The sequence below is a fragment of the Chenopodium quinoa genome, unplaced genomic scaffold (genome assembly GCF_001683475.1).
Source record: "Chenopodium quinoa cultivar QQ74 unplaced genomic scaffold, ASM168347v1, whole genome shotgun sequence".
In the NCBI taxonomy this organism is placed as follows: Eukaryota; Viridiplantae; Streptophyta; class Magnoliopsida; order Caryophyllales; family Amaranthaceae; genus Chenopodium; species Chenopodium quinoa.
Window position 1 is genome coordinate 325,136 of NW_018743669.1, and position 57,277 is coordinate 382,412.

The 57,277-nt window shown below is 33.8% G+C and overlaps 7 protein-coding genes and 1 pseudogene across 8 annotated transcripts; 5 read left to right on the forward strand and 3 right to left on the reverse strand.

Moving 5' to 3' along the window:
• The first annotated feature begins 470 nt into the window (after positions 1-470).
• On the forward strand, positions 471-4,835 carry LOC110683371 (annotated as a pseudogene).
• A 2,156-nt stretch (positions 4,836-6,991) lies between these two features.
• LOC110683302 (subtilisin-like protease SBT4.3) lies at positions 6,992-12,039 on the forward strand. The gene is made up of 10 exons (XM_021859650.1): positions 6,992-7,090; positions 7,182-7,273; positions 7,586-7,677; positions 7,784-8,036; positions 9,730-10,213; positions 10,295-10,386; positions 10,474-10,692; positions 10,874-10,985; positions 11,076-11,298; positions 11,405-12,039. The coding sequence occupies exons 1-10, from the start codon at positions 6,992-6,994 to the stop codon at positions 11,962-11,964; spliced, it is 2,226 nt and encodes a 741-aa protein (XP_021715342.1). The 3' UTR covers positions 11,965-12,039.
• Positions 12,040-13,418: 1,379 nt separating this feature from the next.
• On the forward strand, positions 13,419-17,415 carry LOC110683303 (subtilisin-like protease SBT4.12). The gene is given in 6 exon segments (XM_021859651.1): positions 13,419-13,520; positions 13,621-13,712; positions 15,070-15,161; positions 16,502-16,754; positions 16,912-17,191; positions 17,194-17,415. Coding segments are annotated over 6 exon segments (1,041 nt in total).
• A 2,104-nt stretch (positions 17,416-19,519) lies between these two features.
• Positions 19,520-22,676, forward strand: LOC110683374. The gene is made up of 3 exons (XM_021859728.1): positions 19,520-19,895; positions 20,033-20,075; positions 22,138-22,676. The coding sequence occupies exons 1-3, from the start codon at positions 19,611-19,613 to the stop codon at positions 22,251-22,253; spliced, it is 444 nt and encodes a 147-aa protein (XP_021715420.1). The 5' UTR covers positions 19,520-19,610; the 3' UTR covers positions 22,254-22,676.
• A 260-nt stretch (positions 22,677-22,936) lies between these two features.
• Positions 22,937-26,034, reverse strand: LOC110683375 (DNA-directed RNA polymerases I and III subunit RPAC2-like). Of its 2 annotated transcripts, none has more exons than XM_021859729.1 (4): positions 25,942-26,034; positions 25,704-25,823; positions 25,020-25,096; positions 22,937-23,309 (listed from the first exon to the last, which is right to left on the reverse strand). In XM_021859729.1, the coding sequence occupies exons 2-4, from the start codon at positions 25,802-25,804 to the stop codon at positions 23,170-23,172; spliced, it is 318 nt and encodes a 105-aa protein (XP_021715421.1). In that variant the 5' UTR covers positions 25,805-25,823; positions 25,942-26,034; the 3' UTR covers positions 22,937-23,169. The 2 variants fall into 2 exon arrangements, with proteins under 2 accessions (XP_021715421.1, XP_021715422.1); XM_021859730.1 differs by having other exon boundaries at positions 25,704-25,811; positions 25,942-26,029.
• A 5,700-nt stretch (positions 26,035-31,734) lies between these two features.
• On the forward strand, positions 31,735-34,303 carry LOC110683377 (mitochondrial import inner membrane translocase subunit TIM10-like). The gene is made up of 6 exons (XM_021859733.1): positions 31,735-31,889; positions 32,101-32,149; positions 32,683-32,735; positions 32,986-33,024; positions 33,122-33,191; positions 33,909-34,303. The coding sequence occupies exons 2-6, from the start codon at positions 32,108-32,110 to the stop codon at positions 33,957-33,959; spliced, it is 255 nt and encodes an 84-aa protein (XP_021715425.1). The 5' UTR covers positions 31,735-31,889; positions 32,101-32,107; the 3' UTR covers positions 33,960-34,303.
• Positions 34,304-38,431: 4,128 nt separating this feature from the next.
• Positions 38,432-44,275, reverse strand: LOC110683376 (probable serine/threonine-protein kinase BSK3). The gene is made up of 10 exons (XM_021859732.1): positions 43,890-44,275; positions 43,528-43,748; positions 43,237-43,372; positions 42,503-42,636; positions 42,317-42,422; positions 42,001-42,086; positions 41,254-41,442; positions 40,806-40,970; positions 39,463-39,576; positions 38,432-38,857 (listed from the first exon to the last, which is right to left on the reverse strand). The coding sequence occupies exons 1-10, from the start codon at positions 43,969-43,971 to the stop codon at positions 38,615-38,617; spliced, it is 1,476 nt and encodes a 491-aa protein (XP_021715424.1). The 5' UTR covers positions 43,972-44,275; the 3' UTR covers positions 38,432-38,614.
• Positions 44,276-49,571: 5,296 nt separating this feature from the next.
• Positions 49,572-55,398, reverse strand: LOC110683378. The gene is made up of 3 exons (XM_021859734.1): positions 54,810-55,398; positions 50,552-53,210; positions 49,572-50,182 (listed from the first exon to the last, which is right to left on the reverse strand). The coding sequence occupies exons 2-3, from the start codon at positions 53,111-53,113 to the stop codon at positions 49,898-49,900; spliced, it is 2,847 nt and encodes a 948-aa protein (XP_021715426.1). The 5' UTR covers positions 53,114-53,210; positions 54,810-55,398; the 3' UTR covers positions 49,572-49,897.
• Positions 55,399-57,277: the final 1,879 nt, after the last annotated feature.

The following is a 57,277-nucleotide window of genomic DNA, read 5'->3' on the forward strand; positions in this document are numbered from 1 at the left end:
ATTTTTTAAAAGATGAAATAAATAGGTCCTTATGCATCAAATCACTAAATTTGGAAGTAAATCAAGTCAAATAAATATTTAGACCATACAGTCTACTCTATCCATTGACTATTAAAAGATTTGATTTATTTCCATAATACAACCTATAATGCATTGTATCCATAATGATCATATGAATGTTACTTGATTTTTACCTTTTCTGTATCTATAAAATGAGGATCAGTCATATCTTATCATATCATCAAAACTTAATAATTCACAAATTGAATAAAAAATGGTCAAATTCATGTATTGTCAAATTCAATTGTTCATCCTTTTACTTGGCCTTTTTGCTGCGGGAACTTTGTCTCTTAAGGCTAATGATGATCGAAAGGCAAGTTACGACATTGTTGTCTTTGTTGTTGTTGTTGTTTTTGTTGTTGTTGTTGTTGTGTTGATGATGATTATGATTTCATCGGTTTAATTTTATTGTGCAGGTATATATTGTATACATGGGTTCGATTTTTGAGTAACACGTTGTTACGTCCGAGTATCACATTGATATTCTCCAGCAAGTTTTAGAGGGCAGGTCAGTAGCTATAATTATGTAACGTACGTACTCCATTTTTTTTTAAAGAGCAAATCAAATTGACTTTATGTTTTTGGTTATCTAGTTGATATTTTCTCACGCTATCTAAAATATTGATTAAGTTCTTATAAAAATTTGGATGATTCATTCTATAGTAATCATCTTTATTTTTTTTTTATTTTTTATTTTTTTTTACGAGAAGAAAAAGAATTTCATTAATGAAAGATAACCAAACGGCACTTACAAACAATTCCTAGGAAATCTAAAATTCCAATACAAGTACAAATCACCTTAGAATTAGTTACATCGCAGATTCGATCAACAATCGACTTAATAAAAGCTTCATCCAAAGCAATACAATCTGTGAGTTAGCACTAATTTGGCTTGAGATCCACGGATGAGTAATTATTTGGGTGAAAAAAAAAACTTATATGACCTTCTAGATACTTTCAGAGACGATAAAACCCTAAATCTTTAACCTTTAGCACACGAACAAACAAAAGGAATAAGCCTAATTAATTGAATAAACATCATCATAAAGATGATGAGATTCATTTATTGAAAACAATTAAAAAGTTTTTTTGGCTTATTAGTTTCCACCGGTAACAACACCAATTCAAGCCCCTACAAAAATTTACAATGGAGATCAGAAGAATAAAGATGAAAGAGAAAGAAAAAAGGAGAAGAGTTAAGGAAAACCTTCAAAAAAATCAAAAAAAGTCTCACAATGGAGGCTAAAAAAACCCTTCCACGAAGAAACCTTAGAAGGAATCGAAAAACCATCTGAAGGAGAAAACCTAAAGGGAACAACTAAGTTTATTATCTTTTTACAGTAATCATCTTTAAAATGACTATGATTATACTAATTTTTATTTAATTTGTTGATTTATTAATTTTGAGATAATTTATATATATATATTTTTTTTTATAATTTTCTAATTAATTTACATTTTTTTGTTTTTTGAAAAACACAAAATTTGGTTTTTATTATTACTGAAATAAAAAATAATTCATAATTAATCATGAAAAAAAAGAAGAAACATTTATAATAATTTGACATAAAAAATACTTCATAAATAAAACTCATCAAATAAAAAAAAATACAATGGTAATCGTTTTAAGGATGAATAATGACTAGATATAATTTTCATAACATTTTTTGCTTACATGTATAGTGACATGCCTTGTCTTTCTACTTTGAACTATCTATATTTTCCAAAGCACGGCAGAAGAGTCGTTGGTAAGAAGTTACAAGAGGAGTTTCAATGGTTTCGCAGCAAGGCTAACCGAGAAAGAGAGTAAAAATCTCAATAGTAAGAAATAGTATCATCAAAATTACAAATTCTTTTTTAAATTTATATTTGATCCATATATATTGATCGATTGTTATAAATTGATTGATTAATTTGCTTTGTTAGGTATGAAGGTAGTAGTATCTGTGTTTCCTAGTAAAACACTCCAACTTCAAACAACGAGGTCATGGGATTTCATGGGTTTAGTTGAAAGTGATGAGGTTCCAAGAAACTTGACTACTGAGAGCAATGTGATACTCGGTGCCCTTGACACCGGAGTCTGGCCTGAATTACCGAGTTTTAGCGATGATGGTTTGGGACCTCCCCCTAAGAAATGGAAAGGCGCTTGTAAGGGCGGAAAAAATTTCACTTGCAACAAGTATACAAAAGTTTGATTTGTGTACTCTGTAAAAAAAAAAAAAAAAAAAAAACATTGAATTCTTTTCAGTTTATTTTCAGTTCAGTACAGTTAATTCAGTTCCAATCAGTCAACTCTCAGTAAATCAGAACAAACCCTTAATAAACAATTTTCAATTCCATTTTGCAGCAAAGTAATTGGAGCTAGTATTTTTGCCTTCGAATCTGCAAGAGATGTAGACGGTCATGGAAGCCACACAACGTCAACAGCTGCTGGGAGACATGTAGATCATGCTAGTTTTTATGGTTTGGCAGAAGGAGTTGCGAGAGGAGCAGTACCCTCTGCTAGGATCGCCGTATACAAAGTCTGTGAAGGCCAAAGCGGTTGTGAGGACTCAAATATTCTTGCAGCTTTTGATGAATCGATTGCTGATGGAGTAGACATAATTACAATTTCCATAGGATTACAAAGTGCAATTTCATTTTCTGAAGATAGTATCGCGATAGGTGCTTACCACGCGGCACAGAAAGGGATACTGACCGTGAACGCTGCTGGTAATAGCGGAAACGCGAGTGTTTCTATATCAAGTGTTGCACCCTGGTTATTCAGTGTTGCAGCAGGATCCAGTGATCGTCGGATACGTGATAAAGTTGTCCTTGGAAATGGAAAAACTCTAGTTGTAAGTATTCTCATCATAAAAGTAATTTTTTTAAAAATTAAAAAAATAAGAGAGAATTTTCTAAATTTCTCTCTATCTATAAGAACAAATATAGTTATGTAGGATCTAGTTTTATTCTTTTTGGTGAGTAGATTGTTAATAATTAATCTAACTTTTATAATTTTTGCTAGTGTGAGATTAAAGATATTTGCATTCAAAGATAGATAAAAACTTATATCGATTTACATAAACAGGAACATCATTTTGAAACGAAGGGAGTATCATCTATATCAAGATATGAACGTGTGATACTTACATGTGTTTGTTTTAAAATGCAGGGTTATTCTATCAATCCTTTCAAGTTAAAGAAAGGCTTGTTTCCTTTAGTTTTTGGTGTAGGTTCAAGTCAGTGTTCCAAGGATGATATAAAGTAATCTTCGAATCATTAAATTTGTTATCCACATTTAAACATTATTGTAATTTATTAAGGATCATATAATGTTTCTCAATGCAGACTTTGTGCGGCAGACTGTCTAGATGATAATGTAAAAGGAAAGATTGTAGTGTGTGATGCCTCTGAAGATATTGCAATTAGGGAAGGTTTCAGAGCCGGTGCACTAGGGATATTGGCAAAAGCTTCTATTGAATATGCTCAATTGTTCCCTTTGCCTGCAATTAAGTTGGAATCCGATGAATTCGAAGAACTATTATCCTACCTGAATTCAACAAAGTATGATACTCACTCAGCTCCATTCATGTAATGCATATATATATATTCATTTGATGTAATGCATATATATTGAGTCGTATATAGTTTTACATTTGTATTTTAAGTTACTCAAGTATACCAAATTCATGTCAAATTATTATATCTATGTAGAAATCCTAAGGCAAATATCCTCAAGAGTTTCTCCTTTAATGACACTTCCGCTCCTTATGTCATCAAATTTTCTTCTCGAGGACCTAATAGAATTACACCGGATATCCTTAAGGTAAACTTGAAGCACAACTTAGCATTCCCTTTTTCCCCTTCTAATTCTTCCAAGAGTTTTGCGCCGACTATATTGTTGCAGCCTGATATCACAGCGCCAGGAGTCGAAATTATAGCTGCATATTCACCTTTGGCTTCTCCAACTGGAATTGATGGAGACGATAGATCTGCAAATTATACGATTATATCTGGTACATCCATGTCTTGTCCTCATGTCGCGGGTGCATCTGTTTATATAAAATCGCTTCATCCAGATTGGTCTCCTTCGGCGATTAAATCTGCTCTGATGACTACAGGTAATTAAATTTTCAAGTAACGACGTACAATTTTCTTCTTAGTCATTTTCAGTTTTAAGAAATTGAAATAAATTAGTTACACTAATATATGTTCTTCTCATGTTTGCAGCACGACCTATGAGCCCGTCTAAGAACCCAGACGCCGAATTTGCCTATGGATCAGGGCATCTTGATCCTGTAAAGGCTGCAAATCCCGGACTTATTTATGAAACACTTGAAGATGAATATTTAACATTATTCTGTAAGTTGGGTCTCAGCAAAGAGCAAATTTCTCTGATTACGGGTAACAAGAGTTTCTCATGCCCAAAAATTAGTACTCGTAACAAAAGTTCGTTACCAATAGATGTTAACTATCCTTCCCTCTCTGCCATGGTTGATATTGGTAAACCGTTCAATGTCAAGTTTAGTAGAACAGTCACCAATGTTGGAGATGCTAATTCCACCTACACCGTAGAAGTCGAATCGCCCAAGGAATTTACGGTCACAGTGAATCCTACTTCTCTTTCATTTACATCATTGAATGAAAAGAAGTCGTTCGATGTGACTGTTGCAGGCAAAGGATTTTCTGATGAAGGTTCAAGCTCCGTTGTTTCAGCATCAGGATCATTGGTTTGGTCTAATGGACAACATAATGTTAGAAGTCCTATTGTTGTATACTCTATAGGAGATTAGGACTATGGTAGTATGGTTGCTCTAATTTTGTCGTTGTTTTGTGTTTATTCAAAACACAAAGGATAATACAAATCGAATTAAAATAGATCACTTCAATTCTTTGCCTATAATTAATTTTTGCATTTTTTGCAGTGCATTGATGCTGCTAAATTAAACTTATAACTTCATAAATTTATATAAATCGAGGCCTCAACCATCGAATGAAACTATTGGTTGAGTTAGTCTTCTAAAATAGTATAAGAGCTAATATGACACAAAGGTCACGGGTTTGAATCTCGTCCACCCTCTTTTCAAAATGAAATATATTAACTCATGAGTGGGTTATTAGACAGGGTAGTCCAATGATAATAGGGCCAGGGCCAAGCTTATAGGGCTTTTAATGGACAGGGCTATTAATGGACAGGGCTCTTATTGGGTAGGGTCAATATAGGGCCAACATGCTTTTCCAATTTAGTTGATAAAGAAAATACATAATGTAAAAATAATTGTATAGATTAATTTGTATTCATATGTATTTAATAATGGTTTTGTCCAATATTTATTTTAATTGATATTTTTGTAGGCCCGCTCATTATCGACCCGTGACCCGCATTGGCCCGACCCTATATTGACCCTATAAAATGTGACCCTCTTTGACCCTGACCCGCAACCGACCCGCACCGACCCTGACCCGACCCACCCAATAACCAGGTCTACTCATGAGTATGATATGAGGCTCATGTTGCATCCTTATCTTTGTTATTAGAAAAAAAAATTATTAACAGCTTCAATTGTGGACTAATGGTACGCTTTGATATTTTTCAAACCGAACCGCATCATATTACTATTTGGTCAAACCAAACCACATCATTTTTAATTCGGTTTTTTTAAAAAAATAAATCAAACCAAGACACAATTATTGAGCCTAGTATATCGGGCTTTGATTTGTAACTTTTTTGGGCCTAATTTTTCAAAACCTTGTAAGATTGAAGGACAACAGATTGGGTTTATTTTTTCGGCCTATATGTAGGGCTGAAATCAGAATTATAATTAGATATGGGCCAAATTTTCAGTTTGGATTTTGGTTTTTCGAAATCCAAAACGAAACCAAATCGCAAACCATTTTTTTTTTTTTGCAAAATAACTACATTTTAATATTATATCTTTTTCCTTTCATGGTCCTCATCTAAACCCATTAGTATTTTTTATTATTTATGTCATCTTACATTCATTACTCTTCAGTAATAAACAATTAACCCAATTATCTTTCTTTTAAAATTTTTTAATACTTCAAGCACGACTTAGGGCCTGTTCACAATTACTAAATTGAGCTGAACTGAACTAAACTGAACTGAGTTGAAATGAATATTTTATGAGGGAAAGAAATTAAGATCTGAACTGAACTAAACTGATTGGAGTTGAACTGAACTGAACTGAAATTAAGCTGAAGTGAACAGACCCTTAATTACCTCTTATTTCCCGTTCAAAAAAAAAAATACCTCTTATTTTATTGAAGTCAATTAGAATGCCTAAAACTATGTGCTGATCAAAGTCTAACACTAACTTATTAAAAGTACGGAGGGAGTATTAATTTGATAATACATGACAAAACATGTATTTACCAGTATAATTAATATGATGTATATACGTAACGTAACTTAAGATTTTCAAATACTCTATAACCTAGTTAAGCTTGATTTAGTGGAAAGGAGAGTATCTTCAAACCATGAAGTTGGAGGTTGATCAATCTCCACTAGTGACAACTTGGGGATGAGATCTCTTACCTTCTCATTCCCCGCCTTCCCTTCACTTTCCCAAATTATCTAGCCCGTTAAAATTTAGATAATTTCAAGTCTAATACAATGAATATAGCACATCAATGCACCCTAAGTCACCCAATAATAAACAAATTTGTTACATTATACAACAAATCACTAAATTTAGAAGTAAATCAAGTCAAATAATTATTTAGACCATATAGTCTACTCTATCCATTGACTATTAAAATAATTTATTTATTTCCAAATGCTACCTATAATTGCATTATATCCATTAGTATTATATTAAAAAAAAAAAGTTAATTGATTTTTGCCTTTTCGGCTTTTCTGAATCTATAAAAATGAGGATCAGTCATCTCATATCATCAAAAATTTATAATAATAATTCACAAATAAAAAATGGTCAAATTCATGTATTCTCAAATTCAATTGTTCATCCTTTTACTTGGCCTTTTTGCTGCGGGAATTTTGTCTCTTAAGGCTAATGATGATCGAAAGGCAAGTTACGACATTGTTGTCTTTGTTGTTGTTGTTGTTTTTGTTGTGTTGATGATGATTATGATTTCATCGGTTTAATTTTATTGTGCAGGTATATATTGTATACATGGGTTCGATTTCTGAAGAACACGTTGTTACGTCCGAGTATCACATTGATATTCTCCAGCAAGTTTTAGAGGGCAGGTCAGTATCTATAATTATGTAACGTACTCCATTTTTATAGAACTAATTATAGACATCATTATTTTTTGGATTCGTGCCTACATCAATATACTAACTTTTAATTAATTTTGAATTATTTTATACTAAATTTCAATGATTTTATAAATGACTACCATTATACTAACTTTTTATTTATTTATTTTATTTATTTATTAATGTCACAATTAATTATAAATCATATTTAATTTTTAAAATTTATATATGAAGTATTAATTTACTAGTTTACATAATGATATGCCTTTTCCTTTTTATTTCGAACTCTACATTTGAAAGTACGGCAGAAGAGTCGTTGGTAAGAAGTTACAAGAGGAGTTTCAATGGTTTCGCAGCAAGGCTAACAGAGAAAGAGAGTAAAAATCTAAATAGTAAGAAATAGTGCCATCAACATTACAAAGTCTTTTGTAAAGTTATGATCCATATATATATATATATATATTTATTGCATTATATTGATTGATTTTTTTTTATTAGGTAAGAAGGAAGTAGTGTCTGTGTTTCCTAGTAAAACACTCCAACTTCAAACAACGAGGTCATGGGATTTCTTGGGTTTAGTTGAAAGTGATGTGATTCCAAGAAACTTGACCACTGAGAGCAACGTCATACTCGGTGCCTTTGACACCGGAGTCTGGCCTGAATCACCGAGTTTTAGCGATGATGGTTTCGGACCTCCCCCTAAGAAATGGAAAGGTGCTTGTAAGGGCGGAAATGATTTCAAGTGCAACAAGTAAGTATCCTTGTTTATACAAATCGCACAAATCGTCTAGCAATATTGTAACTAACATATACAAATCGTGCAAATCGTCTAGCTATAGCTATCAATCATCAATCATATAACTAATATATAAAGCTAAACTTTTAGCCAGGTTATGAGACAACGACACTTGGCGTTCCAACTTTTTGCCAAGTGTCGCGCCACGTTGGATAGATTTAAATAGAACTCATAAGATAAAAAAAGTTAATTTAGACTTCTATTTGGATATAATTTTAGGATAAAATTAGTTTTATTTTCGATAAAATACCAATATTCCAAATGTACAGATTCAATTATAATTTTATTAAAATAATTATTAGATTATCATTCTTAAAAATTAATAAATTATTTTTTGTATCATAATATTTTTTAGGCAAAGGAAATAGTTCAAAGCGTAAAACATACATTTATAATATATACTAATCGGTTAGAATAATATACTTCACAATCTAGCAAATCGTATAAAGATTAAAAATTTATTTTATAATTCAATAAACAACCCGAGCATCGCACGGGGCACAAAACTAGTTTTCAATATTTATATACTAAAAGACACACCAGCGATGACATGTGTCATCTCTTGGTGTGTCCTTAGTTAATTTTTTTTCTTTTTTATTTAAAAAAATATTTTAATTAAGGAAATAAATCATTTACATATATATATATATATATATATATATATATATATATATGTGTATGTATATATTTTGTACATATTCCATATTGACACGTAATAGTTATTATATTTAAAATAAAAGATTTATTCACAAATTTTTCTAAGAAAAATTGGGCAATATATATCAAAAATCAATATTTTTAAATAATTAGTGACCTATTTTACAATAAAAAAAAAATATATTGCTCAGATTTTTTGCCTTCTTTGTTTTAGTTGTGTATTGAAAGCTACAATCTACAATTAAAATTGCAAATATCAAATTAACATATCATATACTCTCTCCGTCCCTAAATTACATTACTACTTCCCTTTATTATGTGAGGAATAAATGCTAGAAGTAGGAATGTAATTTAGGGACCGGGGGGGTTACTTTTAGTATTTCATGACTAATTATGATTATAATATTTCTCAATCAATAATATATAACTATATATAAAGATTACCGTGCATGGCACGGGATCTAACCTAGTAGAAATGTAAAGGAGATCCGGCAGACTTTCACGTGTTACTCATGTGAGTTAAACAAACAAACAAAAAAAAATCCCCCAAAATTTCCCTCGTATTCGAACTACCCCTTTCATTTCCCCCCTTTCTCTTCCTTTTGCTATCCCAAAATTTTGGTTTACTTTTTATTTTTAAACTCACGTAAAAGTCAACAATGGAGCTCCGGCGACCACCCGAAAAACTCACCCAAGTACCCCTACAAAAATAATACAACTTAAAAGGTCATTTTTCACTTAAAAGGTTATTTTACAAAAAGTCAATCGGGTCATTTTTCACAAATTTTTTTTTATTTTTTTATTTTTTATTTATTTATTAATGTAAGAATGTTATTAAGAAACTTAAAAAAATCATTTGAAAAAACTTGTACGAAAAAACTAATTCAATTATTGTACTCTGTAATTGATAGAATTTGTGTACTCATTCCTGTAAAAAAAAAAAAAAAAACCATTGACTTAATAAACAATTTTCAATTATTCCATCTTGCAGCAAAGTAATTGGAGCTAGTACTACCTTTGATTCTGCAAGGGATGATAACGGTCATGGAAGCCACACAGCCTCAACAGCAGCCGGGAGACATGTAGATCATGCCAATTTTTATGGTTTGGCAGAAGGAATTGCAAGAGGAGCAGTACCCTCTGCTAGGATCGCCGTATACAAAGTTTGTGGCGGCGAGAGCTGTTCGGATTCGGATATTCTTACGGCTTTTGATGAAGCGATTGCAGATGGGGTGGACTTGATTACAATTTCCATAGGATCAACAAATGCAATTTCATTGTATGAAGATAGTATCGCGATAGGAGCTTACCATGCGGCACAGAAAGGTATTCTAACCGTGAACTCTGCTGGTAACAGCGGAAACACGAGTAGTTCTGTAGCAAGTGTTGCACCCTGGTTATTCAGTGTTGCAGCTGCCTCTAGTGATCGTCGGATACGTGATAAAGTTGTCCTTGGAAATGGAAAAACACTGCTTGTAAGTATTCAATCTTTATCATAAATGTAATTTTTTTGTATTACCAAGAATCAACATGTATGTGATTGTTTTAAAATGTAGGGTTATTCTATCAACCCTCTCAAGTCGGAGAAAGGCTTGTTCCCTTTAGTTTTTGGTGTAGGTTCAAGTCAGTGTTCCAAGGAATCCATAAGGTAATCTTCAATTCATTGAATTTGTTATCTACTTTTGTACATTATTATTGTAATTTATTAAGGATTATATAATGTTTCTCAACGCAGAAATTGTTCGTCAGGCTGTCTAGATGAGGAATTTGTAAAAGGAAAGATTGTAGTTTGTGATAACTCATATGATTCTGTAATTGATGAAGCTTTAAGAGCCGGTGCACTTGGGGTATTGTCACGCGTTGCTATTGAATTTGCTCAGTTTTATCCATTGCCTGCCATTAGGTTGGAACCCAATGAATTTGAAGAACTATTATCCTACTTGAATTCGACAAAGTATGATACTCACTCAGCTCTATTCATTCATGTATAACTATGTATTTTACTTTGTATATAAGTGTCATTTAATGTTATGCATATATGTTGAGTCGTACATATAGTTTTACATTTGTATTTTAATTGAATAGAGGATACCATATTCATGTTAAAATGTCAAATAATTATTCTTTTTGTGTAGAAATCCTAAGGCAAACATCCTCAAGAGTTTCTCCTTTAATGACACTTCTGCTCCTTACGTCATCTACTTCTCTTCTCGAGGACCTAATATTATTGCATCGGATATCCTTAAGGTAAGCTTGAACCACAACTCTGCATTTATTCCCTGTTTTTTCTCCCCCTCTAATTCTTTTAAGATTTTTGCGTCCACTATATTGTTGCAGCCTGATATCACAGCTCCAGGAGTCGAAATTATAGCTGCATTTTCACCTTTGGCTTCATTGTCGTCCTTGGATGATACGGGCGGAAATGAGATGTCAGCAAATTTTTCGATTTTATCTGGTACATCCATGTCTTGTCCACATGTCGCAGGTGCATCAGTTTATTTAAAATCGCTTCATCCAGATTGGTCTCCTTCGGCGATTAAATCTGCTTTGATGACTACAGGTGATTACAATTTTCAGTAAAGTAAAATACAATTTTCTTCTCAGTCATTTTCACTTTTAAGAAAATAAATTAGTTTCACTAATACATGTTCTTCTTATGCTTGCAGCATGTCCTATGAGCCCATCAAAGAACCAAGACGCCGAATTTGCCTATGGATCAGGGCATCTTGATCCTGTAAAGGCAGCAAATCCTGGACTTGTTTATGAAACACTTGAAGATGAATATTTAACATTTTTCTGCAAGTTGGGTCTCAGCAAAGATCAAATTGCTCTGATCACGGGTAACAAGAGTTTCTCATGCCCAGAAAATAGTACTCGTAACCAGAGTTCGTTACCAAACGATGTAAACTATCCTTCCCTCTCTGCCATGGTTGATGTTGGTACACCATTCAATGTCAAATTTAGTAGAACAGTCACCAATGTCGGAGTTGCTAATTCTACCTACACCGTAAAAGTTGAATCGCCCAAGGAAGTTATGGTCACGGTGAAGCCAAGTACTCTTTCATTTACATCATTGAATGAGAAGAAGTCGTTCGATGTGACTGTTGTAGGCAAAGGATTATCAAAAGGCCCAAGCTCCATTATTTCAGCATCGTTGGTTTGGTCTGATGGACAACATAGTGTTAGAAGTCCTATTGTTATTTACTCTAATTCATTTGCACTGTAGTTGCTTGCTCTATAATTGTCGCTGTTTTGTGTTTATTCCAAACACAAATTAATTTAAGGTTCATACAAATCGAATTAAAATTGATAACTTCTGTGCTTGAAATTATTTTTTGCAATGCAGTGCAGTGATGCTACTAAATTCATTTATGACTTGATAGAGTATATAAACCAAACTTTGGTTTCAATATCATCCTAACCTTTTAGTTGAGTTGATCACCTAACATGGTATTAGATATATTAAGCTATGAGTATGGTGGAGCCTATGTTGCATCTGATATACCATGTACAACATGACATAATGTACGTATTTAAATTGACTAATTACATTTTTAATGGAGTAAAATAAAGGGTAGTTGGACTATTGCGTTTTCCTACAAACATTATCTTTCCTCCTACTCTGTATACTTTATACACATTATATGAAATTGAGTTCCACTCTTTATTAACTTATCAATTTATTAGATTTTGCTTAAATTATTTATACTACATATTACACACAAATAAGACAAAAAATTATTGTTAAAATCATGCATCACACGTGCCTAACGTAATTATTATTACTCTATCTATCTTTTAATTAAGAGTCCATATTCTATTTTAGGGATCCAAAATTAAGAGTCTATTTCTATTTTAAAGTTGTACTTTTAATAATATTTTTCTCTTTTTGAAGAGTTGGCATCCCTTTTTTATTTTTTATTTTATTTTATTTTATTTTTATATTATGACTTTTAACATTAATTTCCAACACTTTTCTCTCCCTCTCTTCAATAATTCCCAACCAGTCTGTATTTTTTTCCTCTCTATCTGACTATCTCTCTCTAACCCCAAATGCACTTATGTATTTCCACCAATTTTTCTATTTCCCATAAAAAAACCCAAATAGGCTCTTACTTAAGAGATGAAGGGAGTACTAACTACTTAGTTAAGCTTGGCCAGTTAGCTACTTTCGCATATAGACATGATCCTAATGAAGCCGCTCAAGTCAATTTGGTAACAAATAATCTAATTTAAACAAGTTAGGCAATAAATCATGTTTAAATTAATTAGCAACAAATAAAGTTATTTATATCTTTCAAAAAAAAAAAAAAGTTAATTATACGTCATCCATTTCTTTTTAGTTGATTCATTTTAATTTAGAATTATTTACACACTCGCTTTTGACCATGTATTGTGACTTAAAATTTGTCAATCAGTCACCAACTTAACAAAAAAATTGTAAAATTTGCAAAGAATTTAGAAGTAAAACAAAAAAATATATAGACCATTCAACACATTTTATTTATCCAATGACAACTAGGAACAGACTAATCAAAAATGATTTTTGTTTCCATGATATGTTAACATTTATTGCAAAATCATATTAAAAAATTTGATTTTTTTCCCCCTTTTTCTCTATCTATATAAAAAAAAGGATCAGTCATAGCATCAAAACTTAATAAATTTCACATATTAAAAATGGCCAAATTCATGTATTCACAACTTCAGTTGTTCACCCTTGTACTTGGCCTTTTTGCTGCGGTAACATTGTCTCTTATTAAGGCTAATGATGATAGAAAGGCAAGTTATTGCATAGTCGTCGTTGTTGTTATCGTTATTGTTATTGAGTTGAATGTTGATGATGAAAATGGATTTTATGCGATTTAATTTTATTGTGTAGGTTTGTATTGTATATATGGGTTCGATTTCTGAGGAGTATGGTGTTACATCTGAGTATCACATTGGTATTCTCCAGCAAGTTTTAGAGGGCAGGTGAGAAACTATAACTATGTAACATACATTTGATTTATAGTTAATCGTAAATAATTCGCGACTTATTCACAATTTGGGTTGAAGATTTAATTTTGATCAAAGTTCGGTATTTATGTTTATTTGTTTTAATACAAAAAGGGAGCACGGAGCATTAAATTAAAAAGTTTAAGTAATAGGGAACAATAATTTGAGTTCTCAAACTTTTTTAATAGGGAACAATAATTTGAGTTCTCAAACAGTAATAGGTATCATATATCGTAGACCTGGTAAATGGGTCACTTGGGACGGGTCACTTCGGGTTATTTATCAATCGGATTGGATACGGGTTGGGTCAATTTGGGTTTTGGGTATGGCTCGGGTTAGGTATTAGGCTGACTTTGGATTATTGGGTTAATTTCGAGTCGAGTATGTTGGGGTCATACCAATTTCGGATAGAGCATGTTCGGGTTGTTCCATTTGTGGATATTAAATCAATAATTATATATATTTTTTTTATTATTATAAATTTATAATAGGAATTATCAGTTTAATTTATAAGTTGGCTACGGTTGGAGATGCCAATTTTTTAGTCATATTACACAAAGACATTTTTAGTTCAATAATTAAGGTAATTTTAGTTGATGAGGATTTTTTGGGTATCAGATCTGTTCGGGTCAAACACTTCGAGTCAACTGTAGGTCTGGTCTATTTCAATCTTGTCATTTCGAGTATTAGGTCAACTTTGAGTTAGTTCATTTGGGGTTGTATTGAGTCAAGATTGGGTCAACTCCACTTTCAAGTCGGGTATGGGTGGGATCAGGTTGATTTCGGATTTTGGGTCGATTTTGGGTCACGGTTGGGTCATCGAGTCTGCGTAAGATTGCCAGGTCTACATATATACCTAATGTACTAAAGTAGTTTATTACTTACTCGTATACATGCACATGCGCTATACGTTCTAAGGAAACAATTGATTAAGCCCCGAACTAATGTGGATGGTCAAGTAAAGCCATGAGTGATCTCCACTTGACTTTTGTAAAATGGATTTTAACGATTTAAATTGAATTTATATTATTGAAATTCACTTTTATGGCTTCCTAATCAATTTTGTACTCCGTATGCTATATAAATCAAAGTATTGATTATACGCAGTAATTAATAAAACTATAATAAATCGGTTGATCAAAATTGATAAATACATTTTTTAAAAAAAATAAATCATTTTTGTGCAAGTTGAATAGAAAAAGGCCTTAGTTGTGATTAACTGATTGGATATACTTAAGTTTATCCACTATACTAGGCTGCTAGTTTATACAAGTATATACTAATGAAAAATAGTGTTGTTCTTTCTACTTGGAATTATACGTTCCAAAAAAAGTACGGCAGAAGAATCCTTGCTTAGAAGCTACAAGAGGAGTTTTAACGGTTTCGCAGCGAGGCTAACTGAGAATGAGAGTGAAAAACTCAAAGGTAAATGATTATGTCAGTTTTTCAGACCCAATAGATGGTCATTTTCAAGACCCATAGTGGTCAGTTTTGTTGTGGCCAAAAGGTCAGTTTTGTGATCCTTTGTGATCAGTTTTGGTGAGACCCATTGAGGCTCATTTCTTCAAAAAAAAATTCAGATCCTTTGTGATCACTTTCTTCTCCTTTTCAGCTTCCAAACACATTCTCTTCCAGATGCATTCTCCTCTTATTTTACATTTACATTGGAGCTATAGTTTATTGTTATATTGTTGGAGATTGGTTTGATTGTTGATGTTGGAGTTAAGGCGTACATTGGTGGTTTGGTTGTGTATGCATTGTCAAGCTTTGAATGGATTTCTTCCCTTCTAAGCTTGAGGGGGGGGGGAATATGGTATTGATGATCCCAAGGTTGATGGATTTGGTTTGGTAGTTGTAATATGAAAGTTGGGGGTGCTAGAAATGGAAGGAGGCACATTCTCCGTACTTGAAAATGGTATTCAAGTAGACAACAGTAAGTGTTCAAGACATTTCAGAAGAGTTATTGTGCAAGCTCAGTTGGTCCAGCTTACTTCTTTGAGCTCTTGGTTCTAATTGGAGTTTGGGTGTATGTAGTGTGATTGGTAGATGGTTATAATGGTGTTTTATTTTAGAGGATAGTTGGTGGTATATTGTCTAAGATGGGGCAGCAATGATTGATGGTGATATTTTGGCACAAGGATATGATGTGCATGGATTTCTCTGAAGGTTGGTTAAGTTTCTGCCAAGTTTGACAATGATTGGAGCATCTAAATTCTAAAGTGATGATACAACAATTTTAAGGCCTTCTCTGGTTGCTCTTCTTGAATAAGCTACAACATATACTACAATTACTTTTATAGGTGTGTTGTGTGCACATGGCTGCAATTTGTATAGAAATTGAAAAAAATACAGTATGATGCTGATCTAATGTTCAAACTGGAAATGTTACCCATTTCCAGTTTGAGGGGGAGTGTTGGAGTTTATGATGGTCAAACATATTTTGACTTAGTTTGTTAGTTGCTTCCTTCACTCAAATTAAGTCTGTTAATCATGTAATTAGTTTGGAGAGTATAAATAGGTTGTATATTGTATTAGTTCATGCTTAACACAACATAATAATAAAAACACATATTTTACTCTTTCTTCCTCATCTCTCTTTACTGACCAAAACGCAAGCTCTACTTTAATGGCTTCCCTCTCTCTCTTCGCTTTTCTTCCTCATTAGATTCACAAAATTAACACACATGTTCATCATATACATGTCTTTGTTGCGAGTAATAAGAACCGGAGATTGTATTATTTATGTTTTTTTTTTTTTTGGGTAGGTATGAAAGAAGTGGTGTCTGTGTTTCTTAGCAGAACACTCGAACTTAAAACAACGAGGTCCTGGAATTTCATGGGTTTAAGTGAGAATGTTGTGGTTCCGAGAAACTTGACTAGTGAGAGTGACTTGATACTCGGTTCCATTGATACCGGAATTTGGCCCGAATCACCTAGTTTTAGAGATGATGGTTTCGGACCTCCCCCTAACAAATGGAAAGGTGCTTGTAAGGGCGGAATTAATTTCACTTGCAACAAGTAAGTATTTTTGGCTCGAATCATCGTTGTATAGCATTGTTTATGAGGGTGCACTTCACTTGATTAGTCATGTAAAATATATCACCACATTTTTTTTTTTTTTTTTTTTTTACAATAATGTAAATCGAAACATTATGACCTCAATTCCATCTTGTAGTAAATTGATTGGAGCTAGTAGTGTTTCCTTCGACTCAGCGAGGGATGAAAATGGTCATGGAAGCCACACAGCGTCAACAGCAGCCGGGAGACACGTAGATCATGCCAGTTTTTATGGTTTGGCAGAAGGAATTGCTAGAGGAGCAGTACCCTCTGCTAGGATCGCTGCATACAGAGTGTGTGGAAACAATAGGTGTCAGGATTCAGATATTCTTGGTGGTTTCGACGAAGCAATTGCTGATGGGGTAGACTTGATTACAATTTCCATAGGATCACATCTGATGTAGTTGAGTTTCATTCAGATAGTATCGCGATAGGCTCTTTCTACGCGATGCAGAAAGGTATACTCACCGTCCAAGCTGCTGGAAATGATGGAAACCAGAGTAGTACTGTATCAAGTGTTGCACCCTGGTTATTCAGTGTTGCAGCTAGCTACACTGATCGTCGAATACGTGATAAAGTTGTCCTTGGAAATGGAAAAACACAAGTTGTAAGTACATCATAGTGGATAATCTTTTATGTTTTCATCATGATATATATTATGTTTGATACTTGATCACGTGTGTTTTTTACATGTTTGTCTGAAAATGCAGGGTTATTCTATCAACCTTTGGGGCAGAATGTAGGAAAACAGGGAGGAGCGCCCGCTCCTTGAAGGCTGCACGCCCGCTCCTATATGTGCAGGGGGGCAGAATGTGGCAGTTCAGGTAGGAGCGCCCGCTCCTTCTTAGGTGCACGCCCGCTCCTGCTTTCCTTTGCTTCCAAAGAGTATTTCTTCATGCTTATGCTATTTAGCCCATTTTTCATTGTACCTACAAGCACGAGCACACACATAAAAAGAAACGGGGAAGCCAAAAGATGCAAATTAGCACAAGAGGAGTTAGAAAAAGGGGTTAAAGTAGGGGAAATATTACAAAATTGTGTTTAGATAGCCATGATAAGTGGACAAATAAAACACTTATCACTAACCCGACTCGAAATCAACACGACTTGTTATTGACCTGACCTAAATTCAACCCAAATTGTTCCTGACCTGATTTCAAATCACCTAAAATGCAATTTAGATCACCTTATTATTATTGATCAAAGCATTTTGTCTAGGGAGACCAAGTCGGTCCAGGCCAACAAAAGAAAGGAGCATCATCCTCAAATTTAAGAGTTAAATATAGTATATATTTGTTGTGTGGTCAAAGGAGACAATTATCTTCCTAAATTATAGACTATATTTCCCTAGTATATTGCCATATATATTATAGTCAAAGATAAAAATTAGCTTGATAAAAATGATAATTATCTATTTATAGTTAGTTGAATTCGAATATAACCTGACTTGGAAATGACCCAACCTGATTGTAACCTGCAAATTATTGACTTGAACATAACCCTACTTGAATCCTAAAATGACGTGACTTGTAAATGACCCAACCTGATTATAACCCGCAAGTTATTTATTTGAATCGAACCCGACTTGAACCCGTGAATGACGCAGGATTTGTAAGCAAATTCGGTCACAAATTGGGTTTTGAATGGTTAGCTACTATATAAAAGAACGCTAGGGGAAACGGGATTCAACACCAACCAAAGCCAAGGAATCAATAACAAGGATAAATCATGAGCACACATAGAAGATAGAAAAGGAACTTAACATTGCCTTCTTTCAAAGTCACAACATAAGTACTCCCTAGATTAAGCATTAACACGATAAGGATTAAGTCTCAAGGATAGGAAGTGGGTTTCTAGCTCGAGTTTGTCTCTCGATCGCTCCGAACTAGCATGAAGCTCAAATAATTAGGATTTCTCACCTAATTACCATACTAAAGCAACCTAGTCAATGAAACCAAACATCCAAAATCATGAAAGTAGCATAATCTAATTACACAAGAAAAGACTCACTCCAAAACCCCATCTTTCGATGTGAGAAGAGGGATGAACACATGGGCATATTGTGGCCAACAAAATACACATGCAATTATCAATTCAAGCACAAACAACTATCAATCCAAGGTAGCACATGAATAATTCCAAGTCAATTAGCCATAGCTTGGTTGGGTCTTCACCCAACCCCTAACTAAGAGACTACTCACTAAACATGGTGTAAATTACTCTAACAATTAAATCTAGGGTTTTCATGAATTCAAATAAGCTAGGAAAGAGATGAAACAAGGATGGATTAAACATGCAAGAATAAATAAACAAGATTAAGGAAGAAATTATCAAATCAAAACAAGATTAAGGTTAATTTGCGGATTACATTCGGGTCGGGTCGGGGCATCTCCAGGGCTGTTGATGTTCGGGTTCGGATCTCACATACTCGGGTCAACTCGGGTGTAGGGTTGGTCAGGTCGAGTCAGGTCGGGTTTGGGTCACCATTTTTTCGAGTTCAGATGGTTCGGTTAATAATCGGGTTTGAGTCGATATTTCGCATCGAATCAACTTTTGACAACTCTACCCCTCATCGACTGAGTAATACCGACTATATTGTATGGCCAACCACATGAAAATTTGTGCTTAATTTTTGTTACTTAAACATAACTAATTGATGGTATGACCATTGAATATCTTTCTGAAGAATTTGTACAGCAAGAGTGATTCGAGATTAAATTTAATATTTAGAGTGAAAGAACCAACAAATCAACAATAAACCTTTTTACAAAGGCAGAGCAGCAAAAGTAAGTGAGTGAGTGCGCGAAGAGAGAGAAAATGGCACTAGCAAGCAGAGTAGCGAGGGAGAAGGTAGCAACAGCCCTTCAATGGCGGCTTCCTTCAAATCTTCTTCAAACCTTCAATTTCAGCACCGAATCATCTTCTGCAACTGCAACTGCTACTACCACTACAAGTGAAGCATCGAAGAACACCAAAAGAAGGAAGAATAAGAATCTCTTCGAAGTTGCGCAGTTCTTGCCCAACTGGGGTCTTGGCTATCACATGGCCAAAACCCATTGGACCAATGTTTCGTATGAAATCACCAAGATTAATCTTTACAAGGTTCAATTTCTTTTTCAAGTGTTGTTTTCATTGCGGCAATTCGTCGAATACCTTGCGATCAATTCTCATTTTTTGTTGCTTTTGTATTGATGTTTTGTTGATTCGATTATCGGGGTTTCTGGGTTTTGATTTTGCAGGATGGTAGGCACGGGAAGGCTTGGGGGCTTGCTTATAAAGATGGTTAGTCTCAAATATTTGCCCAAATTGATTGATTATAAGTTGATTACATTCATTGTATTTGAGTGCTTCAAATTTTAGGTTTTAGTTGCAATTGGTGTTACCTGCTATAGTCAAGTGGAGAACTTTGAGTGACCTATTGTTGCATTTAAAATTCTGAGATTGTATAATGTATCACGAATTTGATATTAAACCTGAGGTTGGAGGATTTGACTAGGTTTTAACTAGGGTTTATGTTCTATACCTAAGTTACTATGCTTTTGTTTTGTGTTCTCTGATTTTTATAAACTGTATCAGAGATTGGATCGGGAAACTATTATTAACAATCAGGGATAGTTGTGCGTTTATTTACATTTCTAAACCTTGCCCTTCATATCCATTTGGTTGTTCTTGATTAGTAATCGATAAGCTATTGGGGATTACAAGAATCTATCATTTCACGTTAGCATATGGATTTCTGAACTATGAAGTTTTATGGGCTTTCTTAGTCTGGCTTGGTTTCAATTGATTCTGAACTGGTGGCAATGCTTAGAGAAGCCTTCTATTATTGAGATATTCTTCCTGGAATGTACACCAGTATATAGGAGGTTATGACACCCTCTTAGTGGGCGGTGCAATATCAAACAGGGTTACACAGTGAAGCTTAATGATCTTTTCAGTTAATCTTTTGAGCTCATATCAAACAGGGTTACACAGTGAAGCTTAATGATCTTTTCAGTTAATCTTTTGAGCTTCATCCCCTTAAATTCAAGCCTTCAATTGTATCTTAAGAATTCAATTAGAAGTTGCTTTCTAGTGGTGAGGCATAGTTGACTAGGTGCTTGGTGGAAGCCTGATTTTAAGTACATCTTACTCTCATCAAAAGCTTTTGAATCCTATCAAAGTAAGGGTGTGTAGGGCTAAATGCTTATAATTTCTTCATAAATGGAACTGATAAGTTTCAATCAAAACTAAAATATTATGTTTTTAACAAATTATTGAATAAGAATTTTGATATTGAGCTGGGAACTGTATCTAAATTCCTTAGTGTATCCGTCAGTCAAGCTTAGCTTATTAGCTTATTTCTGTGGAATCGTCTATCTCCATGTACTTTTATAGTTGTACTCTTTTAGTCAAGGATCATGCAACACTTGTATGTCATTGCCAATAGATCTTGATATAGAGTGGAGCACTTCTGTGATTTCTTAAACTCTTATGAAGGTTGCGTTTTATGCTAGTGGTACGAGGTGAAAATTGTCGCTTCTTATTTTCGGTAAGGCATTTGGGCTTTCATGGGAAGTGGGAATTATATTTGTCATTTCCACAAGGGAAATACATAATAATTGCACAAGTGTGTAAGTGTCTTACACTCTTGCATGGAGGAATAGATGCTTATCATTTCGTTTATAAATGGAACCATGGTGTTTATGACCCTGTTTTACCTGTAACAAGCAAGAGTTTGTGGTAAAAACTGAAACAAGCAATATTGTATTGTAAAGTCTGAGTTTCCTCATTTTTTTCCTTTTGTTCCCTGAGATTTATTTTAGTTACCATTTAGCTGGATGGTTTTGATCTATAGGCTTTGAGCTTAAGTTTGGGGTTTCTGTTATCATATGAAAAGTTTCCCCATTAGCATAACATAATATCATGAACAAAAGATCTTAAACTTGATTTCTTGATAATGCAGGTGTTGATATTGACTCTCAATACTAAGCTTACAGATTTTCTGTTATCTGACAAAAAGCTTTCCATTAGCATAACACCAAAAGCATGTAGTAGTTTTTGATTGAAGTTTAGAAATAGTAGCTTAGAAGATATGTGATGGCATTCTTAGCATCTAAAATCTCCCCCTCCCCCCCCCCCCCCCTCTTTTTTTTTCCCCACTTAAGTTTCATGATCAATGTTCCAACACTGCAGTGACACTTCAAATTTTTAGAGTAGTAAAGAACCTTATGTGATTGGGGTGTTCCTTGAATGAATCGTGTGTGACTGTTTGGGCTGTGTGCATACCAGGTTTCTCCTTGTAAATTGATTAAGGACTTTGTGAGTTGGTTTGATTTGTGGTTATTGTGGTTGTTTTTTGCAGGCATTCCAGCTCCTGCTCCAAAGAAAATTAGTGGAGTTCACAAGCGCTGTTGGAAATATATTTCCAATCCTCTTAAAGTAGAGGCCGAGCCAAAGCCTGAAGCTGAGGCAGCTTAACTGAGGCTACATGCATCACTTACATAATTGCCTATCATTTGTGGTTGTTTGTCTCACTTCAGTAGGCCCTTGTATGGCTGTCATTTGTTTGTGAGCTGTGACTGAAGAATTTTATATGATGCTTGCTTCATCACTATCATAGACAGAATTTATGTAGGAATCACATAGAGGTCTTGACGCAAGATGATGTCAAGCATTTTGCCAAGTTCTGTTTTGTGGCATAGATGCCAATATTTTCTTTTCCAGTTAGAAATACCTAAAATAATTATTCATTTCCTTTTATCTGGTTGGCTATTCTTTGTGTCAGCATATTTATCTTCACTAGAAAAGGAGAAGCTCAATGTATAACTAGCAATGAGCCTCTGTGAGACTCTACCATTGACACAACTTTTCAAATTGAAGCCATTTTTGAAATTTACTAAATTTAACTATATGGATATGGAATGAAGTTATTACTGGCCCTTGTGACGAGCTTCAACCAATTGTGGCCAAATTAATAAAGGGAGGATACAGTTGGCTTGTGTGCACTGCAGCTAGATAGCGTCATAACTCTACATCAACAGAATAACAGCAGCCTACGGAAGCTGGACCTCCTTGTATATTGTTCCCCTAAAAGTGCTTCTGTTTGTAATGCAAATTTATAGAAACCTTGGTCCTGTTCCTAGCAAGACAGTGCGCTATCATTCAAGAATAACTATTAGGAGAATTATCAAATTCTTTGGAAAATTACATTACATTTTTCATGTATAAAAAAGCATACAAGAATCTCAATGCCCATTCACTCGGAGAGAACAATGAAAGAGCTCATTTTAACATGATAATGGTCTCTGACACTACTACTACTTGTTTAGCTACTTTTTGAGTCAAAAATTGCGCTACAAGGAAGGAAAAAGAAACATGATTATTTGCAAGTATCTCATGGACTATCCTCCATTGAATCAGAAGCTTTGCTGTTCTTGAACTTGTCAACAGCATCATCAAAGGTCTTTCTCACATGCTCACACATGTTAATCAAATTCTGACAGCCGTCTTTCAACACCTCACCAGCTGGATCACCTGAAAAGTAAATAGAGAGGTGATTAGTTACAAGATAGGTCATGAAGGCAGACAGTAGCAGCAAACAGCACACGCGAAAGGTACTTAACTAATTTGCCTCCAAAGATGGAGCATAAGATAAAAGCAATCTATCTTCAACATCATTCATGAAAATCGAGAGGCTAATAACAGATTTGTACGTTGTCTTATAAGTAAAATGTAAATTATAACCAATAAAGCAAAGGAATCTTGCAGTAATAGAAAAGTTACAAACTTTGACTACAATCCATAGTCAATACCAAGGATAGCCAAAAATAAGGGTTTTGCTTGGTATGGGAGAGTTGAATGTATTGACTTTAAGCTACAAAATTCGAATAAAGGTGGAGGGACAGAACTAAGATTATGACAAGTCCTGAACAAAGCTTTAACTTGCTAACAGCTTGCAAGGGCCTTATGAGGGTTTTTTCTATGATGAGCTACATGTGATGACCATGAGCTACACGTTATATATTGAAGTGAAAGCATATGGATCTCTAAAACCATCTGATAGGCTTTTGCTAGTGAGGTTAGCTGATGGAATGGGGATCATCGAAACTTTAAGGTTGTGAGTGAAGGCTTTAATGGACAACTGAATAAATACACATGGTTTAATAGGTTAAGATTGGGTAGTGTAATAACCAATTAGCCATCTCCAACCAACTGCTATTTAAATGTATGAACTACCCACATCTTAGGATGTTCCGCTACGTCACTAATAAGTATCACTTTATCAGTCATTGGCATGGCACCCTGGGTTTCAAACTTCAACTGTCCCCAATGATAGTGTCATGAAATTTTCCAAAATCACACCCCTTCCTATGAACCGATCTTACGAAAATAATATTCCTCATATTACCAATCTACCATGAATAATAACATTCAGGTTAAATTATTGGAGAATATGAATCACGATTCCATCCAAACTGAGCTTTAGGTTCCTGACAAAATAACTAATCAACTACACTACCCCCTTGAATGCACACACTACACTAAGGATTAGGTGTACTCTTATATATAGAAAGGCAGCAAGTCTTCGCATATTAAATAAAAATCCCAGGATTGAGGAACTTTGACTGTTTTCAACCAAATAACAATTCATCATTTGCTGTCAGAGCAAACAAACAATGTATACAGTCTACATCATTAAAACTAATAGCAAAAGTCAATACATCAAACAATCTAGATCTTCAGAACATTTAAAATAATCAAGAAAAGCATTTCAGGTCTTAATGGAGAAGGCAATTGTATACAGTCTACATCATTAAAACTAATAGCAAAAGTCAACACATCAAACAATCTAGATCTTCAGAAAATTTTAAATAATCAAGAAAAGCATTTCAGGTCTTAATGGAGAAGGCAATTGTGTAAAAAGTCTACACTAAAAAAAAGTATTGAAGTAACCAGGGTGGATGCACTGCCGATATTTCAAGCTAAAAGTGAATTAGCCCTTTGTAACACCCAATGGAAACAAAACTAAGGTTAAAAATAGGAATTCACATTTTGCATGTTATTTCTACAAGTCAATAACAAACATCAAAGAGCAACGCTAAATAACCACAGCATAATGATCACTTCAACTAACACACTCATTTTTTGTTCTTTGTATTCAGGTACAAAAGAAAAAGCAGTGTTAGGATTAGAATTGTAAATAGTTTTTAACAAGCAAACTAAAAAAAATCGTTCAGCAAGTACCTGTTGTTTGCACTCTAACATTTACCCGGGCTTCAGATGGATGAGGAATGCTGTACCCACAAAACGATACTCGTGGACTGCAAAATTACAGCACAACATAATGAATAATAACATGCTGATAATAGCAGACTAAAAAACATTAAAATTGCAGGGCATTTAGCATTGCAAACTTTAGGCTCCTAACACGAAATCACTATAACAGTTCTAAGTATCCAATGGAAAGAAACAAACTGCAATGGTTAACACTTAACATCGCGAGTAACTAAATCTCCACCACTGCCCATGTCACAGTCCAGCCGAATCCATAAGCTAGACACACACTAAAGTAATAAAAGTGAACAACTCCTCAACTCCTCCTCAATAAGCTTGATACTGTTCACAAACCAAAATAGTACCCAACATAGTTTCCAAAAATGAGAAGCTAAAACAACAGCATACACCAATCCCAGAAAACAAATGTTGCAACATTGAAAGTACAGTTATTCAGTCAATTACTTATAGCTGGGAGAAATTTCCCTCCAATAACGGCCTAACCCAACTCGAATTCAGATTAATCGGAGTCTAATAAATTACTCGTAAAAACAAGAACAACAACAAACAGCAAAGGTTTCTAGTGCAAATACAAAGAAATAATTCACAAAGTAATCAATAATAAGAAGAAGAAGAGGAAAAAAAAAGACTAACTCTTTGTTAAGGACTAGTCTGAGGGAATTAGCAAGGGTGTGATCTTCCTCAGTTATTGAGAATGTTGATGCACTTGGATTTTGATATGAACCATGCTCCATTTTTTTTCTGCAAAATTCACTACATAATTTCTCTGTTAATTAACCAATTCATTAATTACCCAAAAACAAAGGCAAAAACTTTAATCATAAATATGAGCAAAGAATTTGAAGAACCCTTACAATTTGAATTAGCTTACCTTTAATTTTTTTTTTGCTGAAATTAGCTGATTTTCCTTGAGCGAGGCTGAAGAATTTGTGTGATACAATATTCAATTAGGGCTCATAAAATAACATTGTAAGTGGGAATAGAGTGTTGTGTGGAGGGCTTTTTTGTAATTTCAATAACAACCCAATAAAAATAAAAGGAAAATATTGTTATGAAAATATTGTGTGGATATCCATTATCCTCTTTGTAAGTTTCCGGATTATTCTAGATCTAGGGTTTATTGTTATCTAAGCAAACCCTAATTATTATATTCTGTGTATATATACCCCTAATATATGGAATAATATAGACAGATCAATTCTCTCTCAATCTCTCATCTTTCCCCCTTATTTCACAACACGTTATTAGCACCAAAGCTCTAAATGATTAATAATTCTTTTGATTCATATACATATACATAATTGCTTTTCGATTTGATTGACAGTTCATCGTATGCAAGAAAGTTATTTGGGTTTAGCAATATATTGTACTTCCTTCTTGATCTTTGTCTCGTCGATTGGGTGTCGTCTCAAGCAAAAATATATGATAAAACAAAATCAACCCTACCCGACTAAGGAGACGAGTTTAATAGCAACTTTACGGGTATCCCTATATTCTTTTCTCCATATTTTATTGAATTTGTCAGATTATTGTCTTTCTTAAAATAAACTAATTAATTATAGGGTATTAGACTAGTCATGTTATTGATTAATTTATATGCTCTGTTTTTGATGAATGAAATATGAAGCTCGTTAGATATGGGATATTGCTATTGATTTGTTTCAGCTAAGTTGTCGTATTTGAATATGTTTAATATTGTTTTGTTTCGGCTAATTTGTCTTATTTGAATATCTATAATTTTGGAGAATGATATTAGCTGATGGTTTCATCATCAATCTCCGTCAAATTATGTGATGATTACATGTTGCTTTCAATTGTATTTGGTTTACCACCATCATAGAGTGTTCAAGTGTATTAGTTATGAACTGTTTTAATAGTTGTAGATTATATTTTTTTGGATTTAGATAAGTTCCAATAAAATACATAAGATGTTAATTAAACCCTTCTTAAAGTTTGAACATTAGATATATGTTATAGGATTTAATGAAGACTCGAATACTTTTATACTATCATAAACCTGAGAGTTTTTCCTTCATCACTTCTTTAGTTCCCTTTGAAGTCGAGTGAGTATCAAGAAAGTGTGATTTTGAGAAAATAATGATTGTTAATCCATGTGATAAACTATGTTACAAAGTATTAGAATTGCATTTGGTTGAATGAATTATTCCATTGGTTTAGGTTGACTACAAGAATAATCTTAGTTTTACCTTATATAAGTTTTGTTGCTTCTAATTGTTTACTTTGTATTTGGTTTTGTATAAAGTATAGCAAACAAATTATGCTATTATTATTGTTTTTATTTCGTGATTATGCCTACTCATTGGCTCATTGCTATCAAACTTAATTAGCTTTATCACATGATTTTGTTATGTTTATGTGATATGTTTATTATTAATAATCTAAGATTATCTATTATTCATCATCATGATAATCTACTATAAATATATTTATCTAAACTAGATCCTAAGTCTTTATTTATAATATTTTTCTCATGGTATATGTTTATATCTTATACTACGTATTGTAGGTGACATGTGTTTTTACATAGGTTTAAATGTTTAATGCTAAAGAAATTTAAATTAATTTTGATTTATTATGGAGTATTGTTACGATATAATTTCCTAATTATATCTCAAAATTAGAGGATATACTTCATCATATTAGGAGATATTGATAAATATTGTGTACGTAATCCCAAGTGATAATTAGATGAAATATATGTAAACTAGGAGTAGATTGATTATGCACACGTAATCCTTGGCTTGAATCAAGGACACGGTTATGGAGTATTGTTATCACTTGTATATTTAAACAGTGAAGTGGAATAAAAGAAAAAAGGCAGAGAAAATATTGTGGAAAATTTCTTAACTGGTATACATAATATTTAGTTATATAATATGCCTAAGCTAACTGCTCAAGAAGTCTTAATTTGATCAAATTATGTGATTATGATGAGTATGGATTAAACATCATGGATTATTTTTATAGTAATGTATTGAGGTCTTTAACGATGATTGTAATATTTATTAAGCCCATAAATATAAGAGGTTTCGTTTTTTTTAAGATGAATGTTATTGGGCATGAGAAACATGATAAGTGTTCTATAAGTATAATTTTATATAAGCATGTTTTTGCTAAAAGGAACACGTTACTTGATACATGACATTGCCAAAGGATTTTAAAGGTTGTTGGATTGATTCATTCCATACCCCCATATGCAAGGATCAGGGGGAGATTGTAAGTAATTCTTGCATATAAATAATAAAATATATTGATGGTCAGTTTGGAATATACTTATACTCAAATATTAACTATTTACTTAATAGAAGTGGCCACATGCATATTATTTAAATATTTTTAAATGATACCATCTTGAAGATGGATACAAAAGATTGATCATATACTAATTATAAATGCTCCAATTAAATTATTGTCCCAGAAGGACAATATCGGTTACTAATGAACCTAAAACACGTCTGAAGCGTTGCAGTCTAATAGAGTTAAAATATAAGAACTTTTGGAAAAGAAATGGAGCATCTATTGGACAAATTTGAGGAAATGATAAATCTCATTACATTTTTAGAATAAAATCACTTTTAGTAAAATTCATATGTTCCATGATTATGTAAAAGACTCAAGAATAGTATGAAATGTCCAACAAGATTAACATGTATCAAGATTATAGTCAAAACTCCAGCAGAGTATATATAAGTAATTATTAGATAAAATATTAATTAGTCAATTGTCTTGCCAATTGTATAAAGAAACACATGTTGGTGTTCTAACATCACATCACATTCATGGCCATGCACATAGTAAGTTTAATAAAGTGATCACTACTGTTGAAAACTGACCAGAGTTCAAATTTAGAGAAGTGATTGGATGTGATAATTAAATTAGGCCATCCGGGTTTAATAATAATTACCCGTCATGGAAACCTGAAGTTTCATTTGATAATGTGCTGACGTTTTCTCAATGTTAAATATATAAAATGAATTGAATGGCAAGACATAACATTGAGATTGAGTTATATTTGGATTGTGAGTTATAATAATTTGTATTGATGGAAATTTCAAGATTTAATATGTTTTGATTTTTTATATAAAGGACTATTGGCTGACCAGAAGTTCACCAAAATAACTTATATATTATTGTTGACTATCAAGTGATCAGAAGCTCACCAAATACACTATTTAAGTCTTAAAGATCCAGAAGATCATCACCTACTAGAATTATGAGCAAGTGATTTATGCTTGTATAACAATTCTTTTGATTAGGGCTATTATATGTTAGCACATATGAAATAGGAGAAGAAATAAAAACGTACAACTGCACAACCCATGTCTCCCCATTGACATTGTTTTCAGAAGATATTATGAAAAGGGTAATATATAATAAATACACATGCAATGTAAAATTAATGAAGAAATGGTTCTTCATTGAAGTTGTTCTCCAGAAGAGATGAAACTTGTTTAATACAAATCTTCTGTGAAATTAATATTGATTGTGATCCTCCTAATGAAGTGAATTTTATTAATGCAAATTTGTCTACTAAGTTGGTATATAATAAAACGCCCCTATAAATGAGATATTTTACCAACTTAGGGAAAGAAGAAGAATTAGCAAAAGTTGGAAAAATTAATCAAAAAAAAAATATGATCCCTATAATAGTAGTTTGAAAATTTATATGCCAACTTTTGTATATATATTATCAAGATATGTTGCACATTTATGATTTGATTTGTATTCAGTTATGACTCATGTTGCATAGCGTTGAAGATACATTTGGGTCATATTAATTATATGTATACATTGAGATAGAATCTTGCCAATTATACTTGAATCACTACACCTAAAGTGTAGATTGTATGATCGGTTCTAATTAAAAAATATATATATATATATATATATATATATAATGATATGATATTTGGCAAGATAGTGCAGTTGACACTAATAGTGTAATAGTATATAAATACCTTAGTGTATGAAATACCCTAAAAGTGGTATAGATATCTGAATTATTATAATAGATGGCCTATGATGTAAGAAAGTTATGATGGTACCAATGAGAAATGTATTCAGATATCATAGTAAAATAGCATGTGAAATGTAAGTTAAAGGAATTTTATGATACCGGTACACAATGGAACCGATGAATAATATGCATATGCATAATGGAATGGACTAGTGAATAAGAGATCTGAAATATATGTACATTTTGATGTCGACATAATGAAATGATCATAAGTTTATCATGGACCCGAAGTCCAATGAAATATGGATTTTTAAATCCACAATGTACAGTGTTTTGCATCATTTTGAGTCTTATATTCATGTACATGTAAGTCATAAGTTAATGGTTTATTGCATATGTATGAAGTTGTTAGATGTATTACTCACTGTATATTTTGTTTAATATGTTAATATGTTATCATGTGTTCTATATCTCATATTGTATGCATTAGTTTCTTACCATGACTGTCGTTTATGTGAATGTTCATTCAAAGTATAGTAAGACATATTTACAACTTTGATGAAAATTAGAAAGATATATTTATATTCCAATGGGCTTATAATTATTGATGACACTGATTTAATTGCATGTTATGAATCATGTAAGATGAGTTCCTGAGAACTTATATACGACATATTTAAATATCCAGCCCTACAAAGTTTATATTCTTGAATATTGCAATTACTAACAAACTCTTGAAAATTCAATGTAACTACATCATCGACATCTCAACTTGAAGTTGAGCATATGAGAGTTAATGAGATTTACTACTTGTATTTGTAAGAGAGCTATCGTGTCAATTATGAAACATCTAAAGAGTATAATGGAATACTTATGCGTGAGAAAGTTTTCTTATGGTCCAGAAGAACCATGATTAACGTATATAATTACATGTGTTATATTATAATTCATATGAGATTGAAAAATGACATTAATAATATCAAGTTTTTCATCAAATTATTATTAATGAATGTTTGATCAAATAATGATCATCAATAACGACTTCCAGAAGAAGTCATAACCGCATAAGTTTAACCTTTAAATCAACTGTTAAACAAAGATTTGAAATATTGATATTAGAGATAAACACATGTATGGTGAAATGAAGACACTTCACATGTTAACGTGAAGACTTGAAGATGCAATTTCAGTTTAGGAGGATCGAAGATCATATTAATGAGTGATATTTTACTGCATATGAGAAGATATACAACATATTGGATTCATTGTTGCGGCACTATAAGATCTCAAGTTATGTATTCATCAGGGGGAGAAAATACGCGCTGCACTCTTTTTCCCTTGACCATGGTTTTGTCCCACATTGGGTTTTCCTGGTAAGGTTTTTAATGAGGCAACATCTCGAGCGTATTACGAAGAATGTTGTACTCTTTTTCCTTAATTAGGTTTTTATCCCATTGGGTTTTTCCTATTAAGGTTTTAACGAGGCACAGTATTCGATAATGGACATCCAAGGGGGAGTGTTATGAAAATATTGTGTGGATATCCATTATCCTCTTTGTAAGTTTCCGGATTATTCTAGATCTAGGGTTTATTGTTATCTAAGCAAACCCTAATTATTATATTCTGTGTATATATACCCCTAATATATGGAATAATATAGACAGATCAATTCTCTCTCAATCTCTCATCTTTCCCCCTTATTTCACAACAAATACTACTTAATGATTAAAAACCCTAAACCCCTGAATCAGAATCACTTCTTCCCTCATTTTCTTGCTTTCTCTCTCTTACACTCACAAATTCTTCTCGAAAACTTTTTGAGGCTCACATTTTAATTCAGGGTAATGAATTACTTTTCTTTTTATTTAATTGCATTATTATCTGTTTAAATTTTAGAAAAATTTAGTTTAATTGGGTCAAATTTCATGGAAAGATTGGGGTTTCGATTTGATTTGTGAAATTTTGGGGTTTTTTAATTTCATTTTGCTGAAATTTATGGTCTGATTTTGCTATAATTTACTAATCCTTTGTAATTTGATTAACTTTTTTCAGGTTAAAAATGGCCAATAACAACATACCCCCTCAGCTAGCAAAAGAACAGGTACCTTGATTTCCTGCATAAATTTATATTGATGATTATCAAAATTGTGATTTGTAATTTAGAAATGGTGTATTAATGTTAAGATGCATGTTTATTTAATTATAATTTCATGCATTATATTGATGTCGCGATTTTAGTCTGAGATTGGATCAATGAACAATATTGGATTTAAAATTCTTTTGTGGGAATTATTGGGTGGATAAGATACATAATCATAGATATCTTGCTTAGTGTAGAAACTCCGTTATTGCTAGTGCTTAAGAAGTGTTGTTAGTTGCATTAGTGCCAACTGCCAAGGTTTAATAGTAGTATGGAAATATATTTTTTTGTTATTGGATTGTGGCTATCCTTTTTAGTTTTAATTAATCACCGAGGTTGATATTGTATGTTTGCAATTGCGTGACAATGTTTAGTCTATCTTGCTCAGAATTGGCGATGCGTATTCATACTGATTTCCTATGCTCAACTTTTGTGTCGTATTCAATCTTATATCGCCATGGATTTTGTTTCCTTATTAAATTGTTATTGTGCAGGTCATGTTTATGGCTGAGAAGGAAATGGAGTACAGGGTCGAGCTATTTAACAAGTTGGTAATTTTAACTTTGCAATGCTGGACATTGTTGTTACTTGTTAGATAATGTGATTTTAGAGTTTGTTTGTGTGTGTATGCTGTCATAGTTTTGTGCATTATTGCCATTAAGGGTTTAGGGAGCCCAGCAGGTAGTCTTTCATGTTCTTTGGTTTTAGGTCTTTGCAAATTTGAACTCTGGATATTCTACATGACGTTAAGACTTTGTAATTTGTCTGACTTGTTATGTTCTTATTATCTGCTTCAGGCTTACACAGACATGCTTTCGCAAATGCACTGATAAAAGGTACTTATTACTGAAGCACCCATTCCATTTACTTACGTTAGCTCTTGTATGTATAAAACCAGAGAGCTTATGTTGATGCTCTCCTTTCCGCTTTCAGCTACAAGGAGTCTGAACTGAACATGGCTGAAAACAGTTGCATTGATCGCTGTGTCTCAAAATATTGGCAGGTAATATCTCTGTGTTTCAAAATAATGTGCAATTTATTTTCTTGATCTCTTGCCAATTTATAGTTCATCATCATCAAAGTACTATTCATAGTTCCTCAATTGTATTCTAAGAGATCTTAGATTTCATGTATTAGTTTGATATAATCCTCTGTATCCTCTAAATAAGGAAGATATACATTTTTGTCATCCCTTTGAGCTGTGTAGTCTTTTTTGATTCTGTCACTTCTGTGTGCTTTTTAACTCTATTTTTCCAAAATGACCTTTGTTGGAGCTTTCCGTACTTCAGGATGCTAAAAAAGTTACATTAGTAACTTCACTTGGTGGGTTGGAGCTCAGTATAGTTATTTTCTGCTCTTAAAAGACAAAAATTTAGCGTCGATGATGACTATGAATATGAATAAATGAATAACGCTTCTAGTCTTTAAGTCCGTAATATTTTAGCCTTGCCCTTTATACAGATACTTACCACTTATGTTTGCCACTGAAAGGGCATACTTAAAACAAAGTAGCTTATCCATCTGACATGATTGGTAGCAGTACTTCTGGCTTTTCATCACATAATTCACAGAATTTTCTGTATTTTTGTTTGGGGGTTCAGGGGGGTGGGGATGCCAGGATGGTTTGAGGCACTCGTTTTGCAGGTTGCATGCCATGAGGGCCCTATTGGAGTGCTGCAATTATTTGTCTATTAATTAAAACCATTTTGTATGTTATCAGGTGACTAATCTAGTGGGCCAGTTGCTCGGAACAAACCAGCCTCCCATGTAAATGGTGTTCACTCTATTTAAGTAATCACTACTTGCTTGGACAAAGCCGCGGAAAACAAATTGATGCTGTTGCTATGCTGTGGAATCAATGATACCGTTGCCTAAAAATTTTGTTTCTTTTGAACTGAATCATACTTGTTTAATTTGCCTAGTGATGGCAATACTCCTAATGATTTCGATACTAGATATTGGTGGAAGGCCACATTTGATCATATGTTTTGTGTAAGGCTCTAAGTATCATTCCTTGAATTGGAGTTTTCTTTTACTGAATCCCAGTTCCAGGGGTTTGTTTTTGTTATCAAGCAATAATCACAGACGCACAGTAGTGAATTTCAAGATGCTTAAGTTTGACTTTACTTTAAATTTTCCGGTTCATTGATCATAGTCATACTCTCTCTACTACTAGTGAGGGAAAAAGCAAAGATCTGATTCAAAAAAGGAGGCTGAATTAAAAAAACTTCAAGCCATACGATATTGTTGTCCATAATTATTTTGATTAACTTCAAACCTTTTGAAATCGTTGCCCTGAATTATTTTTATCAACTTCAAACTTTTTTATTTCGTTGTCCGGTTGTCCATAATTATATTTAGGGAGGTCATTAATAGTTAGAATTATCCACTGTCTTTAAAATGTTGATTGAGACGTTTATGTATACACCTTTTATTAATCAAGGCCACCACAAGTCTTTGTATGCTCAGGGGGTGGTTATAATTGGTTCCAAGCAACCATATATGAACTTGGGATTAGAGCTGTTAAAAGTTGACCCGACCCGAAAAACTGACTCAAACTTGATTATTAACCGAACCATCTAAACCCGAAAAAATGGTGACCCAAACCCGATCTGACCTGACCTGAAACCAACCCTAGACCCGAGTTGACCCGAGTATATGAGACCTGAACCCAAACATGAAATGACCTGGAGATGACTCGACCCAAATGTAACCCATAAATTATTGACCTGAACCGAACCCGATTTGAACCGAAATCGACCCAAACCCGTTTTAACCCGTCAAAACCCGAATTTGACCCGACTTATTAATAACCTGACCTGAATTCAACCCGACTTGTTCCTAACCCGACCCGAACTTAACCCAACCTATTACAAACCCGACCTGAAATAAACCCGACTTGTTATTAACCTGAGCAAAATTCAACACGACTTGTTATTAGCCCGACCCGAATTTTACCAGACCTATTACTAACCCGACCAAAAAATTCAACCCCATCTGTTACTAACTCGACTCGAAATCAACACGACTTGTTATTGACCCGACCTAAATTCAACCCAAATTGTTCCTGACCCGATTTTAAATCACCTTAAATGCAAATTGTTCATGACTCTATTTCAAATCACCATAAATCAACACCATGGATATTAACATTTAATTTTGGAATTTTTAGACTAATTTTTGCCCGGAAATAAAAATTGTCGAAATGTTAACCATGGTCTATAATATCCTCGGGAAACCAATTGGGTGGGTTGAAAAACCCAGTTTGTCTTTAAACGACCAATTTACAGGTTTATAACTTGCACTGATTTCATTAACTCAAACCTACCACGATCTTTTACGACAACATATAATGATTATAAATGGTTCCAAATGGCAATATATGACCGCGAGATGTATCCCCTAAAATTTTAAGACTTTTCGACACCAGGTCCCGCAACCTCTAAAATTTCGCAAAATGCATGGATTTAATTTTGGAATTTTTTGAGTTTTTTTCGCACGGAAATAAAAATTGCGAAAATGTTTACCATGGTCCCTGATATCCACCGGGAGTTCAATTGGATGGGTGGAACCATCCAATTTTCTTTTATACGACCAATTTATCGATTTACAACTTGCACCGATTTCATTAACTCAAGCCTACCACGAACACTTATGACAACAAATAATGATCATATATGGTTTCAAACGGCATTATATGACCCCGAGATGTATCCCCTAAATCTCATTGCTTTTCGACACTGGTCTCAAAAACCTTCGAAATATCTCAAAATACGTGGATATTAGCCTTCAATTTTTGAAATTTTTGACCATTTTCACCCGGAAATAAAAATTGACGAAATTCTTATCATGATCTCTAATACCCTCTGGGAGTCCAATTGGGTGGGTGGGACCATCCAATTCATCTTTAAACGGTCAATTTACCGGTTTACAACTTGCACCGATTTCACTCAGTCAAGTCTACCACGAACATTTATGACAACTTATAATGATAATATATGGTTCCAAACGGCATTATATGACCCCGAGATGTATCTCCTAAAATTTCAAGACTTTTAGACACCGGCTCCTGAAACCTCCAAAATTTCTCAAAAAACGTGGATATTAGCCTTTAATTTTGGAATTTTTTGACTAATTTTTCGCCTGGAAATAAAAATTGCCGAAATGTTTACCATGGTCCCTAATACCCTCCGGGAGTCCAATTGGGTGGGTGTAACTATCCAATTTGTCTTTAAACAGTCAATTTACCGGTTTACAACTTGCACCGATTTCATTAATTCAAGCCTACCACGAACACTTATGACAACAAATAATGATCATATATGGTTCCAAATGACATTATATGACCCCGAGATGTATTACCTAAAAATTTCAAGACTTTTCAACGCCAGGCCTGAAACCTTCAAAATTTCTCAAAAAACGTGGATATTAGACTTCAATTTTGGAATTTTTTTACTTTTATTCGCCCAAAATTAAAAATTGTCGAAATGTTTACCATGGTCCTTAATATCCTCCGGGAATCCAATTTGATGGGTAAAACCATCCAATTTGCCTTTAAATGGTCAATTTACCGATTTACAACTTGCACTGATTTACCGGTTTACAACAGCCAATTTAATGAACTTGCACCGAACCCGACTTGAACCTAAATTGACCTAAACCCGTTTCAACCCGTCAAAACCCTAATTTAACCCGACTTGTTACTAACTTGATCTGAATTCTACCCGACCCGTTCCCAACCCGACCTGAATTTAACCCAACCTGTTACAAACATGACCTGAAATCAACCCGACTTGTTATTGACTTGACCCAAATTAAGGCTGACTTGTTATTGACCCGTTGCAAATTTTACCAGACCTATTACTTACCCAACCCAAAAATTCAACCCGATCTGTTACTAACTTCACTCAAAATTAACACGACTTGTTATTGACCCGACCTAAATTCAACCCAAATTATTCCTAACCCGATTTAAATCACCTTAAATGCAATTTAGACCACCTTGTTATTGTTAATTAAAGCATTTTGTCTAGGGAGACCAAGTCGATCAAGGCCAGCAAAAGAAAGGAGAAGCATCCTCAAATTTAAGAGTTAAATATTGTATATATTTGATGTATGGTCAAAGGAGATAATTATCTTCCTAAATTATAGACTATATTTCCCTAGTATATTGCCATATATATTATAGTCAAAGGAAATAATTAGCTTGATAAAAATGATAATTATCTATTTATAGTTAGTTGAACTCGAATATGACCCGACTTGGAAATCACCCGACCTGATTGTAACCTGCAAATTATTGACTTGAACATAACCCGACTTGAATCCGACATTAACCCAACTTGGAAATGACCCAACCTGATTATAACCCGCAAATTATTGACTTGAACCGAACCCGACTTGAACCCGATAATGACCCAACTTCAAAATGACCCGACCTGATTATAATCCGCAAATTATTGGCTTGAACCAACCCGTCTCAAACCCGAGAATGACCCGACCTAATTCTAACCCGCAAATTATTGATTTGAATCAAACCCGACTCGAACCCGAGGCTTACCCTAACCCGTGAAAACCCGACCTATTGTTCACCCGACCCGAATGTAACCCGACCTATTATTAACCCGACCCAAACCCGATAAGATGTATGACCCGACGTTACCCAACTCATGCACGACTCAACCCAAACCCGACCCGCATAGGTTATTGAATTAATCTGAATTGACCCGGCCCACTCTAACCCGACCCGTTTACTCGAATTGGCAGCTCTACTTGGCATACATTGTCTGCCGTCATTTGAATTTCCATCGCTTGAATTTTCAAGACTGGATTCCGAAATCTCCAAAAATATTTTATTTCGTGTATTATAGCCTTTAAATTTGGCCTTCATGGAATATTTTTGGACACGGCAAGATGATGCATCCACATGCTTCATGGGGTTCCAAAAAGCCCCCCAGAGCCAACTTGATGCCCACAACCATCTCATTTATGCCTTGATCCGTCCCTCATTACCATGTCTTTATTAAGCAATTCAATTAATATACAACAACAATCCTTATTTCAAATATCACTTTTTCTTCATACCAATCTTTCTTCTGAAGATGCTTCATTAACACTTTAACAGTAATACGAGAAAATTCAAAGCAATTTTCTAAAATTCTAAAGTGATCCTTATAGTTTTAAAATTGCTTAATACTTAAAAAATTGTGATAAACTGGGTATTATTTAGGGACGGATGGAAAAGTAGCAATGCAAATCAGACTTCTCTTGCTTTGAGATAAAAATGAAAATGTCAGTCAATACAACCTTTGTATGAATTTATAATTCTAATTACGAAGATAAAACTCACCACTCAGAAATTTCAAATAGATACAATAATTATGGAACCTTTAGAACCCAGAAAAATAAGAAAGCTCTATACACAATTCAGTTTTTCTTCCATTTGGCCTCCAACGACGTTCCATCTTTGAGCGTCTCATGGGCATCATTGTCCATCCCGAGGCTGAAGAGAGCGGCAGCTTGGAGATAAAATGCAGTTGGCCACTCAGGAGATACTACTTGAGCTTGCATAGCATCTGCTAGTGCTTCTTGTAGCATATTGCTCATCAAGTAAGACAAGCAACGTCGAGCAAACACCGTTGGTGAAACCATTGTCCCATCCTCGATAAACTACCAGAATAGCAGATAGAGTAATAAATATCAGACCTTTTAAGTACATGGTTTACAATAGCAGTGGTTAGTGTATAAATCTAGCTACTTTAAGGTTCTTTTTGAGCTGACCATGTGGTGAATCAGTGTGAAAGATATCATGCAACCAAATTCTAAGAGATGTTCGATATTTACAAAAAGACTATTTAGCACAATTTTTATCCCTTTTCTTACAGAGTACGAGTACTATATTGGGAGATGTAACAAACTTTTTGGATATCCTACTACAGAATTTCCACCATCCCAAAAAAAATGTAATTGGATTGGCATAAAATTAAGAATTAGTAACAAAAAAAGTTAGTTGAAATTATTTAAAAAAGAAATGTTGGGAAAGAAAGAGAAAAAGATTTTATGGAATCATGGGATGGATAGAGAAATCGAAAAGGAGTAGAAAAGTGTGTAGTTCTTTTTTAGACATCCCAAGATAGAAAGTATAAAGTTCATTCTAGGACAAAGGGAATACATGACACTATTAGTTTCAGACAAAGGAAAGTAAATTCAATCAAACATTAAATCCAGAATCACCGCGTTTAGTAAGAAAGAAGCAATGGCCTAGAACAAATTACCTGTGTGTAAGATTTAATGGCGGTAGCAAAATCTTTAGCTCTAAAAGCACTGTCTCCATGTTTCTTGCAGTTTAGTGTTTCTTGAATTTGACTCGTCCACACTTGGAAAGAAAGCTGAAACAAGATTCGCAATCTCATCAGATCGATATGAATGGAGTGGAGATTTCAAGTGTAGGTGATGTCACGATGATGCACAGTCATAAAACATGTTAATCAGTTGGCAAAATTATGTAATGTCCTATGTCTTACAGGAGTAAACTCTGGAATTTTTTACAAAAAAATGTAATCATTGGATGGTTTCTGCCATACTGTTGGGATCAGAATCAGCTCTTCGCTCGTTTATGGATAAGGGCATTTTCATAAAAGTTGTTAAAGAGTTCATTTACTGCCCATATTAGTAACAACAGGCAAACGAGAGCATGTTCTTTTTGAACAAATTCTGTATCAAGCCAAGGGATGAAATCTTTAAAAATAATAATTATAATAATGAAATAAAATAAAAACAGAGAAAAAATAACTGAAAAAGAGAATTCCTAGAGACCGTGCAGCAATTATAAGCTAAGCAGGACCCAATCTAATTCTACGCATAATGGTAATTTTGCAGACATAATTAGCTATTTAGCTGTGCATGACCCAATTTCATCACTACAGACAATATCATTATGGTAATTTTGCTGCAATTATGAGCCATGCAGGACCCAATCTGCTCTATTATCTAAATTAATTATGCTGCACCCATTATATAAGACATGTGAAAATCTGATAAAACAGCAAATCAGGAACTACATGATTATACCAAGCTTTTGAAGGTCCCATTGGATAGCCTAGTGGTTGAGTGCCTGTTCTTTTTCATGAAAACTGGCAGAATTGAACAGCCAACTTACTTCCACCATCCCAAGATACCAAGCCACATTTTTAGTTCATCTCAAATGTGATAGGCCAGTTTCTAATATATTAAGTTCAAATTTGCAATTATTCCACATTACCCTCGTAAAATTTCTAGTAAAAAAAGACCATTATATTTTAAATCAAATACAAAATTCCAGAAGAAAAGAAAACGTTTGTGGGACGAAAAGTTCATGTAGTAGACAATTGTGGAATTCAGCTAAATTTTAAAATAATGACCTCAAGTGGTCCATTATTTAAGGATGGAGCCCATGGATCCAAATGGAAAGATAAACCCTCTAAAGTTTCCCCAAATATAGAAAAATGCACTCGACAGATACTATGTCATAATAATTCTAGACACAAAGACATGAACTAATTTGTTACATATTCTGCTTGTACACCCAAACACCCAACACAAAAGATGAATATAAATGACAAAAGACAAAGAAGCCTACCTCATTTGCAATCCCCTCATCGTCCTTGTATCCAACATCTTCTAATATTTCGTGTATGGCTGTAAGATCCAATCTTGAACAGGCTTCACCAAGAGGAGTTAATGACAATGAATCCTTTGGAGATGCAGTTCCATGTGAAATTCCCATCAGAACATGAGAGGGAACCTGCCAAATTTCATGGAAAAACACAGAAGAATTAAGAATTCTGCTGTTTATCTATTTCTATGCAAGGAAACTTCTACCTGTAGGCCAATTTACTACCAGAAGCTTTACTTAGTAAGCTAACCAAAATGATTGTTTCATTTTATCAGTATAATCTGCTTTTGACATGTACTAATACTATTACCAAAGAACAAGGCAGAAGAAATTATTTTTTATTGAAAACAAGCCAAAATAATTAAGCAAGAAAAAACCAATGTCTCAGGAGAGGAGTTAAAATTAGGCTCACCTCAGTTTCTTTCTGAAGTGGAGTAAGAGCTGTCACAAGAGATCTGGCATTAGGCCTCTCACGAGCTTCATACTGCAAGCAACGTGATGCTAATCGTACTAATTCAGTTCCATCATCATTTGAAAAATGGCCCTCTAAATTAGAGTCAATTAACATCGAAAAGTTTTTCCCACGTATGAGATCAAGTGCCTGGGAAAATCAAGAGAATTCTGCGTTAAAAAATTTTGTGTTCCCAAAACATATGAGAACCATTTGGATTGGTGTGTCAGAACCTAAGGCAATTAGAGAGCCAAAGTGAGCTAAATAGTTTACAAGATATATACTTTTTTGGGAGAGGGGGGTAATTGGAGGGTTGGAGAGCGTGATACGATACTTAACATGTTTCATAGTTTGACAAAATTTAATACCCAAATCCTACTTCTAATGTATTGCAAATATAAATCATTCATGGGAATATGTCAATATGACATGCTAAGCCAGCTCCAATAAGACGACTTACAATTTAGCCCTATAATTATTTCATGAAAGCATTTTGATGAAATTAGGTGTCTAATAAAAACCAAATCTCAAGGATATTTGGATACTAATATATGAGTTCTCTAGGACTCTTAGATGCTTATTTATTACTTTCTAGTTCAAGTGGAGTTACTGGAGTAATACACTGAATATAGGGGTTAATGAAGCATTATTTAAGAGGGCACAAAATGGCATGACACACAGTAAGTTTTATGAAAATACGAAGTTTACATGGCTTGGCGGTATATGTTTCCCACTGAGCAGGTCAAGCAGTAAGGTGCCAAAACTGTAGATCACACTCTCTGGAGAAATTCGACCTGCCAATTAGAAAGCAGGGCATTAGCTTCCTAGAGAAAGCATGCTTTCAGAAATTAGCAGCTCCATTGCAACAGCTTTATAACGTTCTCTGCACACATAACTAGGGAGAGACCTTCATTATTGAATATACAATTAGCAATGAGATCAGGACAAGTCAATTTTGTCATGTATACCATTCAGCATAGTCTATATTTACGGCAAAATGAATCATTAAGGAAGGGCCAGGTACCTGTCCTCATGTACTCAGGAGGAGTGAAAGCCAAATTTGTACTATAGCTTTTGCCATCTCGGCTGTTTTTCATGAGGCCAAAGCAAGAGAGCCTGGGATTACCATCCTGTCAAAAGCTGAGTCACGACATAGAGTATATGGAGAAAAAGGATAGAGACAATAGCAAAAATACAAGTTCAATTGTACCTGATCAAATAGAACTCTATAAGCATTAAGGTCATGGTACAATGATCTTCCTTTACTGCTACAGTATTCCAAGGCTTGTGCTAAACACAATGCCACTCTCAACCTCATAGCCCATTTCAAAGGCTGATTTTCCCCTGAAGTAAATAAACAGTTTGAAAATTAAACCAAAATACAATAGCATCATCAACACAACACCTTCATCCATGAATCGGAATCAACTACACGGAAACTCTATTAACAAAAGAGCTTTTCTCACCATTTAAGTCTCACAATGAGCTTTGTAAAACTGATGTGCACAAACGTACCAAAACCAATCTTAATCAATCCAAAAAAGAGAAAAAAAAAAAACTTAAAAAATTATTTTATCATATCGACATTGCCCAAAGTTCTCCTTGTCTGTTTGAGAGTCCTAAGAAGATTACACCAATGATGTGGTGCAACCCTTCATTAAGAATATACTGGTTGTACATTGATTGTTGTTAACTCTGACACAAACAATTTAGATAGAGCTTTTTTCCCTTCCCGAAAATTAATAATAGGCATAAACTCTAGTATCTTCAAGCAACGTACCGTGGTAAACATATCTCATTGATAACATATCAAAAACACAAATGCAGTGCCTATTTTCAACACGAAACATACAAAGTCCCTTTGACAGAAAATTAACAAATGCTAGTCATGGTCACAACATTTCAATCTTAAACAAGAAAGTTATGAAAAGAGATAATACTCACAATGAAAGAGATGCTTAGAAAGAGTTTCATTGGGCATGAACTCAGCAACTAGCAATCTCTCATCACCCTCACAACAACACCCAATTAAATTTGCCATTTTCTCACTTCTCAGCAGCCCTACTGCTCTTGCTTCCTCCTACATTTTATATCAAATTCCAATCAAACATCCAACTATACCAAATAAGCAATTTTCTCCTAATTAATCAAATTTGACAAAACCCCATCAAAAATCAAGAATATATATTACAAACCCATAAACAAAAATTGCTTAAAATAGCAATTAGTTAATACCAGAAATTGCCGAGTATCAGGCCAAGCAGACCTGTGGAACCGTTTGATGGCGATCCAACGGCCATCATTGAGCTTCCCACGATACACAATATTAGGAGCTTTCTCACCATGTTCAGAAACAATGTTCTCCGAAGAAAACCCAGAAGCAGCAGCTCTTAACTCGTCCAATTTGAACTCAGTAAAACTCGGTTGAGACTCACTTTCATCTTTCCCTCCGTTTTCTACAATCACCCAGAAATCAAAAATATGTGAACATCAAAACCCATCAAAGATTAAGCATAAAAGATCAAATTTTTGGTGATTATTGAGCTTAAAATGAAATATTAAAGACCAAAAATTTTGAGATTGAAATAAAAAATTACCAAGATCGGAGTAATGTGGAGCATGACTGTGATGAGAGTTGGACCACCAGCAAAATGAAAGTTTAGAGCAACGAACTCCCATTGATTTTGTAGAGATAGAGAGACAAAGAGCTGGATCAGTGAGTGTAGTAAAGTTTAAGGTTGGGTCTCAAACTTTCTGCTAGTTTTTTTGTGTTAGTGTGATTTGAAAGGGTTTTACAGAAAAAGGAGAAATCAGACAGACAGAGGAGAGAGAGAAAACAAGAAAAATTAAAAAGAAAATTAAAAAAAAAAAAAAAAAAAAATCATAATCAAAAACAGAGAAGATGGAGAAAGTAGTCCTAATCTTTTGAAATAGTACTCACTCCATTAGTCCATTTTAGTAAAAATTTGTAAACGGTTATGTTTGATTCAAGTGATTATTTCCACCTTTCTTGTAAAGGGTGGATAGTGTATAATCGTTAAAGCGTAGTTGTGTAAAATCAGTTCAATTTACTTCACTTCAGTTCAGTTTTTAATTTTCTTCTCTTATAAAATATTTACTCTGTAGTTCAGTTTAGTTCATCTCATCTCAATTCAATAAATCAGAACTGGCCCTAAGTTAAACTTAAGAGATCAAAAAAAAAAAAAAAAAAAAAAACTCAATAGACCGTCTATTGTTTTGTCACAAACTTTTAAAGGTGATTGTGTGGCCAATTATTATGAGGAACGGGTTACTTTGTTAGTGTTATAATGGTTACTTACTCGATTAGTTGTTACTAAATCGGTTAGGGGTTACTCAGTTAGTGGTTACTTGGGTGATTAGGAGTTATTAAGTCAGTTAGGATTACTAAGTCGATTAGGGCTTATTCGGTTAGAGATTACTCGCCAATCAAAGGTTATTTGGTGTGTGTCAGCCGACCACACGGTGTGTTCAACTTTAATAAAAAAGTTATGCTTGGAAATTTTTTTTGCTCCACGATGTCTATAATTAAACATTATAACTTCTTTTATAATAAGTTGATTTATATATAAAAAAAATTTAAAACTTGTATCATTGTCTTTCAATTGACAAGTACGAAACAAATTAATTCATCGTCCTTTTGCAATCAATTTTTGATGAAATTTTTAATCCCTTTCAATTTTCCACTAATTTATCACGTTCGCTACTCACCACACCACCCCCTCAAATCAAAGCTCTTACAAGTAAGAATTGGTCATTTTTTGTACGGAGCACAGTAGATACGGAGTAGTTTTGTAGTTGCTCGTTAGACTATTTAGTCAATTAGGCATTAGCTTCTACTACGTATTAATTTGGTTGGTACTAATAAAATATCTATGATGCTCTTATTTTGACTAAATCTAGTTCTTCTTTACGCTTTCGATATTTTATTCCTTCATTATATTAAATCTACTTGTTTCACTCATTCGGTCACCAAATAACACTATATCTTTTAATTATCTCAATTTTATGCGTAAATAGAATCCGTAATATCAATAACAAATATTTGAAAATGAAGTAAAGCCTTGTTCTTGATCTGTTTTGTTATGTTGAATCAATCTGCTCTACTCTACAGATATTTGCTCTACTTTGCTTGTTCAGAAACTCAAAAGAACATGGCCTTAGGATGCTCTATACACTCTTTACAACCATTGTTGTACCTATTTTCATTTTTTTTTAAAAAAAAAAAATCGGAGTACATATCACGTGTTTATAGGTATAATATAGAGTATGTTATTACACTAACATATTTTATTTTATTTTTTAGGTAAGAATAATGAAGTATATGTTAGGGCAAAAACCTTTCATAAATCACACATGAGCCTTCATTAACAAGTTAGGCCCTTTAATCCTTTATGAATTTGAATGGAAAAGTGAGGAGTCTTGATCCCAAATTATGCTAACATAGTGATAAATCCCATTTGTTAGTCGTTGATCTACTCCGTATCAATTAGAGTACAATTTAATTAGTACAACATTAATATATCAATTATTAAAAGATATTTATGAACATATTTAATTTTTAGTGTGTGTAAGAACTATAAATGAAACTCACGTACCAAGATGGGGCCCACCTAGAAATCTAGATTTCTGGTTCATACGTACGCAAACATTATTAATAATTCAAGCTCATGGACATCAATACACATGTAAGTATTCAAACATGGGTAAAGGTGGAAAAAGGACTTGAGCTTTAAAAAACCCTACACTAGAAGAGTTGACCGAAACGGCCAACAATGTGTGAAAACATTATCCATTTTTATTTTATTTATTTAATTCCCATCTATTTATTTGTACTCCTATATTGTTTCATGAATATTGAAACAATTCCATCTTTGACATTATTGTTATTTGTAATTAAGAAATTAAATAGTTATATGGTACTATTATATTCATCTCGATTTATATATTTTTATAATATCTTAATATACTACCTCCGGTTCAAATTACTCGCAACTTTGGAATTTTTTATATCTCACAAATAATACCCCAAAGTTGCGAGTAATTTGGACCGGAGGTAGTAATTTGTTTATAATTTTTATTGTTATATACTTTATAATTAAATAATTAACACTACCTCTATTTCTTATTATTTGCAATAAAAGGGTATTTATTAAGAAATAAATATTTTTTTTTTGTTATAAATAATATAGTAAGAAATGGAAGTTGTATATTTTGGATTTCAATTGTGTTTTGGAAAATGTAATTTTTATGTTACAATAGAGCATCTACAATAGTTATGCATGAAGACCTGTTAGAAATTTCTAAATAATTGTTAGCTACATGCTAGCCATTGTGGAACAACAACCTCTTGTAGCTAAGCCAAATTACATAACTCTATAGAGTTATGTAGTTACACTCCACCCAATGCTATTATTTTATTTATTTATATATTTTATGAATTTGTTTGTTTATTTATTTATTATTTTATATTCTTATGGTTTATTTATTACAAAAGAATTTAGCTTACCATTATAGCTTAAATCATATAGCTTAAAAATTTATGACGTGATAACCCAAAACTACATTTACATGTAGCTAATCGTTGTGTATGCTATGATATTATGGATGTAAAGGAAATGTATCTTAAAAAAGCAATATTTTTTTGTGCATTTGGGAGCTCCATGAATTGATGAAAGCACAAAATATGATTCTTATTTGGTGAAACCCAATATAAGGCACACTATCACATGATGTAGTGGGGCCAAATGTTTTTCAATAAAAAAATAAAAAATAAAAAAATAAAAATTCTGAATCGAAATCCCCTTAATTATCTCCCTTAACAGCAAGTGGGGACTTGAATTTCATTCCAACCCAACCATACACCTTTCATTGTTACAAAATTTATTAGAATGGATCGATGTTACGTTGTTCATTTAACACCAAACTAAACAAGAATCTAGCCATCTAGTTGCCTCACGATTTATTACTATCCATTTAAAGATATGTTGACTCCAATTCTATACTTTTTATTTCTTCATTAATTTGATCATTTATAGCACGACTTTAATAGAAGTCCTAAATCATCAGAAAAATTGATTTGCAAAGAACTACGAAGCAGTATTTTACAATCGATCATTTATAATTCATGTTTCAAGTGTTGAAGTAGGTATGTACTTCTTGCATCTTTAGCTAGAATTTCTTTTTATATTTTTATTTTTAAGACAATCAACATTCAAACATGAAAAACTTTTATAAACAAATGGAGTATAATATTAAATAATTTTGCTTGTCTTCACAAATGATAATAATTTTGAACTACTTCTTCTCATTTATTTTTGTTATGCAGAAAAATTTGTAATCAACGCAAATATAAAATGTAGGAACAAATTGAAACATATGTTACAAACTTAAAACCATACACTTCACTACTTTAGTACTACTTCCATTTGTTTAGGATTGTTGGATATTTCATTTGGTGGATCTTCTAAATGACCCTTAGATTCTATACCGCTCACAACAAATACAAAAAGAAATGAAAAAAAAAAATACAAATCTTTAGCTATTAAATAAATAAAAATAAAAATACAACCAGTTATCAAATTTAGGCCATGGTCTACCGATAAAAAGAGTCTAATAAAGAAAAATTCTGGTAAATTCATAATGTTCTTCCCAAATGAGCTATTATATTGTTGCATCTCAAATAATTTTGTGCTGAACCTGCGTCATATTATCGTGTCGTGTAAGAGTTTGCCAACATTGCGGAGCCACTTATCAAACATGCATGGACCATTTAAGTTTTAATGTCGTAGTATAATGAAGAAAAAGTTAGAAGGCAGCTAGCAATATTGTAACAAGGAAGCAAATGACATTGCCGAAAGGAAAACATGCCTAATAATCTAATATGGCTCCAATAATGGAGCAACCCTTAGCTTTAAATATTATGATACACAAGCTAAGATTTTAGCTTGAGCATTTCCCTCTTGATCAAACATTTCCAGCTCAAATTAGGTCACCATCTCATTAAATTCCAACAGTTATTAGGGAAAACAAATAAAGAATAATGAATAAAAAAAGGAATAAAAAGTCATACTTGTTTTGCCATAATAATGTTTGATGTCTGTAAAATCCCATCATATATTCCGTCAGAGCTTTCCCCCAACAATAACAAAAAAAGCAAAAGCATGACTTCACTTCTCTTTATCAAAAATTACTCTTTTTCTACTCCTCTGTCTCCGTGTGTGCATGATAGCTCAGCTTTACACTCTACCTTTTGCGACTCCTTCCTCTATTCTTTTTTTAATACCAGTATAAAACACTTATTGAAACACGTTAGTATGTGATAAGTGTAACACTTTTTATACGCGGAAGAATCTCCTAAAATCGAGTGAAAACTGAAAAGCTTTAACCACTTGAATTATCTCTCACTCTCATAACTTTAATCTTTTAATTAGTACATATCTTAGTATTCTATATTCATCATCACATACACGAGTCCTTTTTTTAAGTCAAGTACTTAGAAGTTAGAAGTGTAGACGTGTAGTTTTACTTACGTATTTGTACCGTAACCCTAGAAATTTTGGACTTTTGAACTCCAAGTCCAGTCCAAATAAATTTTGAACTCTGAAATTTTAGTTCGAATCTGATCCAAACTTTTTCTAGCCCAATCCAATTCGATAAGTTTGGATCGGATTGGACTTTGGACTTTTTCCTAACCACTTATTATACCCATAATTAATTGCTAGTGTTTTTCCTTTCAAGTTGTAGGGTAGATTTATATTATGTCCCCTAACTCCCCTTACATCAGTAACATTTTGGAGTCTCAAAATCCTTTTCTACAGAGAAGATAAGTTACTCATTTTTTACTGGATCTTGTGAACTTAATCCGAACAATTGCAAATTTAATGTGATTTTCGGCGGGTGTCTATTGCTTGAAGAATTCACCATGGACGATTGTGATTGGGATGGTGGTGGATCTTCACCTTGCTAATAGTTCAATACTGTTGTGCGATTATAAAACAGCAAAGACATGCCAGGAATCCTTGGTACCAGAAAGCGGATGCAGAAACCGAGCAGCAAAACATGGAGGCAGCTGCATCATTTTGTACGGAGTATCAAATTTTCAATCAACCCATTTTGCACAAAATTGGTAGTAAAATTCATGTGATCATGTCTCAAGGAATCTAGTCAAAAACAACAATTGAATATTTTTCTAATTAAGTACTACTAGTACATTATTAGATCTCTGTAGATACTTTTTTTTTTCTCTCTAAAATGCACACTTACAAGAAGATATAGTTCTACTTGTTTACTCCAACGCCTTTTTAACTATTTTACAGAAACTTATTTATCAAAAGAGATACTAATTGCAAGATAATTATTGCTACCTTTATCCATTACCGGAGTTGATCCCTCCCCGCCCCCAAACTTTCGAATCACTCCATTTTTCTGCCCTATAAACTTCCCTGGGGAACAAAAAAAAAGGATAAATATATGATCTAATTACTATAGGAAGAAGTTCTAAGATGCAGGGAACTTTCAGGCATGAGAAAGCATAGCTAACACAACAGCTTCACCGTGCCCGGGTGAAATCCCTGGTAAGAAAACCCTAGACTCTCCCAACAGGGGAATGGGGTGGATATGAGACATATCTTGCAGGAGCTTCCCCTTGATATGATGCCTTTGTTCGCATAGCAACCTCAAAAAGGCCTGCCTCATTACTGATTTTTTCGACACTGCTGCTCGGTTCTGAGATCTCAGGGGGTCTTCTACTGTCTATAAATGATATAGAGATTGCAAATGCTTGTAAAAGTGAGAGTGATGAACTGAATTCCACCGAGTATATTCTTTTCTTGAATGGCGCCAAACTCAATACCGGTTGGTTATCTTGCCCCTGTAAAACAATGTTTTAACTTTCAAGTTAATGCTCAATTTATCTCAAAAAAAAAAAAAAAAAAAAAAAAAAAAAAAAAAAAAAAAAAAAAACACTAATGCTCACTTCACCCATGAGGGAAAAAAGATTTTATTTTTAAGATGAATAAAAGTTCAGAATGCAAACACAAAAGTACACAAATCAATAAGGATCCTGCTACTGCGATGGTAACGGGGTTTGGTGCTACACAACACAACCCATACCCCCTAAATGATCCAGGCTGCTTTTAAAAGACCCTTAAAACATCATGCCAATAATCATATTAAACTACGACCCCAAAAGGTCATATATACAGTGCAAAGACGGAGTGAAAGGCAGGAAAATAGTTACCTGGGAGAAAATTTGAAACTTGTCCTTGTTCAGCAACATTCCAGAAGAACCCATTTTCCTTTCATATTCTTTATGATTCGTATGCACTCTCAGCTGACAACCCAAATCCCATCCACCACAATCACATGATCCACCAGACCTCCATCTCTCGGCTAGCGTAGATATTTCTCCTTTACTAGGTACTGTATGAACACCACCTGGAAGGATGACAGTTGTTCTTAAGTTCAGACTTAAGCGTGATTGCTGATGCTGTAGATTATCACTGGAGTCAGCAGATCTCATCTCCTCCAAATTCTCTCTGGAATCTTGTAACAAGTCTAGCCAGTTATAGCTTGACTGGTCATCTTTACTATCATCTTCAGTGATGATTTGTGGAAGCTTCACAACAATGGCTGCCAGCTCATTAGTTGGATGAAAGTCAGTAGCATACTGATCTCCATGCCCAACATCCACTGCAAACAGATCAAACTCTCTGGTGATATAATTACCCGCATGGCCATGCTTGGTAAAGAAACTCGGGGAATCTGAAACCTTCATTTGTGCCACAACATTTGGAACATAACCATGACCATCGCCTTTCCCTCCTTGATTAAACCAATTCCCACTCCTTTTCTTAACTTCACGGATGGTAAAGAAAGTGTAAGTCCAGCTATGATGACCTTTTCCTGGAACACTAGACTTCCTCACAGTGGCAGCTAAAATGTTGCTTTCATTGTCGATGGCAAAAGTAAACAGAGGAAGTCCATTCTTAAATGATACCTGCAGAAGAGCTTGAAATGATGACGAACTATTTGAATTATGATGGGCATCACTAGAACCCATTTTATTACCACTGGAAGGCCTTGATGGCTCAGAGCTGTTCGATGCTCTGGGCTTAAGAAGGGGATCAAGCAGCCTTCTTAAAGGACTAGACCTACCTCTATTACTATCAGTAGACAACTTATCACTGCAAAAATTATCAATTGATACAGAAGCAACCACCGCCTCTGACCCAGATTTCGCAACAGTTTCTTTTGAACTTGACCGAAGGGGTGAGTTATCTCTGGAACCGGCACTCTTAATCATCTTTCCCATTGCAAAACTTAATCTGCGAATCGGAGATGGGTTTCTTGCTTTCGGAATGGACTCTGAACCTTTTCTTGTGTCCAACTCTGGAAAAGGCTTCACTGCAATTGCACTCCTAGACCCAGCAACTGGCTTCTTCTCCTCCGCATTCCTGCTCCTGGATGGGCTGCTAAGCATCCTAGCAGGAAATGATAACATATGTGATGCTTGTGGGGCACCTTTGACCCCTTGTGCATTGTTCTTGGATGAACTGTCAGCTACCTTAGCTGAATGAAGTGACATATTTGACTGTTGAGAAGGCCTTTTGACCCCATCTGGAGACTTGGAACAAGATTCAGATGGCTCAGACTGCTTTCTGTGTTCATCTTTAGAAGGAAGCCGGGCCCCAAGATTGTTTCCACCTAAAATGCTCCTCTGACATGGCTCTACTGACAATCGACCATCCACGGTAAAATTAGACATGGCAGTCAAACTAGAGCATCTATGTTCCGATGGATCCCTAGGCATGTCAACAACCCCTGAATTCTCCCTTCCGGAGCATTCTTGATAAGCAGCACTCAACTTCGTTTCTTGTGACCTTATGGTTTCTTTGGCAGATTCCATAATTTGAATCTTTGTTTTTCCTTTCCAAGGCGCCCCAACCTCATACTTATTGAAGTTTTGTTGTTTTCCGATTTCGGAGACAGATTTCAAGTCAGGCTCTTGTCTTCTACTTGGTTGTACAGCTTGTACTGCTCCAAAAACCCTTTGTTGTCTGCTCAAATTGTTGCCAACCGTATCAGTTGAATCTTGGAATTTCAGGGTATTTCCACCATAAACCTCGGAATCTGGCGAAGGTCTCCCCCCTGCATATACCTTGTGGGGATGAGATTGAGGCACAGGAGGTTGCATCCTTTGACGAGCTGGAGAGCAGCTGTGACCTCTTCCAGAAGAAGATTTAGCATCTCCAACATGGTTTTCCTTTGGTGAAGCTTCCAGTGGAGATTCAAGGGAGAGACGGTGCAACCTTTGACGAGCAGGGGAGCAGCTCTGACCTTTGCTAGAATGGGTTGATGAGCCATCTGTTGAAAAAAGAGAGGTGGTGCTACTAGATGGAGAGCACCCACTTTGCTTTGTAGGCAACTGTTTTTGGCTATACCGCCATTTTTCTAGGCGCCTCCAGTCAAGGACACCAACATTCAGTCCTTTCTCCTGAAAATTCTTTCCTTTCTCCAAATAACTTGGTAAATTTGACATGTATCTGACCAGTTCGTCCTCTTTAGAGATCCTTTTATCTAATACCTGACTTTGTTGGCTACCTACATATCTAGGCAAGGAATCATCTGGATTTCTAGTAATCTCGTGATGAAAATCAGCATATGACAATTTGTGTTTATCAGACAACAATATATCACGCAACTTTGTACCTTGACGAGTACGAGGAACAAAATTAGTCTCTGGAGACGTCGTGCATCTCCGATCCCTAGAAATACTCCTAATATCACCAAGATGGTCCATAAAACATACAAGTCAGCACAAGTCAGATCCACTTAACAAGAAGTACATCATTTGGTCATGTCCAGCAATCAGTCCCACATTCTGCCATTGTTCTCAACTGCACATTGACATTTTCAAAAGCAAAATACATGAGCAAAGGAATAGGTGAACCCATCTAAATTAAGACGTGTATTACTAAGAAGGCAATTCAAACCTGTACAATTCAAAATTACACAATTAGAGATTACAAGTACTATCTAAGTGGTATAGCAAACATTAAGAGTTACTACTCTGTCCTTGAAATCAGCTATGACAAAAGAATTAGGTGATAAGCACCTTTCACAAGAGTCAATACTAAGATACAATACAAAGATGCTTTCTCATTGCTCAAGCAATTTCCTAAGCCATACCACAATTCGAGTTATTTATCAGCTACAGCTGAATCAGCTTCTGAAAGGGCTTAAGTTCACTTAACACCACGCTACACTACAAGCATATTGCGAAATACTTCATACTCCTTCAGTTACCTTCCAAATTTCTTGGTCACAAACATTGAACATACTCACCAACCCCTTTCCATACTAAACACCGCAATCAAAGGCCATAATCTCTTCATTTCTAGTCATTCGGAACCATGAAATCATCACACTCCGATGGAAAATGTACTATCCTCGAGTACATTATACAAGTCAACAATTACAAATTACTCATCTTTCTCAATTTCCCACTTCACTAACTCTCACCATGAACATGCCCACCAATATCTGTTAAACATCATCTTTATGACAAATTGACCAAATCATCATAAAATTGCTAAAGATTAACAAAAGGTTAACAAGTGATTAGGTAAAACTATACCTGAAAGTACACAAATACCCACCACTACAAACACAAACACAAAGACAAATAAAATGGACCTGAAGCATAGAAAACGTGTGGTCCATTCAAACTGATGATGATAAACTCATAATTAAAATTAAAGCAAACTTCTTTTTTTTTTTTTTTTTTTTTTTTGAAACATGTACAAAATGACAAAGATCTCCTTGCCCCCTAATTTGATCTTAGCTACCTAAAATCCACTATCATTTTCTCAAATTTAAAATCCCAATTAATCAAGAAGCACAAATTATTAAAGGGTACAAAAAAAAGTTGGAAAAAGAGAATATATGAGATATAATTAGAAACTACAACTCTATATTACTATATCCTATATAGCAATAACTACTGCAATTATTGTAAAATCATAGGAAAAAAAGAAGCTTCATTTTCTAGATTCCAATTTTAATGCATCAATGCAATTAATATTACTCATCAATTGCTACCAAAACGTGGAAATCTATCAATGTTCCAAGGTTCCAAATGTCATAAATCTTTCCGAGCAATAGACCGGCAAGACTTTAACCAACTAAGCTAGTCGACAACCCGAGTTTCTAATGTCATAATTGTAACTTAGTAACGAAAAAATTAGGTTGGTCTAATAAATTAAGTTTACTAATCAATAATAAATCTATCCCCCGAAAAAAAAAATGAACGGCTAAAAAAGAATCTAAAACAAACTCGCATATTTCCTGCCATTATTCAAGGAAACTGAAACAACGCCTAATTTTTCCCAGATTACATCATTTCCAGATTAAAGAGCTTCAGCAACAAACAAAAACAAAAATAAAAATGCAAAAAAATTACAAAAAACAGCCAAAAAATCAAGAAAATTAGTTACCTGAGTAAGGAAGTTGAAATGCAGAAATATGGGGGAGAAAGAGGTGTCGGCAAAGTAGGAAGAAAAGAGGAGAGAGAAAATAAGAAGAAGTGAAAAAATGGGAGAAGGAAAAGCTGGGAAAGTGTGATCCAAATGTAGCAGAGTGAACTGACAATGGAGGAGAGAGAAAATGAGTGAGTGAGTGAGATGTGAGAGAGAAGGAGAAGATGAAGAAGAACTGAAGAAGAGAGAGAATCTGAGGAAGTTAAGAATATCGGTTTTACTTTTTTATATTTTTACTGGACTTTTCTCTTTTTTTTTAGAAAAATAAAATAAAATGGTGGGGAGATTATAGATTAGTGAGAGGAAGAGAGATCGGACGGATGAGAAATGGAGAGAGAGAGATCGGAGGGTGGAGAAAAGGAGAGAGAGATAAGCGGAAAGGTTGTGTCAAAGAAGGCGCGGGGTTTGCGTTATGGGACCCTATTTTATCGACTCTTGCCTCTTGGGGATCACTTTCCTCATTTACTTGAATTTGTTTGCATTGTTTTATTTTTAAGAAACCATGTACACTCTTAATTTGTGTCATCTTCACTTTGAAGTTATAAGTTTAGATGCCCTATAAGATAATACGTTGCAATAAGAAATTAGGGTCTGCTCTTTTCAGCTTAATTTCAGTTTAGTTCAGTTCTGCTCTGTTCCAATCAATTCACTTCAGTTTGAATCCTAATTTTCTGCTCACATAATCAATTCATTTAAGTTCTGTTTTGCTTCAACTAGTTCAGTTCAGCTTCAATCACTTCAATAAATCAAAATAGGCCCTTAAGGATCACTTAAGTTCAATTACAACCCAAGTAAGTTTATTAAAGTCTAGTAAATTAATAGAAAATGTTATACATAGTCTTTATGGCTACATATAAGGAACTAAAAATGAAAATATAACATTAATTGAATTGACTTGTGCGATTACCAAATAAGAAAGGTTATTAAATGCTTATTCATAACTCTAAGGAGTACATATAGCAATACTCTAAATTAATATAGTATAAGATTGGATATGTTTAAATAAAAATATTAGGTGAACACTCAGCATAACACACCCTAATTAGTGTAATGTGTGAATTAATATCTTACATAAACAAATTCTCAAAAAAATTCCCACATTAAACACAAAAATGAAAAAAAGCATACAATTTCAACTCCCTTAATCCTCCTTAGCATCGATTACACACCCTCCTCCATGTCAATAAGACTATCCCATATGAATATGCCTGTGTTCACTTTCTTTGAAATAAAAAAACATGGCAATTAAGACTTTATAGGACTTGTAAATTTTGTATATTGTTTGGTTAGCAAAAAGTTGGTGATATGGGAAGAGTAAAACTTTTTAGGAATTTTGAGTTCTCACACAATCACTTACCCAATCCCCTTTAGGTAAGTAGAAATTTTGAGGGGAAATTATTTCTCCCATTATTAACCAAACAGTTTTAGAAATTTCCAATGAATTTGAGTTCTCACACAATCACTTACCCAATCCCCCTTAGGTAAGTAGAAATTTTGAGGGGAAATATTTCTCCCATTATTAACCAAACAATTTTAGAAATTTCCAATGAATTTGATTATATAAATTAAATCTCATATATTTGCAATTCATGAGAAATTCTAATTCGCTTGTAAATCAAACGACGCCTTACTTAATTAAGAAAATATGCTTAAGACAACTAATTATATAAACAATGTATCATGTATGTCAATATGGGACAATCTTTGAGAAACAAATCAACAAATTGCATGTGTCAACTCTACAATGAAACCTTATTTTTCTTGTTTTCTTGTCTCAATGATATTGTCATAGTTAGCTATAATTGGCTATACTAATGGCCTAAATAGGACTAGTGCAACGCAAAAATGGTGTGATTGACAAATGAAGATGTAAATATGTAATGGATCGATGGGCTTGGTGGTGGGGCCATAATATGCGATTTTGTGGAGATTTAACTCAGTGGGAAGGTTAGATTATTTTACAGTCTATCCTTGTCTTTTCTTTCGTCCAACTTTTCCCATTTTCTCCCTGCTCTTATTATTGGAATTTATCGTTCTTACTTAGCTATACTTGTGTGCTTAATTAGACTAATCATATATATTTAGCTAGCTTTATTTAGTCAATGACAACCAATTCGTGCCAAATTGCCTATTAATTACCTACTCTTATGTTTATTGTCTGTTTTCATTGATGTTGATTTTGTTTTTTTGTTCTTGTTAGTAGGCTAATTAAGTGCATATAATAATCGTATAATCAAACCTTTTGTGTTACTATGTACTTGCACAAAAAATCACAACAATGCAAGTAAGTACTTTAGTGCTAGGCTTTAGCCACTAGTTAATGATTGTGAAATAAAAATCTCAAATTTTTTTTGAAGAAGATAACCAATAACATATCTAGTTACAATTCTTATAGAGCATATAAATCCATAGTTTTGGACTGGAAT

What these genes read in the sequence shown, in the direction of transcription:
- LOC110683302 (XM_021859650.1), top strand. Translation starts at nt 6,992, where the DNA reads ATGGTCAAATTCATGTATTCTCAAATTCAATTGTTCATCCTTTTACTT. An exon ending in AGGCTAATGATGATCGAAAG is followed by an intron (nt 7,091 to 7,181) that starts GCAAGTTACGAC and finishes TTTATTGTGCAG; the next exon opens with GTATATATTGTATACATGGG. An exon ending in TCCTACTTGAATTCGACAAA is followed by an intron (nt 10,693 to 10,873) that starts GTATGATACTCA and finishes CTTTTTGTGTAG; the next exon opens with AAATCCTAAGGCAAACATCC.
- LOC110683374 (XM_021859728.1), top strand. Translation starts at nt 19,611, where the DNA reads ATGGCACTAGCAAGCAGAGTAGCGAGGGAGAAGGTAGCAACAGCCCTT. An exon ending in CCAAGATTAATCTTTACAAG is followed by an intron (nt 19,896 to 20,032) that starts GTTCAATTTCTT and finishes TTGATTTTGCAG; the next exon opens with GATGGTAGGCACGGGAAGGC. An exon ending in GGGGCTTGCTTATAAAGATG is followed by an intron (nt 20,076 to 22,137) that starts GTTAGTCTCAAA and finishes TGTTTTTTGCAG; the next exon opens with GCATTCCAGCTCCTGCTCCA.
- LOC110683375 (XM_021859729.1), bottom strand. Translation starts at nt 25,804, where the DNA reads ATGGAGCATGGTTCATATCAAAATCCAAGTGCATCAACATTCTCAATA. An exon ending in AGACTAGTCCTTAACAAAGA is followed by an intron (nt 25,097 to 25,703) that starts GTTAGTCTTTTT and finishes GTAATTTTGCAG; the next exon opens with TCCACGAGTATCGTTTTGTG. An exon ending in TGTTAGAGTGCAAACAACAG is followed by an intron (nt 23,310 to 25,019) that starts GTACTTGCTGAA and finishes TTTACTTTTCAG; the next exon opens with GTGATCCAGCTGGTGAGGTG.
- LOC110683377 (XM_021859733.1), top strand. Translation starts at nt 32,108, where the DNA reads ATGGCCAATAACAACATACCCCCTCAGCTAGCAAAAGAACAG. An exon ending in CTCAGCTAGCAAAAGAACAG is followed by an intron (nt 32,150 to 32,682) that starts GTACCTTGATTT and finishes GTTATTGTGCAG; the next exon opens with GTCATGTTTATGGCTGAGAA. An exon ending in AGGGTCGAGCTATTTAACAA is followed by an intron (nt 32,736 to 32,985) that starts GTTGGTAATTTT and finishes TATCTGCTTCAG; the next exon opens with GCTTACACAGACATGCTTTC.
- LOC110683376 (XM_021859732.1), bottom strand. Translation starts at nt 43,971, where the DNA reads ATGGGAGTTCGTTGCTCTAAACTTTCATTTTGCTGGTGGTCCAACTCT. An exon ending in CACTTCAGAAAGAAACTGAG is followed by an intron (nt 40,971 to 41,253) that starts GTGAGCCTAATT and finishes GAAATTTGGCAG; the next exon opens with GTTCCCTCTCATGTTCTGAT. An exon ending in CCATTAAATCTTACACACAG is followed by an intron (nt 38,858 to 39,462) that starts GTAATTTGTTCT and finishes CTATTCTGGTAG; the next exon opens with TTTATCGAGGATGGGACAAT.
- LOC110683378 (XM_021859734.1), bottom strand. Translation starts at nt 53,113, where the DNA reads ATGGACCATCTTGGTGATATTAGGAGTATTTCTAGGGATCGGAGATGC. An exon ending in AGTTTCAAATTTTCTCCCAG is followed by an intron (nt 50,183 to 50,551) that starts GTAACTATTTTC and finishes ATTGTTTTACAG; the next exon opens with GGGCAAGATAACCAACCGGT.